A 71,237-nucleotide genomic window follows, 5' to 3' on the forward strand; every position below is an offset into this window, starting at 1 on the left:
AATGACTTTGAAAAGAAAATGTATTTGAATAAAACCTTTTGTCTTCAGATGAACAGCAATGTATTTCTGCTGAACCCCAACTGGCCAAATACAAAACAACAAAAAGAGAGACAGGAATGACACGTGCATTTTCCCATCTGCCCAGACCACCCCCATCTCCCAGGTCCTGGTGGCAGCTGAAAGGGACTCACACAGAAGCCCTCAAGTGCCCCTCACCCTGAGACAGCAGGAGGAACTTAGCAGGACCCCCTCAGTGCCTTCCAGCCGGCGCGTGGCAGCCAGCCTGCACCTCGGCCGGCCCTGAGGTCAGAGTGCATGCTCTTACTCACAGCGGCTCCTGCCCAGCCGCTTGTGCCTGTCTGTCTGTCTTGCCCGTCAGCAGGCCCAGCCAGGACTGGCAGCCTCCTGCAGGCAGGCCTTCCTCCCGGCTCCTCAGGCCAGAGCCTGCCATTTCCTATGCAGGCATTGCTCCAGGGGCAGGAGGCGGTGAGTGGGATGCCTGTCCTGTCCTGCCACCCTGAGCTGTGCTGCTCAGAAACCCGGGTCCCAGAGGAAGGGTGGAGGGTCCTTGAACTGAGAGGCGGGGAGATGGAGGAGCAGCAGACAGCACATCGGGGCTGCCTGGTCTCCACGTGCCAGGGCAGGGGCACAGTCTGGAGCAAATCTGTGTAGCCCTGCTCCAGGGGAGCCAGAGTCGCAGTTCAGCAGAATGACAGCTATTGTGCGGCAGCAGCTGGGCCGGGGTCCCCACATGTGCCTTTCCCCACAGTGCTGGCTGCTCAGCACGGGCGGGTGGGCTTGGCCAGGGGCAGGTCCCTCAGACCGGCCTTCTCTTCCATCACTAGGACAGAGGCAGCTGTGGCTAGGAGTGCCTCTGCCTCCCGGCCTGTCTCTCTGTCTGTCACTGTGTCTCGCTCTGTCTGTCTTCGTGACTCTGTCTCTGTCTCCCTCTTGCTGTCACTGTCTCTGTGTCTGTCTGTCTGTCTCTGTCTTTCACACACACATGCCCACCTCCCTGTGCTCTCTGAGTGTGGGGCTCCTTTTCTAACTCCCTGCATGGAGAAAACTGTGGCAGGAAGAGCAAGCACACAGGGTGCCCTGTTCTCCCTTCTTTACCCACAGGTGCCCCGTGTCTTCCTCCAGGGCCACCCGCTGGGTGCTCACGGGCCCATGGAGTCCCGCTCCCCTGCGAACACTGTGACCCTGACCACCCCAGAGTAGGGCAGTGACCTGCGTGCCGCCTCATGCACACCCTGTCCTCTGCTTCAGCTCTGGTGACCTTAATACGGACCCCATGAGGGCAAGATTGATATAAGGAACATGTTTGGTCCTCGACCCTGTTGCTGGCACAAAGGGCCTGATACCCTTGGAATGTCCTGTGATGAGAGTGATGAAGGTAACTTTTGATATGTTAATGAGGTGACTTGGCAGCATGTAAAGGTGGGGACTGGTCACCAGGGAGCCAACCACTAACTAGAAGGTTGAACTTTCAGTCCCACCCTGACTCCGGGAGGGGAAAGGGGCCGGAGGCAGAATCAACCACCCACGACCCATGAGTTACTCAATTGTTCCTGTGTAACAAAGTCTCCATAAAACCCCAAGAGAACAGGTTTGGAGAGCTTCTGTGTGGATGAAGACATGGAGATTCGGGGAGAGTGGTGCCCCTGGAGAGGGCGTGGGAGCTCTGCACCCTTCCCCGTGCCTGGCCCTCTGCAGCTGCTCATCTGGCTGCTCCTGAGTTATAACCTTTGTAATAAACGAGTGATCCCGTAAGTAAAATGTTTCCTGAGGTCTGTGAGCTGCTCTAGCAAATTAATCAAACCCAAGGAGGAAGTCTTGGGAACCTGCAGTCTGTAGTCCAGGAACTTAGGTGACGACCTGGGCTTGGTGGCTGGCCTCTGAAGTGGGGGGGTCTTGCAGGGCTGAGCCCGTGACCCGTGGGATCTGATGCTGTCTCCGAGGAGATGGTGTCGGAGCTGAGTTGCTTGGTAGTATGGGGAACGCCCTGCACCGCGTCCCGCAGGAGTCTGAATCTGGGGCAGATCCCTCCTAGATATGCAGGTGGACGGCAGTGACCACCCTACTTCTCTGAGGACAGATGAAAGAAGGGAGGAAGGAGACAGCAACTAATATCTATTGATTACCTAATGCAGTGTTTTCCGATATTTTGTCTTCAGTTCTGAGAAATATATTTCACATTGCAAACCACGTTATGTACATGACAGAGGCAACTGAAATCAGTTTCATGAAAAAGCTTGCTTTTACTATGCAAGACAAAGAAAGAATAGAACAATTTTAATACCAAATAAGACTTTGACAAGATTTAAGTTCAAGTCCCCAGTAAATATTTTAGAATCAACTACAACCCAAATCATTCAGAATCATGGCTCACTGAGCTGATTTTCCTTCCCTCTAATGGGTGGCAGCTCACATAACCACTGGCATAATCGTGTACCAGACACTAGATGCTGGGCATGGCTCACTGAACACCCACAAAACACCTCTGAGGAAGAAACAGAAAGCTCGGTCACCGGAAGGGATGTGGAGAAACCCTCTGCCTCATGAAAGCTGGTCTCGCCCCACTCTCAGCCGCCATGGCAGGCGTGCACACCTGCCCTGCTGTGGGTGCTGGGAGCTCTCTGGAGCTGGGTCTGTGCAGGAACTCACCGGCAGTAGCTGCTCCTCCGAAGTCCGGACCCAGGGGTGTCGGGCAGTCGCTCAGCTCCTGGCCCTGCACGCCCCTGCTGGGAGCACCACTAACCCTGGCAGGAGCACATTCCCCAAAGGGGTGGCATGGCAGATGCTCTGGTTTGGGTTTTGCTTTGCTTTTAACCCCACAGCATCCATAGCACTGCAGGCTTCATCTGTTGTTTCAAGCACAGTATCCCAAACTCGAGACGGGACTGACACCAGCCTTCATTTCTGTACAGCAGTTGCTCTCCCAGGGCCTGTAGGATCGTGATGAAGCCCATTGCTGCATCTCACTCCTGAGGGGCGTGTAAAATAAACCTGCACAGAGGTTCTCTTCTCAGATTTTGGCTTTTCAGTCTCAACTGAAGTTTAACGGGAGAAGCTGGAATTACACAGGAGTCCATCCCCTTCCTTTTCTTTTTCTTCCAAAAATATCTGTTTGGATCACATTTCATGCCCAATAAGGAAGGGTAGAAAGGAGTAAATAATACAGTTCTGGTCCTTAAGTAAATGATAAGCTAGTTCAAAGGTTCTCAAACCTTAGCTTGTCTAAAAACCTGTTGGGAGGCTTGTCACAAAACAAACTGTGGGCCCCACGGCTGAGTTTGTGAGCCAGCAGGTGTGGGGGGGTGGGGCTGGAATTGTCATTTCTAACAAATTTCCAGGAGCCGCTGCTGCTGCTTGTCTGGAGACCCCAGTGTGGGAATCACACACCTAATTAGAGAGTGTTCCCTGCATGAAACATCTCTAGACTGATATGAAGCCTGGATGGGCTCTCCGGGCTCGTAGGGGACAGAAAGATCATGTGGTTGAGGTCAGCATGCACTGAAATGTGTTTGAAGTGGCTGTCCAGTACTCCTCCTTCCCCAAAGGTGTGTTCCCTCTCAGAAGCTGCACGCCGATGATTGGCAGGTTCCTGGAGCGCAGCCCCAAACCTGCTGATGTGCATCCCATCTGTTAGAGCATATGCTCTGAGACCCAAAGGCCTCCCACCAGGAGCTCATTATTTACAAATCACTAAGCCAGCAGCCATGGATGTCTCTTCTCGGCTGCCACTCTGTCTCTGCAGGCGGTGCCAGTCTGACAGGTGTCACCCAGCACCGCCGAGGTCCTGCTCCCCAGCCCTGCTCCACTACCTGTGGATGCCCAGAGATTTCCTCACAGAAAGGCTCTGCTCGTCTTACTAAACACTCAGGAATTATTAGTTACAGGGAGAACCACCCCCGTGCAAAGCCAACTTTCTCTCCTAGTGTTGGACATAGAACAGAAAAGTCTTCAAGCCCAATCTACAAGAGCCCTGTGAGTACCTTTGGATACATGCAGATCCCTGGGGCGCTGCAGCCTCCCTGATTCAGAAGGCACCCCAGAGCACCTGTGGGCTGCACCAGTGTGTGTGGAGGCTGCTGTGTTTGGGGCACACTGGGCTGCCTCCTTCCACCTTTGCTTGCATTGGCTGGCTGGAGTTTGGTCACATGAACACTATTATTGTTAACACATTTTAATTATTTGATTGGTAGAAAAGGTATTGAGCAAGAGGGAAAGACAGTTTCTCTGTCTGTTCAGTACTCCAACAAGATTGCTGTGGTTTGTCTGAAGAGAGTGTGCAAACCATTTAGAGGCTGGCCTGTGCACATCCTACCCACACATGCACACACTCACCTGGGGCAAGACCTCTCAGAGCAGTCGAAAAGCCTTGCTTCATTCCCACCTTTGCTCAGAAATCTCGAAGGTCCAATGCCTTTCTGAGGATGAGTCTCTTCTGACTGAGTGGAGAATAGAGAACGGGCTTTGCTCAATAGTCTTGTCACTGAAGGCATCACCTGGAAGGTGGGAATCCCTGTGATGCATCAGCAAGGGGCTCTCCCAGAGATGATCCAGTGCCATCCATGAGCACAGGCTCTCTGGCTCCTGAACACGGCACAGAAGTCGAGTGCACACAGTTTTTGTAGACAGGTGTGTGAAAGAGAATCCTCATGCTGCCTTGAATACATGGCTGTGTGCTCAGCATACCCTGGGGGGCCGTGAGAGGTCAGAAGCTGCCTTCCTGGGAAAACACACTCCTCTTCCACTAAAAACAGTGGAACTCTGCAGGGCATAGGCTCGTGTCCAACCTGGAGTTGCTCACCTGCAGCCTGAGCCTCAGGAAAAGGACACTGGATAGTCTAGGCTGTGACATGGATCATTAAGGACCAAGGCCACGTTCAGTGGGAGCAGCAGGGTGTTTCAGAGCTGCAGCAGCCCCTTCCCAGCCCTGGCTTTGCATCCAGCCAGGAAGTGGAGAAAGCCGTGTCCCCAGGGCCGGGAAACTGGCAACTTTCACAACTGAAGGAATGCTGGCACCGTGAGGCCTGTCCCAAGGAAAAAGGGCAGCTGTGGGTACCGAATGTGGGTGAGCAGCACACGCTCGTCACCCAGGCTCCAAAATAAATAAAGGCAGTGGGACAGATGCAGGGCCCACCTCGGGGCAAGTTCCCCGTATTCCTGTCAGACCTGCTGAGGCCCAGGGAGTCCAGGTGCCAGGAGCCCGGAGCTGCCCCCGGCTGCACAGGGGCACAGGGTGGGCGCTTCCACACTCGCTCTGGGGAGACCCAGAGCCCGAGGGGCACAGGAGGAGAATGGGAGTTGGCCAGGATGAGGGACAAGCGCATTCTGAGAGTCATGTGGAAACACTGTCCTCCTCCGCCTCAGATTCAGAAACTGTTTGTTTACAGAGCTTTCCAGAACTCACAGCCCCACTCAGTATCCTAACACCTTAGGAGAAGGTGAGGCCACATGGACCCGCTTCACATATGAGGAAAGTGGGGCTCAGAGTGGCCCACAGGCAGTAGTTGGGGCCTTCCTGGAGAGCCAGGACCTCTCATTCCACCACACGTCCAAATGCTTCCTTTGTTTCCGTGCTGGTTTTGTCTACAAACCAAGTAATATTTTTCTCTGGGAGACTTTGTTTATCAATCCCCCCAAAAACATTATCACATACCCCAGAGGGAAAGGTTAGGCCCAGAGGTCCCCATTGTCATTTCTAAAGCAGATCAGTAAAACAATAATCACATCCTGGCTGCTAGCAGTGGATGGGTACTCACCTTGGTGGACAGAAGGGCTGCCTGTTGCCCCCCACACACAGGTGGGAGGCTGCTTTAGGCTCACCTTTGCCTCCCCTGCCCCAAACAGTGAGCACCCAAGCAATTAGATTTAATAGGCAAAGCACATGCCCCGCTGGGCCCGGCAGATGACAGGGCACAGGAGCCTCATGGGGAAGTACCTTGCCCCCCACCCCAGGAGAGCCCCCACAGGAGGGAGGCTTGCTCCAGCAGGGCACCTGTCCCGGACAGTCACCTCAGGGGAGGCCTGAGCCGGCAAGGAGTGGAGGCCATGCAAGGGGTCTCAGGCACCACGGCTGGAACAGTCCTACGCTGGTCACTGGGCTCTACGGCTCCGCACTGTCACCCTCCCTCAGCCTTCCCTGCAGGGGCATCCCTGGGGCCCAGGCCATCTACATCTGCAGTGGCCACTCATACACATCCTCCATGCACACACGGAAACATTCATGCACACGTTCACACACAGACACACACTCATACACACCTACACACTATACATGCATACACACACACACATTCTTACACCACACATATGTACAGACACCCACAAGATACACACACCACATGCACACCAAGACCACATGAGCTCGCTCAATGAGAAGCATTTCAACTATGATTTCCTGCTGCCACCTAGAGGTTCAGCCTGTGGAAGAAGCAGATAAAGAATGAATCCTCCTTGAGATCTCTTCTTAAATTATTATTTGGTATCATTAATATATACTTATATGAACAACACTGTGGTTACTGGATTCCCCCCATTATTAAGTCCCCCCTTCATACCCCATTACAGTCACCGTCCATCAGCACAGTAAGATGCTACAGAATCACTACTTGTCTTCTCTGTGTTGTACGGCCCTCCCCGTGCCCCCCACACACATTATGTGTGCTAATTGTAATGCCCCCTTTCCCCCCTTGTCCCTCCCCTCCCACCCATCCTCCCCAGTCCCTTTCCCTTTGGTAACCATTAGTCCATTCTTGGGTTCTGTGATTCTGCTGCTGTTTTGTTCCCTCAGTTTTTTCTTTATTTTTATGCTCCACATGTGAGTGAAATCATTTGGTACTTGTCTTTCTCCACCTGGCTTATTTCACTGAGCATAATACCCTCTAGCTCCATCCATGTTGTTGCAAATGGTAGGATTTGTTTTCTTCTTATAGCTGAATAATATCCCATTGTGTGTATGTACCACATCTTCTTTATCCATTCATCTACTGATGGACACTTAGGTTGCTTCCATTTCTTGGCTATTGTAAATAGTGCTGTGATAAACATAAGGGTGCATCTTTCTTTTTCAAACTGGGATCCTGCATTCTTAGGGTAAATTCCTAGGAATGGAATTCCTGGGTCAAATGGTATTTCTATTTCGAGTTTTTTGAGGAACGTCCATACTGCTTTCCACTATGGTTGAACTAGTTTACATTCCCACCAGCAGTGTAGGAGGGTTCCCCTTTCTCCGCAACCTCACCAGCATTTGTTGTTGTTTCCTCCTTGAGATCTTAAAATAAGATCACCGCATCCAAGAACAATGAGGATTTTTTAAAATCAAGGGCAGACAAGTTTAGTTAGGGAAAGGTGATGCGTATTGCATGGATAAGGAATCTACAACCTTGATTTTTAGGCTCTGCTTGCTACCCTTTGAGCTTGGAAGTCACACCGTGTGTAGGTGTGTGCATGTGCAGTACTCACACATATGTCCCTGTGAGAGCTGCGTGGTGTGGTGAGCATGCACATGCGGGTCCTGGAAAGGCCTTCTTGCTGAAGTTCCTGGGCCAAGGAAACACCCAGAGATTATGGCGGATGCTTGGGAGAAGGCCCAGGCGAGGAGGGCAGATAGCTTGGAATTGTGAATTCAGAATGAGGGAGACCCCAGTGAAGCTCAGGAAATCTGGGCTCAGGCTTCCAGATCAGTCGTTTGGACATTCTTACCAATTAGTGTCAATAAAGCTGTCTGCAAGGCCTGAGCGCTGTCCTCTTAAATACTCTCAGCTTGATTCTGTTGCCCAGCCGGAGTTCAGGACGCAATCTGCATCAGGGGTCAGCAAACTGATTTTCTGTGAAGGGCCAGAGAATACGTATTTTCAGCTTTGTGGCTGTACAGTCTCTGAGGCCACAACTCAGCTCCACCCGAGTCACCTGGAAGCAGCCACAGATGATCCATAATGAATGAACGTGGCAAACAAAACAAAACTTTAAGGACACTGACATTTGAGTTCCACATATTTTTCATTTGTCCCAAAATATTATTTTTTAAAATATTTTTTCATTCATTTAAAATTCCAGAAGTCATTCTAGCTCACAGGCCATGCACAGCCTGGCTGCAACAAGTTTGACTGGGTGGCTGCAGGTCGCCAGCCGCCAATTCTGTCACTGATGCTGGCATGAAGTTCCATGTTTACTGCAAAGTTACACTGGATTTTTAACCATTGCGGGATTCAGTGCCTGCAATATTATTAACAAGGTCATTGGCATTTATTAGTGATATTTTTACATACACAGGGCTGTTCTTGTTCTTGATAGCATATCTAATAGGCATTGTTTCTTTCTGAACCAAGGGGCAAAGTGAAGTTCCGGTGTAAGCTTTCTTGGTGACTCATCCACAATTTGAAGCCACAGACCATCCAGACAGCAACATCCTTTAATCTAAGGCTCAGAAAGGGAATGAGAGTGACAGTTTGGAGGTGGGTTTCTTGTGGTCTTGTCTTTTCTAGCCTAGGATTGTTGCTTTGAAGACTTGCAGATCAAGAGCACCGCAAAGATATCCGAAGTCTGCAGGCAGTGTGAGAAGGCTGTTTAGAAGTGCTTATGCCTGATCAATATGAAAGGTCACACGGGGTGGAACGTGAACACTTGCTTAAGTGTGGGCATTAAGAGCCATGATCTTTGAGTTTGTTCTCTTGGTACTATTGGATTTCTCAGGATTCTGGTCAACTCTGAATGATAGTTCATTTTATCTGTCACATAATCAACTCAAAAATGTGGAAATAAGTATACAGATTTTAAAACATAATTTTCTTCATCTGTCTATGATCAATTCTTATTATTTTAAATTACAGACATATTTGGGGCCTTTTGCTTGCAGTACATCACTTGGTCACCTTGTGTGTCCCCACTGACCTTTCGCACACCTCAGTACAGGGAACACAGGACAAGAGGCGATGGCTCCATTTCAGACGGAATCAGAGAAGTGGCCTGTGAATCTGGTTACTTTTTTTAACCAGACGACAACATTCCTAATATTGTAAAATGTCATGATTTTCTGAATACCGTACTGAATTCTTTTAAAAAGAAGATGGATTGGAACTTTGCCCCTTAAGTTGACATCATTGTGACTGTGAGATATGGCTCATGTCATTTTTCCCTTAATAACACTAATTATAGAACACACGCTGTGTCACTTCAAACTAGATTAGAGGGTCTTAGTGACTCTTCAACAATCCAGCCCGATGACATGGCCCCACTTTGAAGGTCCATTTCTTGTCCCAAAGGTCAAGTCTTGGCCAGCCTCCTGTTGTGGGCTGAACTGTGCACCCCCACCCAACCCCATTCATACATTGAAGACATGGCCCCTGGTGGGACTGCACTTGAAGGTAGGGCCTTTGAGATGATTCAGGTTAATGGGGTCATAAGAGGGGGTCCTAATCTGATAGGACTGGTGTCTTTATAAGGAGACATACTGGAGATCTGGCCCTCTCTGTCCCCCTGCACAGATAACGTGGTGTGAGGTGGTGAGATGTGGTCTTCTACAAGCAAAGGACACAGGCTTCTCCAGAAGCCCACCCTGCCCAGACCTTGGTCTCAGACTTCTCAGCCTCCAGAAGTCAGAGAAAATGAATTTCTCTTATCTAAGCCCCACTCCCCAACCCCAGTCTGTGGTATTGTACTATGATGCTAGCACACCCCTAAACTCAGACAGGTGTCTGATTTAACTCTGAAAAAGTACATCCTTCAGGAGCTCAGTCTAAACAAAGCCCTTACACACATCCTCTAGGCCCTTGGGGCATTCATCAGCTTCCATAGATGTGGCCCCATCTGCCCCTGTGCTGGGCATCTGTCCATCTCTAGGTGCTCATCTGTCCTCCACAGCCAGTGGGATCATACTTCCAAGCACATCACCACTACTTGGGAAGTTTTATAAAAAATACAGCTGCCTGACTGGGACTCTGGGCTCTGAAAGTTACCAAGTGTCCTAGGGATTCTAGAAGCTTCTCAGGAGACTATGCTGTGTAGTGCCTGTGGCTCTCAGGACTGCCCATGACTCCACCCAGGCAGTTTACAACCAGCAGAGCACACAAGAATCACGTGGGGAGACTTTAAAAAAATAACCATTGCAGGCAGTACCCTCAGAAACTGATTCTGGAAATCTTCTGTGAGTACTGTCAGGGCTTCTGAGCTTGTACCAGATTCTCTAGTGACTTCAGTGCACTGTGAGATGTGAGCCCTGCACCATGTGGGGGCAGTTCTCAACCCTGCTGCCCTTTAGGAGCATTCAGAGTGAGCAGAAATCACAACCGCCTGCCATGGTTGGTGCATGATAGCCCCCGAAGATGTCCACATCCTAATGCCTGGGACCTGTGACTGTGTGACCTTACATGGCAAAAGAGACTGTGCAGATGTGATGAAGTTGAACAGCTGGAGGTGCAGAGATGATCCCGGGTTACCTGGTGGACCTGATGTCATCACAAAGATCCCTAAAGGACGGAGGCAGGAGGGACAGGCTCAGAGATGTGATGACAGAAGCAGAAGTTGGAGTGACTGAAGGGCCACGAGCTAGGAATGGAGCAGCCTGTAGAAACTAGTCAAAGCAAGGGAATAGATTCTTCCTTGGAACCTCCAGAAGGAGCACAGCCCTCTGACACCCTAATTTCACCCACTGAAACTGATTTTGGACTTTTGACTTCAACAGCTGACAATACATTTGTGCTGTTTTAAGTCATTATGTTTACAGTCATTTGTTTGCATGGCAATAGAAAACTGATGTTCCTGGGACAGCACCATGTGCCTTTTAGCCAGAACATTTGCCTGGCACTCCTTGCTCCCTGCTTCCCCCTTTGAGGAACATCCCAATTTATAATAAGCTGCTTTGTATTAATACCAATTGAATTTCCATGGTCTGTTTAAAAACTTTGCTCTTTGCATCTCCATTCCTCCCCTAACCTTCATCCAGTTCTTGTTATAGATAACAACTTCACACATTGTGTGTGCCCATCAACCTAGATTTAGAATTATTGCTTTATGCAGTGTTCTTTTAAATCAGATAGGAAAAAAGGAGTTATAAACAAAAAGTGCATTTATGCTGTCTTTTGTTTTCACTTGTGCAGTTATCTTTATTGGTGTTTCCATTTCTTAATGTGGATTTGTGTTATGCCCAGTGTTCTTCCATTTCAACTAGATAGTCCCCTCAGTATCTTAAACAGAGGGTCTATAAGTGAAAAATTCCATCAGGTTGTTTTTATCTTAGTGTGTCTTAATTTCTTCTTCATTTTGAAGGGTAATTTGATGAATATGAAATTCTTCCTTAACAGCTTTTTTTTTCTAATTTCAGCACTTTGATTGTGACCTTCCACTGCCTTCTGGCTTCCATTGTTTCTGATGACAAATAAGCCATAAGTCTTAGTGAGGATCCTTTGTACATACTTCCAAGATTCTCTATTTGTCTTTGTCTCTTGTTCATTTGATCATGATGTGTCTAGCTGTGGATCTTTTTAAGTTGATTCAACCTAGAGTTTGCTGATATCCTTGGACGTATAAGTTAATGTTGTTCATCAAATTTGCAGAGTTTTCAGGTATTATTTTTTCAAATATTCTTTCTACCTCTTCCTCTCTGCTCCTGATTCCCACCATGTGTAAGTTGGTACACTTAAGATCTCTGAGTCTCTGATCATTTTTCCTTCTTACACAATAGATAAGCTCAATTGAACCTATCTTCAAGTTTGCTGATTTCTTCTTCTGCCTTCTAAAATCTGATGTTGAGATTGTCTAGTGAAATTCTCATTTTAGTATTGTAATTTTCAACTCCAGAATTTTCATTTGGTACTTTTAAATAATTTCTCTTTATTAAATATGTTCTCTAGATAATGAGGCATCATTCTCACACTTTCCCTTAGTTCTTTATACATAGTTTCCTTTAGTTCTTTTATGCATTTAAAATACATGATTTGAAGGTTTTGTCCAGTGGGTTCTTTGTCTGAGCTTCCCTGTGGACTTTCTACCAACAGCTTTCTTTTCCCTGGGTATGAGCCATACTTTCTTGTTTCTTCTCCTGGCTGGACATTTTAGATAGTATTATGTAGCAACTTTGGGAATCAGGTTCTTTCTTCTCTGCAGGGTTTGTTTTGCTGTTTGCTGCTTTGTTGCTGTTTGTTTAGTGACTTTTCAACTTATTATGTTAAGTCTGTTTATCACAGAAGTGTCTGCTAGGTTAACTTAGTGGTCAGCTAGTGACTGGCTGGAGATTTCCCTAACTGCCTGGAGACAGCAAGGCTCCCAGTCTTTCCCAGGGGCTCTGTGTGCAAGCTGGGAAATGCTTTGGCCACTGAGCCAGGCAGGTGTAACTCGGCCTCAGCCTTCACTTCCTGTGGGTGCAGAGTCCCAGCCTCATCCAGAAGAAAGAGGTTGGGGATTTTAAGGGCTTTCCTGAGTCTTCACACAACCCTAGGTATGTACATGCCCTTTTAGATTCCCAGAAATATCTTAGGGCTTTTTAAACCACCCTATAGACATTTCATTCTTATTTTATTTTTAAGCTTTTTGAAGAATTGTGCATTGCTTGTCCAACTTTATTTTTCTGCTGCCTTCCATAGCTGGGCTGTTCAACAATTGCTCTGATTGTTTTATATAAACACTCCTAGGGAAAAGGTGCTGGGCAAGCCCTGAGCCCAGTAAAATGAAGAGAAGGCTTGTGAGTGGAGTCTCCAAAGAAACCCCGAGGCGGCCCCCAGCCTGCCTCCCCCGGTGACTACGAGGGTGCTGATCTTCACCATGACCACAGGCTGATGTTTTCCAAGGGTGTTGTGGAGTTGGGGAGGGGGGAGATGGAATAAAGCCAGTTAAAATGTCACAAAGTGTACCAGGATTCGTCCATTCTTCTTGAAATGCCTCCCTAGATAGTTGTAAACTTTTAATTTATTTCCAGAGTTCTGAAAAAGTTGATTCTGACCATTTTTACCAAAGGTCCCATTGCTTTTTTTGGAGGAGAAGGCTTTCAGAGCCCCTTACTTATCATTCTCTCTGACATTGCTAAGGAAAGTTAATTTTAATATTGCATTTTATTTAACCCAATATATCTGAAATATTTTTATTATACGATTGAATCAATATGAAAATTGTTAATGATATATTTTACATTATTATATGAAGGCTTCAAAATCCAGTAAGCATTATACTAACAAAGCATTCCAATTTCAACTAGCTGCACTTCAAATGCTCAATAGCCATCCGTGTCTTATAGAACCATCATGAACAACACAGATCTGGGTCATAGTCTTAAGTGTGCTGTCCAGCATGCTGCACTCTGTTCGATCAACAGAGAACAGATACTGTAGGTGATGCTCAGTTTATTAGGTCACAGGTGGTCACATTACGTAAGTGGTCAATGGCAGAAGTTCCTTGAAGGCATCCTGTGTCAGATTATGAAGCATGCATTTTTAGTATTCTTCTTTTGACTTGGAAATGGAAACAGGAAGCAGAACATAAAAGAAAACCCCATCCCCTCCAGTAAATTATTAGGACTAACTGCTGTGGTAAATTCAATTATTTTCAGAAGTATTCAGTCCTTCCTCTTCCCCTCTGACATGGAGTGTACGTCCCTGGCCCATTGATGCTGGCCTGGTCACCGGAGCTGGGGTGTTACAGTCAGGACATAACGGAGACCTGAGGAGTGCTTGCACAGTCGGACTCCCACACCCAGGATAAGTGGCAGGCCCAGGAATTGGAGGTCAGACACATGGTGCAGAGCTGCCCAAGCCAACTGACCTCGGGTAGGTCCGGGTTACATTGGTTTACTCCAGTTAATGCCCAGGTGCACCAGATATCAATACAAGTTAATGTGTGCTACTGAAATTTTGTGTTTGGCTGTTATGCAACATTATTGTGACCATAGCCAGCTGATGTAACTGCCAATTGAAGGTGAGTGAAATGGAAAGTATACTCTGAAATGATGTGAGGCAATGAGCAAACAGGTGAGTCAGCTGTTGCCATGGCAACAAATGACTCCCTTGTCCCGTGGGTAAACAGCCAGCAAGTCTTCCCTTCTCTCTGGGTTGCAGGCAGGCCACACAGTCCTAGGGCCTGTCTTCCCTGCTCTCTGGGTTGCAGGCAGGCCACACAGTCCTAGGGCCTCAGGCAGGCAGAAACCTGATCCTCATGCCTCTCCAGGCTGAAGGAAGAGCCCCTCTCTGGGACACGTGGTCCCACCCACAGGAGAAGCACACAGAGTGACTCAAACAAATGTGCTTACGCCTTTGCTCAGACAGGCAAACCCGCATCCACTCACACAGCAATAAGTCAAAGCGAATCACTCAGCCTGCTGCTTGTGGGACAAGGATGTCCAGCTTGCTGGGCAGGTTGGGTGTGTGCCAAGGCGAACAAATATTTTCTGGGCATCAATATGCTCTCCACTCAAAAGTCACATAGCTGTTTAGTCAACAATTTTTCATGAACAGTTTATCATAAATGTACATTGTTATAAACATGGTTTAACAATAATAGTAACACTAAGATGTGACACTGTTTTCCAGGAGCTTCATCAGGGTCACTTATTCTCAGAGACTCTGTAGGTGGAATGTGTGTCCACAGTGAGAATGAGTGAGAGCTGGGGTGGGCAGAGCTGGGGTGGGCAGAGCTGAGGTGGGCGGAATGAACTGGCCTCCCTTTTCATATCCCTTGCATCTGGAGGGACAAGTGTGCTTTCCGATTTATAATGGACCCTGTGGTCAGGGCAGACCATTGGCCCAGCCCCTCAAAGCTGCTCTCATCTGACTGTGTCTCTGGTTGCTTCTTTTGCAGGGTTCCTGGAAGGATGATATAGGCTGTGTTGTTTCATAGAGTGAAACAGAGAAAACCATTTCCCTGTGCCAGGGACCTGCAGAAAAGCAGGGCAAAGGGCTCAGGAAGAGGGGTTGCTCAGAGCCTTGGTGATTTATAGGTCCTCTGCATGTGAAACCGCGTTTGCACTTCCCACACATTGATTCAGCATTTCATCCAGCAGAACTCCTCCCTGGGGTGATGCTTCTAATTTGGGTTTACCATTTTCTGGGTGGTAGTTGAGAAAAATTTCCCCAGTTTTTATTTAGCATTTTGATCATGGTACAATGATATTGAAAGTCTGTGGCAACTACAGAGTATAACTTGAAGCTAGAGTCCTAAACTAGGATGCACAGCCTCTTTTTCCGTTATGCATGCGTCCTCACTAATGAACAAAGCAATTTGAGAAAGGACTACAAATGCCTCCTTCCATGTCTAGGCCTGCCTACAGGCACCTCTGTTTGGACTAACTATCCTGTCTAAATGTTACTGTGATTTTTGAGGTTGTTGACTTAGCCCCAGAAACCACTGTTATTCCTGAAGACATTTTAAAACTCTCCTATGTCCCTGTTTAAGACAAAGATCCCAGAATGAAATGTGGAAATCATCCAGGAAGCACTGCCCCCTCACTTGGTCATTTGCTGTCCCTTAGAACCCAGCCACAAAGGGCATCCACCCTATGTGGGACGGAGGGGGAGGGACTAGGATGAGGACCAGGAGGGGGTGCCACTGGGAGCGGTCCCGCGGCTACCACCTCCACACACTGAGGCAGCCACGTGGAACTGAGACTGAACCTAGTGGAGACCCTGGAATGTGTGTGTCAGAGGGGACCGTGTCTGCATTTCGGTTCTCTCACCCTCCGGGGGAACTGGGAACACACAGGAGGGGAGGTGACCCCTAGGTCCCTGAGCGTGCCCAGACCTGTTTGAATTGTACTCTGGGATCCCCCAACCCCACTATGTTGTTCTGCCCCTGCTGAGTGTGTGCACCAGCCACAGGTGACAGACAGCAGGTGCTCCAGGAGTGTACATGTCTGCACACCTGACATCCTAGGAGCCTCTGACACAGTGAACCACTGTGCAGATGGGGACACTGGGGAGGCCCTGAGAGACACAGGCCTTGTGTAGGGGCACATAACGGTACATGTAGATATAAGGAGGAGCTGGGTTAGACTGCAGCTCTGTGTCTTCAAACTGGGGCCCTGCTGGTACTCGGGCTTTCCTGGATAGGGCCCAGGGTGGAGGGCAAGTGGCCAGCATCCCAGGAGGATCCTCAGGAAGGACTTACCTGAGCAGGAAGCCCAGGAAAGGGGGGACTCCAGCCAGTGACCTCACTTCCCTGACAACGGAGGCCAACAGAACTTGGGACCCAGGTAACCACGCACCACATTCTAGACGCAGCCCAGACCCCAGCTCACTTGGCTGGAGACGTGAGAACGTGAGCATGTTCTCATGCTGCCTCCCCTTATCCCAGAGCCGTGGCCTGAGGAGAGCCCCCCGTGAGGGTCTCATCCAGCGCTTCAGGCACTGGGTCAGGGCTCAGCACAGACGCCTCAGGCCAAGTGCCCGGCGGATCCCAAAGGTAAATGGGGTTGTCCGGTCAGGCCTCCACTCTGATCCTCCTGGGGCACCCTGGGTCTCCGCTCTGGTGTGTGTGTGAGTGTGTATGGGTGGGTGAGTGTGTGTGTGTGTGTGTGTGTGTGTGTGTGTGTATACAGGGGGTTCTTGTGGGGTGTGTCACCCCGAGAAGGAGCATTTGATGAGGCTCAGAATCCGCGTGGGCTGGTCCCACCCACACTTCAGGTCAAGGCGGGCTGGGGGGGTTGTGGGGTGCAAGGGGGTCTTTCTGCTCAAGGTTAGTCCTGAGCCCTGGAGGTCATCCCATCTCAACACAGGGGTGTCTGTGTCTGTGTCTACAGAATACTGAGGACGTGGAGGACCTGCCCCCCTGCTTCCCCCGTGAGAGGCCAGTGTGGCACCTCACAGAGGGATCTCTGGAACCCGGTCCCGAAGACGGCCAGGGACGGCCACCCGCCCAGAGTCGGGCCCAAGTCAATGTGCAGGTGCACACTGCCAGCTCTGACCCGGTGCACCAGGTTCATCTTCCCCCGAGTGGCCTGGAGGACCTGCAGCCCCTGGAGGCCGAGCCTGAGGGTGAGAAGGCCGGGAGTGGGGAGTGGGTGCGTGAGTGTGCTTGGGGGGGGCGGGTGTGTGAGAGGACCTGGGATGGGGGGGTGCTGGGTCCATGGGGAGGAGGCCTAGAGGCTGCTCCTGGGCCAGGAGCACAGGCAGGCCTCAGACCACACACTGGTGGGTGTAGCTGGGGAGATGTCCCATGTGGGCTCCTGGCCTGGCTTCCCTGGAAGCCTCTGTGTCTGGAAAGGCACGTGCCAAGGCAGGCCTGGGGTGACCACTCGTCCTCTTACAGCTCCGGTCCCGTCTCAGGATCCCGGTGCTGAACCTTCAGAGGAGCCAGGTGTCCGTGCAGGAGCCACGGCAGCTCCAGAGCCTGAGGAAGGCCCACCTCCAGCCACAGGGCCTCCTCCACAGGCTGCTCTAGCGCCGGGGCCTGCATCTGGAGAGGCCCCTTCAGGGGCCCGGGAGCCGACGCGGGACCCTGCTCCTCTGCAGGCGGGGCTGACCCCCGCTGCTGTTCTGGCACCTGCACGGCGCCCACGGCCCTGTCTGGATCCTCTGACCCGGACCAGAAAGCTGGCTCTGGAACTCTCCCTCCTAGCACCTCCCCAGCCTCTCTGTCCACCTGACCCCCTACCACATCTTTCCTTTTCCTCCTGTGAGTGTGTTACCCTCTGGATTTGTTGCAATTTACTTTTTCTGTTTTATGTTCTCTATCATTTTGTTTCTTTTAGATTTTAATGAAATAAATTGCTTTTTACCTTTTTGAACTGTAAGCATCGCGGGCACTTGGTACAGTCACAGTGTGTGCAGCCGGCACCACCGTCCAGGCCAGAGCACTTCCTTCCCCAGAGCAAACCCCGTCCCAGGGCCCTCGTGCCCCATGGTCCTCAACCCTGCCCCCAGCAAACCCCAGTCTGCTTTCTGTTCCTGCCCCTTCCTCTTAGTATGGATGCTTCCGATCAATGGAATCAAGCAACTGGTGCCTTTTGTGTCTGCTCACATGCTTTATGAAGGGTCTGGCTAATTTCTGTTTAATATTTGAAGTAGCATTTTTCCTACTGGAAAGGGACATCCAGATGAGTTAAAGGTCAGGGGCCTGAAATGAAGACCTTAGTAAACACGTGCCCAATCTGTGGGTAGACCCCGGGTCTAAGTGTGACACGAGAGCTAGAAGCCAAAGGGCAAACTCTGGCTCTTCCCGTGGCCAAAACAATAACAAGAAAAATGTAGAAAGCTGGAAAGACAAACCACAAAGTGCAAAAGCCATTCCCCAACCCAAGCCCAGGGACACGTGTGACATCCCAGCGGTCCACTGACTCCAAAAAGCCAATGTTGTGAGAAGGGACAAAGGGCAACCCAGGCAATTCCAAATGAGAGGCAAGGAGCAGGGGGAGCGTGTGGCACGATGAGAACGTGCGAATGTACACACTCCGGAGATGGTCCTGGTCTTCAGCAGACTGGAGGCTTTCTAATCTGGTGACCACCAGCCTTGGTGCCAGTGTGAGCAAGAGGAGGCCGCAGGGGCCCTAGAGAGACGTCCTGGCCCTGCAGGAAGGAGAGCCTGGCCCCGGGGCTCAGAGGACCTCCAGTGTCCAAGGCCACGCCCCCTGAGCTCAGAGTGCGCTGAAGCCTGAGAGGGTACAGAGGCCAGGGAAGCCAGGTCCCCGACCCCAGGAGGCTGCATGTGGAACAGTGGTTAGAAGAAGCGTCAGGGAGATGGGGGTCCTAGACCCAGCTCACCCTCTATCTGGCTGGTCACCTCAGGACAGCTCTGAGCCAACAGATTCCCCACCTGTGAAATGAACTGATCACTGGGTCCCCCTTGTGGGCTGTTGGAAGACTTACCTGAGAAACTAATGTGGAATGACTGGTGCCTGGAGGACATAAAGAGCCACGTGCCAGCTGGTGACAGCAGGCCTGCAGGGCAGGGTCTTTGGTCCCTGTTTAGGAGCCCCTGCTGCTGCCCTGCTCCCAGGAATGCTCAGGGACATTCCAGGAGGGGGGAAGAGGGTCCGGGCCCAAGGTGACAGCAGGCCCAGGAGGAGGAGGCTCAGTGCTGGATGGACAGCGGGACACACTCCGGACCACCATCCAGGGCCTGTGCTGTGACACCCTCTGAGCTCACCCCAAATATAGAGGCCTCTTGGATGGACTCTGGCATCTGGGGCTCCATGCTCTTAGCCACACTCAGCAGACACTCCCCCCTGGGGTACACGGAGCACAGCAGCTTCATGCTGGAGCAGCACGACCTGCCACCTCCCTGCCCACGGGATGCCCACGACCACAGTGTGACGGGAAAGGGGTGGTCCACGGGGTCAGCAGGGCTGGTGAGTCCCAGGAATCCACACCTGAAAACACAGCCATTCTCTGCAAGAATGACAGAGGACATGCACACTGGGCATCGTCTAGAATACAAAGTAACCAGAAGTTATGGAAAGGAAATGTGCCCTGTGTTTAACAAAATGTGGCTCGTAATTGCAGCTGTACACTGATTCCTAGAACCAGCACAAGTAAGTCCAGTGCTGGCTGGCTCTCGGGACCCAAACGTTCGGACCAAGGGGAGCATTTCAGCAAACAACTTCTAGGGCCTCAGGATTTGGCCAAGGGCTCTGGGATGCCCTGACACTGAACTCTTTCTCCTTGGAAGCCTCTTTCCCCTCCTCCTCCTCCTCTAGTGCCTTGTTTTCCACTGCTCAGGGGCCACCCTGCCGGGCGGCAGGCACATCCATGTCCTCTGCTCGCTGCCCACCTCCTGCCCTGGGCCCTGGGAGCTCCTGTTCCTCCTGCAGGGTCTGCGGGCTCCCTTTGCATCATCGGGCACCTTTCTGTGCAGCATTCTGCATCTTCCTGGGCTATGTCTCCCCTGATGACCACGAGGAAGGTCTTCCATCCCCATTGTCCAGTGGCGACACTCAGGTCTGTAAGGCTGGATGGTCTGTGCAGTCACAGCCACTGTGGACCTCCACAGACGCTGGGTCCCCGCAGCAGGTGAGGAGTTGGGGCAGTTGGAGACAAGTGGTATGCTTGCAACAGATCCCAGGAAACCTGAGGAGGGTGGGGCAGAGTGGCCCTGGAGGAGGAAAGCCAGTGTGTGGCACTGAGAGGTGAGCACCAGGGTGGGCATCAGGCTCGGTCTCTCTGGGAACCCACGTCCCACCTGGACCAGCTGTGCCCCCACTAGTGGAAGGTCATTCCCAGGGCACAACACTTCTGCACCGCGGTTTGCACCGACTTGCAGAAGACAGGGCGACACTGGGTTGGAGAGAGCTCTCAGGCAGGCAGGGGAGCCCCTCGGGTTCCAGGGGAATGCTGTTGGCCTGCTCGGGACAGGCTCACCTGGATGCAGGTGGGCTCAGGTGGGCTGAGTGCACAGCAGTGCAACATCAGCAGTGTCCACAGCTGGGGTCTCCACACAGGTCCCACCCTCCACCCAGAGAAAGGCTTATCTGCTGGGTTTTCTCCCCCAAACACCAAGTATGGCCCCAGACCACCCTTCACGTCCCCATTCCCAATCCTTCCCACTCACCTCAAGCCATGGGACATTCGGGGCGTTTTGTTTGCTGCGGGATACCCAGAGACATTTGTTTTCTGGCCCAAAGTTAACAGAGACACCAGGGCTGTGCTCCAAAAGCAGCAGGAGCCTGGGGATCCCAGACAGCTTTCTGCAAGCAAGCTTGGTGTTTTGCACCACTAGTGTGCGACCAGCAATTGTCCAAACACCTCCGGCCATATTCACACACAAGGTCCTCAGATGGCTGACGTGATGTGCCTTCAAAACGAGAGCAGGTTGGGGCAGTAGGACACACCAAATGCAGAAGCAACCTAAAATCCTCTTCCCAGAAAGCGTGATGACCCTGGACAGGCTGTGGGAAGGGGCCAGCTCAGGACTCTGGCAAGGGGCCCCATAGGCCCCGAGAGGCATTGGAGCTTCTGGATGAACAGGGAGATCTAAGGTGCTGTGCCCAGGGCAGCTTCTGTCCCGCAGAGCCTGAGGAGGACATCTCTGCCAGGTGGAGCAAGCCTGGAGTTGAGGGGCTTCCCTGGCAGGGTTCACAGCCGTGATGTGTGTACAGGTGGGAAAGCCCCAGCCCTGAGGATTCCTGGGGAAAGTAGCCACCTCCGGGCAAGCCATCTCCTGGAGACAGGCTCGGCAGCCACCTGAGGTCAGATGGAGCAGCAGCGCAGCCCGCGAGCATGGTGGTCCCAGCCAGAGCCGGAGAGGGATGGAGCGGGCCCAGAGGAGGGCACAGGCACCCTGGCGCTCTGGAGGCCTTGTGCCTGTGCGGCCTCTGCCCCTCAAGCAAGACCAGCCTCTCTCCTTACCCCTGGCTCTGCAAGAGGCCTCGGTGTGAGCACTCTGGGGGCTTCAAGCTCAGGCCTGGTCTGCTTGTGTCATTCTGCGTATCTGGGTCAGCTGGGCTGAGTTCAGGAGCCCTGTGAATCCAGCTCTGGGGAAGCAAGTGAGAACCACGTGGTGGGCACAGGCTGGGACCTGAGCTCTGGGAGTCCCGGGGCTCCTCTGGGACCCACCCCGTCGGTGGGGTCGTGGCCTGTGCAGGGACCAGATACAGGTCAGCTGGCCTTGTAGGCTGGGCAGTCAGCTCCTTCCCAGGATGGGGAGGCTGTGCTGGGGGTTGCAGGACAGGTAGGTAGAAGGACATTTCCACTCAGGCAGGCGGGGGTGGGGGTCCACTGGAAGAACCTCAGGGGCCCGTCTGGAGACAAGGAGGCTCAAGCAGGACAAACTGACACGGGGAGTTGGAGGGTCTGGAGCCAGAGCCCCCCAGAAGGAGGTGCGGGTCAGCCAGGGCACCTGCCACTCACCCTCAGTGGCCCTGGGCCATTCGCCACTCCTCAGAAAATGCAGAGGGACAGGACATGCATCAGAAAGTCCCTCCTTGTCCTTCCCACAGTGTTGTTCGGTTGTACAGGGACATGTGTTTGATGTGGCTCGTCCAGAACAATCACTTCGGTAGAGGAAAACACAGAGGAAATCATCTGAAGTTATGACAACGACTCACTAACCACACTGGGGTTGGGACTTGCTCAGGAGCCCCGGGTGAGGCCTCTGCACCCTTCCATCGAGAGGCCGGTCCCAGGTGCACCCACCATCCCCAGCACCCTCTCTGACCAGGGACCCCAGCCTCGGGTGCCCCCTGTTATGTTCCTACCCCCAGACCTGCTGAGCCACAGAGGAAAGGTGCAGGGGTGCTTGGGGGCCTGGTCGAAGGACTCCTGCCCACCTGCGCCACCCCCGGGGTGTGATCCCAGGTTTGCCCAGGCTGACTGTCTATGTCCTATTAATGAGCACTTCAAGCATCCATTTCTGTATATCTTATCTTATATGACAGGAGAACATACCGATAAATCTTTTCTCCTCTGTTCATCACAGGTTTTGACAACAGGAGTGTGAGCAAAGACAGAGAGACAGGAGCTTAAGGAGACATTGCTGCCTCCCCAGGTCTTGCATTACAGAAGGTCTACCTTGAAATCACAGGTAAATCTGTCCTGAAATTAGTGTCTGTCTTACCATGCTAAATGACAATACTGATCTTTAACAGTTGCCAATGTAGTCAACATTGATGAACTCTGCTGTACCCAGCATGAGCAGGATACGTCCATGTCCATGTCTCGTAAGAACCGACTACAAAGGCCAACAGCTTAGACCCAGTTCTGTATCAAGACCCTTCTGTCATCGAGGATAGAATATTAAGTCTCTATAAGCCTTTGAAATTCCATAGGAAACTTTAAAGTACATCCTGTTATTTTTAGTGAGATTCCTAACCATGTTTATGGATCCTTACAAGATGAACACCTGTAATACCCATGGGCACTGCCCTCTCGCACAGTAGTGGCGTGCTGATGGTTGCTGAAGGTTTGTCTGCGTGAGCAGTATCTTGGGGGATACACTTGCGTCCTTTAATCTGCCACCTCTTTCCACCCACCCTTTTAAAAATTCTCTCTTGCTCTCCCTCCCTCTTTCTGTTCCCCTCCTCACAGTATTTTGCACTTCCCAATTTCACACCAGTCTCATCCCTCATACTTTATTGCAAATCACCATCATCATTCTTTTGGTAGTTTTCTAAATGGTCTCCTTGCCTTTATTCTTGTCGGCTCTCCGGCATTTTTTCCCCACTCATGACAAGCTAACCTTGTCTTCTTACTTAATAGACTATATTTTAGAACCATTTTAAATTTACAAAACAAGCAAGCAAATGCAGAATTCCCACATACTCTCCCCAAAATGCTTGCTGTCAATTATGTGTATTGGCTTTAATGAGTGTACTACAGTTTTACAATTAATGCAACAATATGGGAACATTCTTAGTAACTGAAGTCAGTAGTTGACATCAAGGCTCCTTCTTTGTGTTGTACGGTTCTATGGGTTTTCACAGATGCCTGATGTTATGTGCTCACTGTTACAGTACTGGACGGGAGGGTTTTACTGCCCTAGGAGCTCCCAGTGCTTTCTTACTCGACCCCCAGAAACCACAATCTTGTAGAATGTCATATAGCTGGAATCAGATAGTATGTTGCCTTTTTAGACTGTTTGCCTTCATTTAGTGATATGCATATAAGGTGCCTCTATGTCTTTTAGTGGTATGAAAACTCATTTCCTTTTATCACTGAATAATATTCCTTTGTATGGATGTTTGACAGTTTGTTTATCCATTCACCTACTGAAGGACATCTTGGTTGCTTTTAGTTTTATATATTTTTTAAATTTGAAATATTAAAAAATTTCTCCCAAGACTTCCTTTTTGACCCATGTGTTCTTTAGAGGAATGCTGATGAACACTATCCAAATATTCTGGGATTTTTCTGGCTATCTTTCTGTTACCAGTTTCTAGTTTAATTCCACTGTGGTCTGAGAGCCTGCTTTGATGATTTGTATCTTCTTAAATTTGTTAAGGTGTATTTCATAGTCCAGAATGTGGTCTATTTCAGTGAATGTTCCCTATGAGCTTGAGAAAAATACCTATCTTCTGTTGCTGGCTTCTGTATTCTGAAAATGTTGAATAGATTGATTTGATTGATGGTGCTACTCACATCAACTCTATCCTTATACATTTTCTGACTGCTAGATCTATCAATTACCGATAGAGGGTTCTTGAAGTCTCCAGTTATCACGGTGGACTTGTCTATTTCTCCTTGAGATTCTGTCAGTTTTTGCCCCATGTATTTTGGTACTTTGTGGTTTAGAGCATGCACAATAGGAATGTCACATCTTAAAGAATTGACCCTGCAACATCATTGTTGTTTTCCTTGCTCTGAAGTATGCTTTGTCTGAGATTAGCACAGCTTTCTTTGCTTTGAACAAACCTATTAGATTGATTAACAATAAGAAAAAACATATATTTTATTTTACTTTCATTTCTCCCTTTCCTTACACCTTCCCTTTCTTTATGTGGACCCAAGATTCAGGCCTGTACTGCGTTCCTTCTCTCAGTTTTTTCTGCGCTCCCTGCACCTGTGGTTTGGTGTATGTTTCTAGTTTCAGAAAATTCTCAGCCATCAGTGCCTCAGATATACCCTCTGCTCCTTCTGTCTTCTCCTTCCCTTGTTGCTGTCACGTGTATGTTACACCTTTTGTGATTGTCCTTCAGTTCTTGGCTATTCCATTCCCTTGTCCAAAACCCTTTTTTTCTTTGAATTCCAGTTTTGGAAAGTTATTGTTATATCTCAGTACTACTGCTTCTTCATCGGTTGTGTCCAGTATATTAAAACAGGAAATCTTCCTTTGTGTGACAGTGCTTTTAATTTCTTGATTTCCTTTGGTTCTTCTTTACAGTTTTGAATTTTCTACCTGGGGTACTTACCTGTTCTTCCAGGTTGTCTACTTCTTCCATTAGGGTCCTTAAAATATTTATCATGCCTTATAAATATTCACTGTGATAATTCCACAATCTGTGTCAGAGATGAGTCTGGCTCTTACGTTTGCTTTTTCCCCTCAGACCGTTTGCCTCACCTGTTCATAAACACTACGATTATTCGTTGAAACCTGGTAAGTTTCAGTTGATAGGAACTGGGGTAAATAGGCCTTTACTGTGAAGTTTGAAGCCAGTCCGGCCAGTAGGTAGACTGTGCTTAGTATTTCTGTTGATGAACATGACAGAGGATTCAGTTCCCTCTGGTTTCCTTGTTTGCTTCTGCTGTTGTGTGTGTGTGTGTGTGTGTGTGTGTGTGTGTGTGTGTGTGTGTGTGTGTGTGTGTGTCTAAGAGCTTAAATAGGGTCTGTGCCTTGTAGGTCTCTTGATTTTTATCCACTGTCATTATTGATTACATCTCAGGTTTTAGAGGGCCTGGGTTCCTGGGCTGTGACCTTAAGAAGCATTTTTTGGTCTTTGTTTTTCCACCTGTCTGGACAGGAAAGCTAGTGTGAGGTGGAGTTGGATAAGTGTTCTTCCCTAGGTCAATAAAGTTCTGTCATTGTAGTTTTTCCTGGAGGACAGATCTTTGTTATGGAGAATCTCTGAATGCATTTCCAAATGGTAACTTTTGCCCACCTCCTCGCCCTGCCTGAAACAGGAGAGGGTTTTGCTCAGATCTTCACTTTGAGGACCTGGAAGTGCTTCTGGAGGTAAGATCCACAAAAGCGTGGAGATCCCCACAAAGACTGAGCCTCCAGAATTTTTTATTTTTTATTTTAAAAGCATTTGATAAATTAGGAAACATATTTGTAATTCATATACTGCAGGATTTATTATAGAGAATGCTAATAATTGCAATGGAAATTAGACATGAATAGGATATTCATCAAGAAGATGTCTCTAAATGTATTTTAGAAGTTCATTCTTGCCAATTAATTTTATTGTGATAAGAACACTTAACATGAGATCTCTCCTCTTGACAGTTTCAACTGTGCAATACAGTGTTCTTAACTGTAGACACCTGTTGTACAGCAAACCAGCAGACTCTATTCATCTTACAGAACTGAAACTTTACACCCATTGGTTAGCAACTGTTCATTTCGCCCTCTACCCAGCAGCAGTAACTGACAAGGGACACTTAAATGGTAATTTCTGATGAACTGCTAAAGGCTGAGGGTTAGGTCAAGAGTTAAGAATGTCAGAAGATATTCCTAGAAGTTCTAACTCTCTAGTCCATATTCAGCCTTTAGCAATTCATCAAAATTACCATTTAAGTTTTCTTATCAGTAACTGTCTCCAAGGGTTCCTGTTCCTGTTCTAATTGTCCGTGTCATTTACAGAGCACAAGTTTTTTCCATTTTAATGACCATTTCTTTATTTCATGGATCATGCCTTTAATGTCATATAGAAAAAGTTGTTAAATGCATAAATCTTCTAGGTTTTCTCTTATGTTATATTATAGAAGTTTTATAGTTTTGCTTTATACATTGAGGTCTGTCATCCATTCTGTGGTAATTTTTGTGAAGGGTGCCAGTGTCTAGATTAATGTTCCTGCATGTGGATGTCCAGTTGTTCAAGCACCATTTGATGAAAGACTGTCTCTGCTCCATTGACTGCTTTTGTTCCTTTGTCAAAGACGAGTTGACTATTAACTCTGTGTGTCTATTTCTGGGTACTTTATTTTGTGCCTTTCATCTATTTGTTCTTTCACCAATACCACAGTGTCTGGATTACTGCGGCTTTACAGCAAGTCTTGAAGTGGGGTAGCATTAGTCCTCCGACTTTGTTGTCCTTCAAAGCTGTGCTGGTTGTTCTGGGTCTTCTGCCTCTCCACATGAACTTAGATTCAGTTTGTCAATATACACAAAACAACTTGATGGAATTTTAATTGGGATTACATTTAATCTATGTATTAAGTTGGGAAGAACTGACATCTTGACAATACTGAGTCCTCCTACCCACGAACATGGAACATCTCTCCATTATTTCATTCCTCTTTGATTTATTTGTTCAGAATTTTGTAGTTTTTCTCATCTAATTGTGTATATATTTCTTTAAATTTATAGCTAAGTATTTCATTCTGGGGGATGCTAATAAAAATGGTATTATGTTTTTAATTTCAAATTCTACTTCTTCATTGCTTATATACAGGAAAGCAACTGACTTTTGTATATTAACCTTGTACCTGCAACCTTGCTATAATTACTTATTGTTCTAGGAGGTTTTTTGTCAATTCTCTTGAATTTTCTTCACAGAGAATCATGTTATCTGTGAACAGTTTTATTTCTTCCTTCCCAGTCTGTATAACTTTTATATCCATTTCTTGTCTAATTGCAGTAGCTAGGACTTCAGTATGATGCTGAAAAGAGGAGATGAGGGGGACATCCTTGCCTTGTTCTTGGTGTTAGTGGGAAAGCTTCTGCTTTCTCATCATTAAGTAAGATGTTTGTGGTAGGATAGGATTTTTCTAAATATTCTTTATCAAGTGGAGGACTTCCCCTTTATTTTTAATTTACTGAGCATTTTTATCATGAACTTGTATTGAGTTTTGTCAAATGCTTTTTCTGCATCTATTGATATGATCATGTGATTTTTTTCTTTAGCTTGATGTGATAGATTATATTAATTGATTTTTTTAATGTTGAACCAGCCTTACATACTTGGGATAAATCCCACATGGTTGTGGTGTATAATTCTTTCTATCCATTATTAGATTCAATTTGCTAACATTTTGTTAAGGATTTTTGCATCTATGTTCATAAGAGATATTGGTCTGTAGTTTTCTCATATCGTCTTTGTCTGCTTTTGATAGTAGAGTAATAGTGGCCTCATAGAGTGAGTTAGGAAGTATTCCTTCTGCCTTAATCCTCTGAATGAGATTGTAGAGACTTGGTTCAATTTCTTCTTTAAATGTTCGGTGGAATTCACCAAAGAGCCCATATGGGCCTGGTGTTTTCTGTTATAGGATTATTAATTATTAATTCAATTTATTTATTATAGGCTAATGCAGATTGACTATTTCTTCTTGTAAGAGTTTTGGCAGCTGTGTCTTCCAAGGAATTGGCCTTTTCATCTGGTTATCAAATATGTGGGCATAGAGTTGTTAATAATATGCCTTTATTATCCTTTTAATGTCCATAGAAGTTTTAGTGTTAACCCTTTATTAATTTCTGATATTAGTGATTTGTGTCCTCTCTGTCTTTACCTTAGTTAGCCTGGTTGTAGGCTTATTAACTTTATCTTTTTTAAGAACCAGCTTTGGAGGCCATTGATTTTCTCTGTTGATTTCCTGTTTTCAATCTCCTTGATTCCCACTCTCATTGTTGTTATACAATTCTTCTTACTTTGGATTGAATTTACTCTTCTTTTTCTTGAAGTTTAGTTATTGATTTCAGATCTTTCTTCTTTCCCAATTATGCATGTTTTAGTCTATTCCTCGATAGCCTGACTTTCAGAACAAATTTTGTTTCCTCTTTGCCATGCAGAAATGTCTGGGGTTAACATCCCATGTATCTTTGCTGTAGCAGAATCCCTTCAGGTCTCTGGAGAAGTTTGTCCAGGTTTGTCTGGGCTGCTGGGTGCATTTAATCAGCGACTGGCATCTCTAGCACACAGTAGGTGGGTCCACACAAATACCTCTGTGGGTTGCAAGTTCTCTGCCAGGAGCCAGGCCAGAGTTTCAGCAGGTATGCATGGGAATGAAGTGAACTGGCCTGTATCTTTAGGAAGTAAATGTATGACTTACCTCTTTCGTGGGCCCTCATTCACATGTGTGTGGGTTTATGGTGCCCAGTGTATGTACCCCAAGGACAATGACCAGTGGCTCTTTGCTTGGGTAGCATGTTGGAATAATGGAGGGATCGAGGCTGGTAGCTGGACCCCACCCCAAGCACCCGGTTGAGTTGGCCTGGGCATGGGCTGACTGAAAGCTCCTCAGACAATGTGGACATGAGCCTGGGTTGAGACCGCTGTCCCAGACACACCCTGTCATAAATCCTTCATCTAGCCCTCTTGTCCCCAAACATAAATGAGTATTAACCCTTAAGAAGGGGAGTAAGGGGTTGATGTCAAGGCGAACCTCCAACCACACAGTCTCAAGCTGAATTCCTGGGTGCCCCCAGCTTCCAAGAAAAGGGTCTGCTTGCATCATCACCAGGGGTCTTTCTGGGTCAGGAATTCTAAGGAGTCCCAGGAAGATTAGACAATCTGAATGGAAAGATGCAGGAAAGCCTTACAAAGTGCCCATCAGATTATATCTTTAGGGAGGCTCAAGTCCAGGACTCAGGGGGCCTGTGGTCTGAGGGGGCCTCTTCCCGTCTGGTGCTTACAGAGATGGGTGGGCAGGGGCCCGCCTCAGAGCTAGATCCCAGGAGAGGAAATTTCAAAGATTCCGCTCTTGACTTTGGGTGCTAATTGGTAGAGCTCAAAATAGGTCTGGCAGGGGCAGCTGGGCATCCCAGATCCACCTGCAGGCACCTGCTCCCTGCCCATTTCCCACCCCCTCTCAAAGGAACAGGCTCTAGGGGGCCCCATCCAGGGTGAGCTGGGAGATGGCTCCTGGCCAGTGTGGTCTGCACTGGGACCGCAGTAGCTCAGGGCGGGGAACCAGCGCACAGGCCCAGACAGCAGAGGGAAGTGGCGCCCTGCCCCCCAGCCCACCATACCCCAGGCATTCATTTTAGTAGGAGTGGGCGGGCAGGCACCATGTGCAGCTGCAGGGCTGAGCCCCCAGGGGCGCACTGCGCTGCCCCTCCTTCCCAGCCAGGCCGACCCTGGAGGGGAGACACTAAAAGAGCAGCATTCCCCCCCACAGAACTCCTGGCTCCCTCCCGGTGGGAGTGCAGCATGCTGGGGTGGCCTGGGGATGGGGGGCAGGTGGCCAGAAGGTGCTGATGTGGGGCCCGGTTCCCAGGGGAGGTAGCATGTTCTGGCTGGGGGCCCCCATGCAAAGGTGGGTAGGTGAGAGGAGAAAGGGGAGCCTGCAGATGCCAGCGGGGTGGGGTGCTGCAGGACAGCTGGGCAGAGGTGTCTGGGACAGTTCCTACGGGGCAGGAGGAGTCAGGAGAGAGAAGGCTGGTGGGGGGCGCCTGGTTGCTGAGGGTGGGGGAGCCCGTGGCTCAGTCCCAGAGTGGGGCAGATGACTTGACTGAACTGTCTGGCTGGCAACAGTGACCACGGATTTTGCAGACACCATCTCTGAAAGTGTGGGGACCCCAGGAGGCTGCCCCTCAGTTCAGAGGGTCCAGCTGGCTCTGCCTTCTTCTGCCTTTGGGTCACACCAACCTTTCCTCTGTGTCCTTCACAGATCCGAACAAGAGACAGGGTGTTCGATAGCGTCAGCCACCTCATCAACCACCACCTGGAGAAGAGCCTGCCCATCGTCTCCGCCGGGAGTGAGCTCTGCCTCCAGCAGCCGGTGGAGAGGAACCCGTGACCCGCCAGCACCCTGTCCTGACGCTGCACCTGTGGTCAGGAGGCCCCTGTCCTTCTCGGTAGCTGGGTGTGGGGCTGCGGGACCTTGGGGCTGCCCTCAGGCTCAGAGCCTTGTTCACAAGCCCCAGGAGGAAGGTTCCAGAAAGGGCAAGGTTCACAACTTGTTCCGACTTTTCCTGTGCATATTGGAGGTGTACATACCTGTGCATCCTGTACAAAGTATCCCTCTATATTTATATTTTTGAAGAATAAGAAAGATGTAAGACTAATGTTCTGTGCTGTATGTTTTTAATGAAAAAAAAAAGGTCTGTAGTTGTCCAGGCAAAAATTTAATTCAGCTGACCCATTCCACTGGGAAATCCCACCAGAAAGGTGTTACCAGCAGGCTTAGCTAAGAAGAACAACACAGGGAATAGAGGAAAGCAGGAGGATTGGTAATAAACAGAGTTGTGACAGAGCAAGATGTTATCTTAAGAGGCCTCAGCCTGCATGGAAAGCAGGGTGACTCTCTGGTCCTTCGGGGTGTTGGTGCCCTCCTCCTCGGCGGCCCACCCAGGCTGTGTGCATCCCACCTGCCTGCCGGGGTTTCCAGCGCTGGGCAGCTGGGCAGCTGCATGAATGAGCAGGTGTCACTCTTCTTTTTCAGGTCATGCTGAGCACCGGAACGCTGTCCTTGACCCTGGCTGTCCAGGGGTTCTTAAGGACTCATTTTACTGCCAAATACGGCACAAAACAAGCCTCATTGTTGAAGATGTTGCCTGGTGAATGCTGCTGTTGCTTTTATCCAGATGATGAACAAACGAGTATGTGTGGAGAGGTAACTGGGGCAAAGTCTTGGTTTCTGTGCCCTTCTAGCCAATGGGTTGGTAGCTAATAAAACTGCTCGCCCCTCATATCCAGCAGAGAGCAACGCAGGTGTATTAGCTGTGCCAGAGATGGAGGCAAGCGAGGCTGCTCAGTCCTGAGACACCTGCATCACGGTTGCTCCTGGGTCTATGCTCGCCTGAAGCTGGGGCTCAGGAGTTCTGGGGGTCAGTTTGAGGCTCTGCCTTCAGAGTGATAGGCAGGTAAAGGGGCTGGCTGCCGCTCCAGCAGGCGTCCCCTCACTCCATGAAGGGGTGGGTGCCCCATGCAGTGCCTCGCCTTGGCGCCCTCCCTTGAGGCGACACACTGCGATGCCCCAGAGGGTCCTGTGGTGTTAGGACGTCCACAACCGTTTGTAATTTAAAAGCATCTGGGTTGAGATTCCATGTGATTTAACAGATGTTGTCTTTTAGGAGATGGAAGGATGCATTTGTCAGCTGGCACCATCTCATGGGGCTACAATACTGGCCCTTGTACCCGTGTAATGCATGGCACCCCATTGATGTGCAACAGAAAGACACCCCCACACCCTTAGAGCTGGATGGCAGTAAACTTGCTGCTTCAAGAATGAGGAGCTAAGGGTAGATTTAAAAAATTGCAATGAGCAGTAATCCATGAAGTTCTAGTGCTAAATGAACCCCATTTCTCATTTTGGGGGGTGCATATGGCCAGGAAGGAGAAGGGAGTGGAGCTAATGGGTGAGGATGGATGTGTAGCCTTCTTTGGAGTTTTTGTCCTTTGAGGGTCCAGTGAATCTAAAGTGACTTCAATCTTCTAGAATGTCTGCAGTGAATTAGAAATCATCTTGGGCCACTGATCTAGACTAATAAACCTCTACTCAGATGGTTTTACTTTCCGTTCCAGTATGGATCCCTGCTCTGAGAAGCAGTGATCTACTCTTCATCATGCAGTAGATCATGAGTGGCCGGCACTGAGCTGGGGTCCCGGATAAAGAAGTGAGTGCCCGATGTCCCTCCTGCTTGAGTTTACCATCAGTAGGAGCAGGACAAGCCTGCTGCTGGCATGGACAAGTTCAGTAATACCCTAGAGGCCCAGTTCTGGTAAACTGGTGGCAGTTGGGACTGGGGGTTCCGAGCAGGCTGACAAGGCGTGGGAGGCTGGGGAGGGCAGGTCACCCTCCTGGGCCCAACATCTGGTGTTAGTCGGGAGGTTGCTCCCTGCATCACAGACACCCTCCCTGCGTGATGACCCTGTTCACACAAAGCACACAGGGCTTCCCGAGAGTGCTAAAAGGGCCACTCTCTCAGAGGAAAGTGCCGGAAATGAATCCCACAGTGTCAAGGGTCTGTTTCATTGTTTCACCTTGAAATGCTACATAGGGAGAAAATGTGTGCATGGGCAGCACATGCTGGGGGCCTGAGCATGTGAAGTGACTCACTCACACTCATCTGGGACATTTTTACCACAACCAAAGTTTCTAACCATCAAATCAAGCGACAATTAACAAAGCAGAAATTAAGGGGAAAATCCCATCTTTGAACACTGACTTGCCATTCCTGTAACAACTGTGTCAGTTGCCAAGTGGAATGCTCGGTGTTCATTTGACTTTTTAATATAACTTGTTGCAGAATAAATATTGTAAAACATTTGGTGTTTAAGTCCAAGGATTAGGAGAGAACTCCATTTAAATTTAATATTTAATAAGATATTTATCACTTTTTAAAAAGCATTTGGATGGCAAATTACATACACTCATACATATGGTTTGTAAGTTGTGTTTTCTTTCCATTAACTTTTGTGAAACAGAAAAGAATTACCATGAAGATCTCTGGGTTTATTGCTAATGCACCACTTTCTACTTGGATATTGGAACAGAATTGGTCCTTAGAGCCTGAGGAGTGGAAATACGAAACCAATTTCCAGTTTTCTAATCTCTGTTCCATGAAAAATAACACCTGAGTGATTTGGCCAACATTTGGGACATTCAACAATCCAGGTGAAGAGAACTGGCTTCTCTCCTCGCCGTCAGCAAGTCCACTCCACTCCTCCAGGAAGCGAGGCTTTGGGGATGCACCAGGCATGTCCCTGTGCTCCCATAGCAGCCAAGTGGCACTGCCATGCGGTGTCCCTGGGTGCCATCGCTGTGGCCCAGGCGGGAGGCTGCCACACCCATTCAAACAATGCTGTGCCCTCCTTACCACTGGTCATCAGAACACGTGCCTTCCTTTCAGGAATTGTGGGTGTGTGCTCCAGGTTATGTAGCGAACCCTTGGGTATTTGACTCAGATACTAACAATATTTGGGTTTGAGGTTTGCCAGCATAGATACAACTTAAAAGCATAGACTTGGTAATTTAACTTTAAGTGTTCTAGAAAATACACCTGTTACATTTCTGTGAAAGGCTCTTTGCCAGTGCAGAATAGCCACAGGTCAAGGGTAGAGAGAAACATCTGTTTCTATATTGTTAACTGTTTAAATGACTGTTGATGTAAGTCTGTGGGCAATAAAGGATTTGTGAAAAGTCTCTCATCTGGGTGGCGCATCTTGTATCGCCTCACAAAGGACAGGAGGGGATTCTGAAGCCTTTGCACAGAAAGCAGACACTCTGCTGTCCCCAGGACACCCCTTAAAACTCCATCAATCACAGCAAAGCCAGGGCCCATCTGCCAGAGGTGTTGATTGAAAGCGGCAGCTTGGCAGAAGTATTCCTGATGGGACTTTGTGCTCACCTTCTGCATAGTCAGCCTTGGGCAGAACCAAAAGTGGCAGAAGGCTGCAGTCCTTGGCCATGCTGGGGCACCGCCACACCAGTTACGTGGAGCACTGGCCTCTCTATGTCGAGCACAGGGTGGACACACAGACATAGGCTAAACAAAACACCATTTGTAAGGAGCAGCCCGCAAGGGGCTGGTTCTGAACTCTTCTCTCCTGTTGCAAATGGGGCAGAACCGAACATCGCATCCCTTTCGGCTGTACATTGACTACCATGATTTCCAACCCTTTCCCTAATGAAGGGCACTCTACTGACCTTCCCCAAAGCAGGCTTGCCTGCTAACATTGGCAGCACGCACCCTGATACCCAAAGCCGCACTGCCACTCACTGTGTTCGTGGAGGTGTAGGACGGCAGGGTCACTGAGGCTCCAGGAGTGGTTTGGTCCTGCAGAGACCCTGGGAGCAGTCAGGAACCCAGGCTGGGTTCTGCACACCACAGGGCTAACCCCCTACAATGACTGCCAACAACAGGTTCAAACAAAGGCTTTTTGGTTTTATTTTTTGAGAAAACATACATGGAACACAGTGAAAGCCACTAAATGAATGAGACTGAATGCACTAGTTCCCTACGGCTGTGAAACACCTCAGTGCTGTCCAGCCCTGGGGTACATGTATGAATGGACAGACATATGTATGAATGACATGTTGGTATTAAAGCTGATCCTTTTTTTTTTTTTTGCATATGTCAAATGAACACAAGTATCTCTTGGGGAGTATTTTTCATTCAGATTGCTTGAAGTTTTTGTGTTATCTTAAAAGGGATTTGGGGTTGTCGTGCAAGGTGTTACAAATATTAGCCAGAGAGCCTAAAGCCCTTCAGCTAGGAAGCTCTAAAGTCATTTTGTTACCTATGTGAAAGTGTAACTGCCAACATTCAGGCTCTCTGAAGCCCTGCTATGTTTTCTTAACCCAGTGCACACTAATGCTTAACTTTTCTAGAAATGCCCTGGGTTTTCTTAAGCTATTTGATAAGAGAAGCTCCTTTTCAGTGATGTTAAAGAAGGTGAAAAAATGCCACTGGTAGGCATCTCCTTATAAATAGGATTTATCTCATCAGTAACAAAAATGAGGACAGTCTTTGGTCAGTACATAGGGATCCCCTGGGCCCCACGGAAATGTTCCTCATTGAGAGGCACTGGCATCGGGGAACAAATGGGAGTCAATTTCTCTTCAAAAATTAAATGAAGATTTCTCTTCCCCTTTGTACTCAGGCAAATTTCTTATCAAACTTAAAAATCTCTAAGAGCTATGATGTGGGTTTAACTGTTTAAAGGACTCCTCTCGAAGGCTGAATCCTCTTGAAGGTTGACTCGTTTTTGCTTCCCAAAGAGCTCAGCATGTCAGCTCTGTGTCAGTGGGAGCTCTACACATGTGTGTGCTCCCCTTCACGCATGTGTGTGGCTTGCCAAGTCCTTGGGAAGGACAAAATGCCTTCTAACTAATCCCTGCTAAGGTGAAGATACAGGGTCAACCTCCATTAAAAAGTAAGCTTAGAGCATCGTTACATTCCTCTGACGAATGCAGAGCCGGAGCCTCGTCTGATGCTTCAGCTGCCCTAAGAGTGCCTGTCAGGGTCAGCTTTCGAGAAGCCGGGAGACGCTCACAGCCCCAGTGATTCAGCTGTGACCACACGGGGCAGCGGGACGGGGGGTGGTACCGACTTGGTGCTTTTCTGATACAGAATCAAACTCAACAAAAGATCACAGTGCCATCTCGTAGGCCTCCACGACTTCAAAAGAAACTGCCCACTGCACTCGTGGCCAAAGTGCCCACGTACACAGAAGGCTGCTTCTGCAAGCTGGAGGTGACACAGGCCGGGCGTCCGTCCTCCAGCTCCCCCTCGCGGGTCCTCTCCGGGTTCTCTGGGGACACAGGCCGCTCGAAGACCCTGGCTGGCTTTTCTGTGATTTGGAAAAACCCCAAAACAATCATGTAATCTGTCTAACTTGGATTTTGGATGAGATTATGACTCTGTGGAGACACATGACAGAAGCAAAGCAGCCCCTTTGGGGACAGACACTGTTGAACTTGGGAGTTTTCTCCAGGATCCGTCAGATGTCAGGGTGTCTTGGGACTGTTTGGGGGCAGACCCCTGCATCTGAGACCAGCTGCGGACAAACCCGCTTTATGGGAATTTGGGCATCCAAAACCTGCTTAACACCAGACTTCCCGTCGGTCTGAGAAATGGGCCGGCATGTCCACCTCGATCCCCCTGCATCCTTACTCCTGTCCTTCCATCAGAAACTACTTGGCCAGCCTGTTACATAGCTGTGCTGGCAGCTCCCACATGTACCAGCAGTGGACACTGGGAACACGAGCAATCCGCAGCACAGACGTGGCGAATACACAGCACACGGTCCATGCAGTTGGCACAGCGTGCAGCTGCCACATACTGTGCCCACATGGGGACACACCCCGGGCACCGTGTGCCCTCCTCCTTCCCTCTCTGGGCATCAGGGGGAGGCAGCAGCTGGGCTGCTGATGAGGGCAGCAGCTGGGCACCTCCAGAAGATTCTGGAGCTGAATCAGATAGGGCATGCTGTCTACACTGCAGAGGGCTAGTGAGTCCTTGGGTCCCCTCTTCGACAGACGTCCACACTGGGCAGGCTTTAATTGCTGACAAGTTAAACGTCCTGTTCACAGCTCTGGAAGAGCCCCAGACACGAGGCCTGCAATAAATAATGTCGCAGCTGCAGAGCCAGGGGTTGGAGGACCCCACTCCGGGGTGCAAATGCCCTCACTAGCAAAGGGTGCCGTTGTGCAGAGTCTCGTTTCTGTCTGTTATGCAAGGCAAGGCAGCCGTTTGCGGAGGGTCTTCCTTGTTCTTTGGGGAGGGGCTGCTATTATTGCTACCGCTGGATTTGCTTCGGCTGGGGTGGAGCACGGGGCGGGCAGGTGAGGAGCGGGCACCCCGGCCCCTGAGCAGGCAGGCGCACACCAGCCGCAGGAAAGCTCGCCGCATCTCCTTGCTGGCCAGCGTATAGATGACGGGGTTCATGGCTGAGTTGAGCACAGCCAGCACAATGAACCACTGGGCCTTGAACAGGATGGCGCACTGCTTCACCTCACAGGCCACATCGACGAGGAAGAGGATGAAGAGCGGGGCCCAGCAGGCGATGAACACGGTCACCACGATCACCACGGTCCGCAGCAGGGCCAGGGAGCGCTCCGAGTTGTGGGGGCTGGCCACCCTGCGGCTGCTGGACTTCACCAGGAAGTAGATGCGCGCGTACAGGACCGCGATGGTCACCAGGACGGCCGTGAAGATGCTGATGCAGAAGGCGATGTATTTCTTGGAATAGAGGGGCAGGATGGTGGAGCAGTCCGGAAGGTGGTGCAGGCAGTTCCAACCCAGGATGGGCAAGGCACCCAGCGAGAGAGCAATGAGCCAGCACATCCCGATCAGGAGAAAGACACGGTGCCTCTTGTTGGCGTCGTAAGGCCTCATTTTGATCATGGTCAAGTGCCGCTCGATAGCAATGGCCAGCAAGCTGCAGGTGGACGCTCCGAGGGCCACAAACATGCTGCCTTCCCGCAGGAACCACACAGTTGGGGACAGGCTCAGTGTCTTCTTGCCTGACATCAGAATGTTGACCTTGTAAGCAATGCCGGCCAGCAGGTCAGAGAGAGCCAGGTTGCCAATGAAGAAGTACATGCGGTTGTGAAATTTATTGTTTTTCCATATGGCGATCAAAACCATCAGGTTCTCCAAGACGATGAAGCTGCAGATGATCAAGAACAGCACAGTGGTGAGTGCACTGCCCTCAGGGGCGTCTCTCAGCCTGCCCTCCAGCTTGCCCACGTAGTTGTAATGCTGGTGCAGGGTCTCATTCCAGGGGGAAAGTCTGGAGAGCGCTGACAGGACGGTCGCCATCACTTGGAACTCACAGTGTTTGCCTCCAGGATCCGGCAGAGGGCGCCCTGGGAACGTCCATCTCCAGAAAAAGCACAGCAGCTCAGGCTTCATCAGAGACCCAGGCCAGGCCCCAGCCGGTGCTGAGTACAGGCTCCTGCAGAAAGATCAGAGGGGGACGCCAGAGATAAAGTACCTCCGCATAAGAGAGGCAGCAACAAAGAAGCTGGAGAAAGGCACCAAAATGCTGAAGCATTTGGATGGCCAGTGGTGTAAGGGCTGGGAGAGGGCCCCTCCCAAGTAACTGGGACCGAAGCAAGCACCTTGGTGTCTGCAGCTGCCCCAGAGCAAAATCGTGCATGGATGTCACGACCACTCACTCAGGTAACGATGACATACAGACCCAAATAAAACTTCTATCCGGAAGCCTCACGGCACTTTGAAACTCTCCCCAGTCCAATAACGGTAACCCGTTACACCCAGTCACCGGGAGAAAATCAGGGTTATCTTAGGACAAAAAGGAGGATGGACTCCAAATGGCACCTGCCTGATTTCTGAAACCTTCCTGGTGAGTCCGGAGTGACACTGTGGGCAGCACCCACCTCGCTGAATGGTATCCTCTGGCTCCAGGGCCAGGGACAGAGACCGAGTCCAAATGGCCCCCCAGCTGTGTCTGGCACAGAGCACTGAGGCTGGACCACGTGGCCAAGGAAGGGCCAGCCTAAGGCCACGCACAGCCCACGTGGCTGCTTCTCTGGTGAGCAGCTGAGTATGGAGCAAAGGCGGGAGGAAACACAAGCCTGTGAAAGTGGCATCAGTTTCTCCTGCAATCAGAGGAGGGAAAAGCAAGGGGCAGCACACAGGCTTTGAGTATGGCTTAAATTCGGTTTAGATACAGCGTCTAAACTCCCAAAACTAACTCAGCGCACATGCACTACAACGACAACCTGGGAGCACTAGTGAGATAGTGAAGGTGGGGAGCCCAAGGGCCAGGCCCTCGATGGCTGAGTCGTACCGTTGCCCCCATCTGGGTCTCTGCACCCTCACCATGGTGATGCTCATCGCCTCCTGTGACATCCACAGTGGTGCAGACCAGCTACCAGAGACACAGCTCTCCGTGGACTCACTGCTTTTCAACTAAAAGGACTATTTAATTAAGAGCAAAATCGAGGTGAATTTAGAACAGCCTGCTGTGTGTATCCAGTGGAGGTTTTCTTTTTCACTTTTGTGATGTTTAAGTCACAGATCTGAGCTTGGTTCAGAGATACATGGACATCTGGGCTCTGCATTTTGGGGTGTGGTGGGGTCTGAAGTCCTCGCCCACCACTGAGCTCATTCCCAGGTGTCGGTCAGGGCCGGAGAGGGCCTCGGTCCCTGGAGGGAGCAGGGCTCAGCGCGGCAGCTGCTCTGTGGAAGAGGAATGGGGGCTCCAGCCAGGGCTCCCGGCCCTCGGGCCCACCTCCACCAGCCTGGGGAGCTGGGGTTCTGTGAGATCGGGAAGGGGGAGTCCTCCACGTCTTCACAGCGATCTCTTCCATGTCTTGGAGCTTCCATGTGCTGCATGTTCTGGAAATGCACAGGCCCCGGTGTCTGAGCTGATGCCTGTGCTCTGCCTGGAACTGCCCCCTGGCCCTTTCTCGGCCCCCATGACAGCTGTTTGAGGCTGCAGAGGACTTGGGGGTCAGCCTGAATGTCAAGAGTGGCAGAAACTTCTGTAACTTCCAAATGGAGGAGCAGGCAAATTCCAAGGCTGGGCTGATGATGAAGGGCTGGGGGGACCTGCCAGCATCTCCCCCATTACAGTGAGCCCCTGGAGGCCACATAGGACACTGCAACCCACCATCCCAACCATGGCCTACCCAGGCCAAGGGCACCTTGCTGCCTTGCGCAGAAGGCAGGGCTCCCCACCAGTTTGGACGGTGTCCCAGCAAGGACAACAGACTTTGTCTGCAGGGGCCCAGAGTTGGACAGGCCGCTTGATGGCAGCTTTCCCCCAGCACCCCCTCCATTTTCATTTAAATCTTGTCTGTCCTTCAAGCCCCAGGTCAGATTCTTCCTGCCCAGCCCCTGCTGACTTTTCTCTGAGGCTGTGTAACACTTTTTAAAACAAATTGCAAGTTGTCTCTTAAAGGTTAGAAATAGTTATTGCAGCTGACAGTCTCTGAGCCTTCTGCCTGGAGAGGCTTACTTAACACTCACAGACTCATAGCACCTGCATGCTCATGAGGCCAATAAGTAAATGATCGCTGCTTATCTGCTCATACCTAACTGCCCTTGAGTGGAGAACCCACGCCCGGCTTTGCCAGCTGGGCCCTGGGCCTCGAAGGCACAGGACAGGTAGCCCATTAGCATCAGGCCCCAGAGTCCCACCTCCTGCTGAGCGAGGCACAGCATCCCCATGCGGGCAGCACCATCCCGCACCACACATGTGCCACCCAGCACCCCAAGCACAACAGTGGGCTCACCAGCTGGCCAAGGGCCTCCATGTGCTCCCCATGCCAGATGGCCTGCTGCCATGTCCAGGTGGACACCCCTCCACTACGCCACATCCAGTTTGCCGCAAGATGTCTCGGGGACATCGGCACCCCCGTCAGGGGTTTCTGTTTCAGAAGCAATAATGGCACATCAGTGGTTAACATGCTGAGTCATGAAGGTAACTGAGTTGGCACCCGAGCAGTCTGAATCATAAGAACACACCAGTAGTCCCTAAAGGGATGAGGAGCAGACATCACACATGAATTTACAACCAAGCTGGGGAGGAGAGCTCCAGGCATCACTTCTGAAAGGGTCAGAATGCCCAGAACATCCAAAGCTTGTCTTCAGGAAGACTCCACGGTGACTTACACACCTCCCAGCCCCGCCAGACACCCCCAGCCCATGACTGTTCACACAGCACGGAGAGGTGAGTCCCCGTGAAACTGCTGGACCCGATTCACAGGGGTAAGAGAGGAGGAAGTCCACACCAACCTGCATCTTCTTCTTCTCTCCCTGCAGGTGCAGAGTTGATGGAACCGAGCAGAGCAGAAGAGCAAGCGAGCAGTGAGAGCTGAGCAGCAGGAGCACCACCACAGTGCGGCAGAGGGCCTGTGCCGGGTGCCCGCCAGAACCGGGGGTATGGACGGTGGACATATGTTCCCATTTATACTTGATCTGTCATTTCCCACAATAAAATACTCATCACTCAAGAGGCATAATCTTTCAGGACATTATGAAGTGTGATTCTGCACATTTTGGGTAACTAGAAGGTATCCCACTCTGTTTAGAATCTAAAAGCTGCCTTTCCTCGGATTATCAGCATTAGAAAGTCAGCCCCATCTGGACAGTTTAGTGCTGGGCAAAAGGCCAGATTGATTTTGGGTGTGTCTGAGCATCGTTCTGTGTGGCCAAAGCATCTCAGAGGAGTTCGGTTCCACCATGTGGGGGTGCAGCACAGACCTCGAGTTTTCGGGAAGAAGGCAGTGCCCCCTCTCCACGCCAAATCTCCAAGAGCCTTCCAGCCCTGCTCAGGGCAAGGTGGGACACCAGGCCTCCCTGGCACATCCATCCTGCACGGCCAGCCAGTGCCTGTGCTGGGCACTGCACTCCTGGCAAGAGCCTGTCCCAACCCACAGAGGAGGGCCCTGACGCAGCACCCCAAGCTCAGGCCCTGTAGCCACTCCCCACCCCATGGGACCACCAGCTGGGCTTCTCACTCCCTTGAGTAGTGCAGCCTGTTCCAGACTCCACATAAACGGAGGGCTGAGGCACCCACTGGCCCTGGCGCCTCCCTCCTGGCCGCACACTGGTGCCAGTCCCGTGCGCAGATGTTGGGGGGGGCAGTGACTCCACTGTGTTGTTCCCATCATGTGGACAAATGGGCCACTGTCTTCGTCTATGGACATGGGGTGGCCTCCACTCCAGGGCTCACACGCTGTGAACCAGTGCTCCGAGGGCCGTGGAGGGCATCCTCACGGTGAGAACCCACCTGTATCTCCTTGGGACACTGGATTTCTGAGCACTGGTGCTGGTGTCCAGGATGGGATTTGATGTGGACGGGGGCTGGTGTCCAGGATGGGATTTGCAGGGGCTCAGGGCTCAGCCAGCCCTCCTGCAAACTGGTGTTTGTGGGGAGCTCAAGTCCCCACCGAGAGCAGGATTTACACAGAAACACTCACATTTTGTTTTATTTTAAAAGATGAGTGTCTGGGGCTCGTAGCAGCCGCCACCTGCCTTTACCTCGTAGAAACCTGATCACTGCTTAATTTCCATGAGGCCTGATGCTGGGAAACGTGACTAGTGCCGACCATCTGTATGTCTTCAGAGAGCCGGGGCGTGGGACGGGAGACAGGATAGGGGTGCTTGTGCTCACTGTGGCCTTCCAGATTCCCAGAGGCCACACCCGTGAGCAGGCCTGGTTTGGGTCCATTGGCAGGGCTGCAGCCCCAAGAGCTGCACTCAGGTGGCCTCGACCCCTGCAGTGCCCTCTGCCTCACCCACCGTGAGTGAGGGGTGCCTGCATTGCACCTGAGCAGCCCTGAGATTACTCACCAAACACCATTATCTAGGAAGTCTGCACTTTGCCATTAAATTGGGATCCTCGAAGCTTTTCAACACCAGCAGTTTATCTTTTTGCCGAGAAGGAATAAACGCTTTCTCGAAGGTGGCTCCCTGTGTGTCACCCAGGTCAGACCCTGCTGTTCCACTCATGTGTCCCTCCCCTCCACCCCTACAGGGTGCGTCCCTGGGGAGGGGTGAGCCCAGGTTGGCCGATGGGTTCCAGATGTGCTTTCTAGGCTGGCCATTCACTCTCTACACGCATCAATTTGAAAAATAAACAAACTATAAAAAGAAGAAAAAAATTAAGGAAAATATTTCCACAGTCTGGGGTTTGTCTCCGTCCCTCCCCCACTCTGCAAAAGCAAAGAAGAAAAGCGCAGTAAGACAGTGGGAAATTTCTCCCGGCCAGATATAGGCTGTTGTGCTTTAAAAGGCATGTCCTTCCGGGGAATCAAATAGTTCATCCTCCAAGCTCAATTAAAGCACTAAGCATTAGCCAACAGGCAACATTTCTTGGAAAGCCAAGATTTTTGTTTGCTTAAAAGAATTTAGAAAGGAACTGGTGAGTGGCCATTGCTCTGTGCCCAGCAAATTCCTCTGCTGAGAGCATTTTCCCTCGTTGCGGATTTCCTAGGTGACCTCACTCCACTTTCAGAGGTGGTCCAGGCGGGAGGCTTCACACACAGCCTTGCAGGCTGCGCTGTGCTCCAGGCCCAGTAACAGAGCTCCTATGAGCCCATGACTACCGTCAGGCTTTCGGCTACCAGTAGCTTTTCTGCAAGGTATCGCCTAGGTCAGCAAGGCTCAGAGTTAACCCTGGAGCCCAGGGCCTGCCTCGGTGGGGCTCTCCCGGGTGCCCAGTCGGCCCACCAGAAGGGAACTGCTTCTGACACAGGAGGGCTTACTCTCTTTGCTTTTTAAGCAAGCTCCTTTCAACCCTCTTCCCTGTGCTCTTCATCTAGATGGTGACAAGAGTGTCACCAGCATGCTTTAGGGCCAAACGGCTAGTATGCTAGCAAAATGCTGGAGTGTTAATCTGGGGGCTTTCCTGAAACAAATGGAAAGTCCTCATGCCCGAGGAATGGAGTGGCGTCTTCAGGGCCAGACAGCCTGGCTGACTGACTCAGGACTCTCTCTCCATTCACGGTGCTGACCAGATGCCAGATTGCCCCGCCGGGGACCGTACGCTACACCATACAACCTTGCCCCTGATTTACCTGACCGGCCTCTTGCCTGCGCTCTTACAGATGCAGCTGCAATTTCTTAAAAATGGAGTGAAAAAAACAAAAGAAAACAAAAGTGACTGGGTGGCCAGTCACTGTAAGAACAATCACTGAAATGTATTAACTGAAACCAGACTGGATTCCACTCAGGATATCGTATCATCTCCAAGAGCTTACGAAAATTTCTTAAGGCAATTAATTAATGGCACAGAAAACATATAGCAAAGAAATAATATGGAATGGCTCCAAACCTAATAAAGGAATCACTAAGCCAAATGTGAGAAAATAGGTAGGTTCTGGCTAAGGCATTAACCTATTCTGTCTGTGGGTGCCTGGCTGGCTATGTGTCACGGCACCTGAGTCACGACCCAAAGTCCTGGCAGAAAAAAGGGTTCTGTAGTAGAGAGACCCTCAGTTTTTCAAGATGATGGCCCATTCAAATTCTCACACTTTAAAAAAGAAAAATACAGCCATATGCCATAGATACTGAAGCATCTGTAGGAACACAGAAGTGATATCAGTGAATTAAACGAGTTAGAATTTCCAGAGGAAGGAAACGCAGTCCCTGAATTTTGGGAAAGTCATTTAGCTAATACTTAAGGCTCCTTCTACAGGAAATGGGGGTTCCAATAATCCACATGTGGCAGAAAATTAGGGGAGTCATACACTTAGGGAAATTCCCAAATGCAAAAAGGAAAGCAACATTTTCAAAGATGAAAACTGGCTGAGAAATCATTCTGCCCACATGGGAGGGGAGGTTCCTCAGGGCTGACTTTGCACGTTAGGTCTCTGGCCTCAGGTGACAAAGGCAGTAGGCAGCAGGCGCAACATGACCTGTTGCTGAGAAAACCCAACGTGTGGTCCTACTGTGGGCGGCGGCATTATTCATTCTGGTGCCGAGCTCTGCATCAGCTGAGAGAGAAATTGTGGGTCCAGCACTTCCACCGCTCCTGAGCACAAAAGACAGCCCCCCGCCACCTCTACCGGCTGTGGGCACGGCCATCCTTGTTAGTCACACTTCTGCAGAACCTACTGCCCTGGCTCTTTCTAGGACTTCTCATAATTCCTAGATTTAACAGTGCCTGCAAGATTTTCATTAAGAAAGAAAAGAACGTTGAAAAAAAATTCAGAACAGTGTCTGCTACCTCTAAGGCCCAGACTCAGAAAGATGCCTAATTCTAGAAGCACTCAGAGCCTCAGCTCCAGGTGCAGCAAGGACCTTCCATTTTCAAAACATCTTCCAGGAGAACCCTGTGTTCACACTGCTCCCCTTTACCTGCATAGCAAAGCGTGTTCCCTTTAAAAACCCAACAAGAAGCCCCCCTCTTACACCTAAATATAAAAACCCACCAGGAAATGTCACTGGGGGTATCCAGTGCCAGAGAGAACAACTGACCATTTGCAGACGGGGTGGCTGAAAAGGCGAAGCTCGCCTAAGTTCCCAGAATCTGGCCCAAGGCCTTGTCCTGCCCTTTCTCCGGGCTGTATCCCAGTTATGAATGTGGCATACTGATTTTCCGTGGGTGCCTCATTATTACATTGCAAGGCCTTTATCTTCTTGAGGGATTCTGACCGGCCCTGCTTGCCTCATTTCAGAAATAGAAGGGAAAATGGAATTTTGTGGCAAATGTAATTAAAAAGAACGATTTTTTCCCCAGTAGAACCGCAACCACACACACCCCAAGTCTCCAGTTCGCCATAATGTGAAGTCTCCATCCTGGGAGGGTGCCTAACTTTTTAATTGCCACAGGAAAACCACGGGTGGAGCGTCTCCTTGAAGAACCACCTCTCTTCCCTTCGGGTTATTAAGACGCAGCTGTTCTGACTGCTCCAATAGCAGCTAAAACGGAGCCACCCCCTGTCCCGGAGCCGTGGCGAGGTCACCGGAATGTATGGGCTGGAGGAGGGGGTGATGCCCAAGTGGTGCGCTCGCCCGCACAGGCTCCTGTCGCGCCCGGGATCTGCTGGAATTCAATGAGAACAGTGGGCCAGCCGTCCCCACCACACCCCCGGGACCGGAGCCCCCTGCCCCGCCCGCTCACCTCCATCTGGAAAGGGTGCTTCGGGCTCCGTCCTCCGCTCACATGCAGCCTAGGCTGGGACACCAGGGTAATCGGGGGACTTGGGGCTCGTACCCGGGTCGCGGGAATGCAGCTCGGGTAGTCCAGACACCGCTCTCGGCGCCGAGTGCCTGTCGCTGGTCCCCGGCCCGACCCTCTCAGCCTCTCCGCGCGCCAGCCCCAGAGCAAACTTCCCCGGAGGCCCGCGGGGCGGGGCCTGCGCTCGGCCGCCTGCCTCGCCCGCCCCTCACCCTCCCTCCCCGCCCCCGGACCCTCCCCAGCCCCCTCCACGCCAATCCCCCGGCCCCATCCCCAGTCCCCCACCTCCTCGCCCCCGCCCCCTCCCCACCTCCCCGACCCGGGCCTACCTCCCCGCTCCTCCCCACCGCCCAGCCCACACTCCCAACTCCCAATCTCTCCAACCCTCCCCACCTACCATCCCCGCGCCTCGCCCCCCTTAGGCCTGAGCCCCGCGCCCGCCCCCTCGCGGGTCCTGCAAGGCCTCCCGCGCCCTCCGGTCTCGCCGCCCTTCGGGGGACCGGCTCGCCCCTCTGCCCCCGCCTCTGGCCGGCCTGCGGACCCTGCTCCGTGCGTGGGCGAACTCCAGACTGACGTCCCCGGGGCCCAGGACCCAGCCGGGGCCGGTCGGAACAGGGTCAGGGCTGGGCTGGGCCGGGGCCCGCGACGCCTGCATTGTTGTGATGGTCGTTCTGCCATCGTTACCGGCTCGATCGGTCCTCGTCCACTTTCACGGGCTCTGCCTGTGGGTCGACGCCGGGCAGACCCCGGCGTGCCCAGCTCGCGGACCTGCCGGGCGCCCGTGGAGTCGTCCCTTGGGTGTGAATAGAAGCGTATCTTCTCCGGGGGCGACTGCGGAGCTTTCAATTGGAAGGGAAAGTGAAGACCGGAGGGAGGGAACGAGTACCGGCCCGAAGAGCTTGCGGGTGGGGGTGAGGCAGAAGGCCTGTTAGCCCGCGAGCCGTGCCTTGAGAGCCGCCAGGTCGGGGGTTGCGTGGCCACCCGGAGCCGGGTGCGGAGCCTTGGGGCAGGGCCACTTACCTGCCCCTGATTTGCGCCCTTGCCTCCCAGGGAGGCTGTCCACCACCCTTCCCCCTAGAACCACAGGCAGATGCTTATTTGGGGCTGCGTAGCCCAATGGGCAGGAGAGCACCCGCCCCTGGTGCGGCCTTCTCTTTCTCTACACCCTGAGCCCTGGAGACCCTGGGGGCTTTCCCTGGCTGTCCCTGGCGCTCAGGGGAGGGCTGGCGTTGCCCTGGCCTTGTGCCCACTTAATCCAGTTGCCTGAGCTGTTCCCAGTCCCTCTGCAAAGTAGTCTTCCAAACTGGCTCGGCGTTTGTTCCCTGCAATCTCTGAGAAGTCGTTTCTGTCCCAAACTGCAGGAGGGACCGAATGTGCCTCCATTTCCCCACTCCTGCGGCGTCAGGCCAAGCAAAGGAGAGGAGGGTCTGTGCTCTTTGGCCGCTCTCCAGGGCCGGTTAATGCAGCGCGATGGCCACTGTGGCTGCGCCTGACCAAGGGGTCAGCTGGCTCATCAACAACCCGGCTCAGTAGTGGCATAGCACTACTGTTAATTCACCACGGGGTGCCAGCTGGAGTTCTGATGGGCACCCCGTCTCCATTCACTGGAGAAGGTCTGAAACACAGACCTAACAGGGCAACCTGAAGCCTGGTGATGCCTCCAAAACCTTTCTCAGGGCCTGGACTCTAGAAGCCCCGAGAAGCCACCAGGCTGTTTACCGCAGGTGCCGCCGAGGGAGATGCAGGATTTAACAGACGGGCAGTCCAGAAACTCTTCAGGCAGGGCTCTTTCCCCAAAGATTCCCATCCCCACCTGACCCAGTGCCCTACCCGTGTTGTGTCCCGCCTCCCTCGGCATTAAAGCTCAGACACTAGATCCTGACAGGGAGGGTGTGGGGCTCAGTGCCCCCCACAACCCCTAGAGACAATATGCTCTCACTACTTCTCTCCAGAAAACCGGCCCCTCCTAGGAGTCTGTTGAGTAAGTCTTCTCCTGGGCATTCCTGGTTAATGAGGGATTTACAGAAATCTCATGGACGGACAGGGAGGGGAGATTTAGGAAATGCCCATTATGCGTCCTCAATGAAATCTCTGAGTAGAACAAAGCAATTTAATCCATACTGCGGTGGAAGTACGGAGATCTGGTTAATCACCCAGTGCTAGCTGGAAAGGAAAAGCATTCTCCATTTTCAGTGGAGACCCCCAGCTGTCAGCACCTTAATGAGGGATCAAACTTAGCACTGCTCACACTGACATTATGGGATGTAAAATCCAGCACACCACATCACTGATGCTGTTCCTGCTAAAAATGCTTAGCTGGAATAAAGGTCAAGCCTGTAGCCTTCACTTCATTTACAGGAAAGAGAAAGGAAAGCTCAGCAAGGTAAATGACACTGGGGAGAAACAACTAGACAAGCCCAGAGAAAGGGCCGTGCTCCAGTCAGCTGGCCTGGTCTCCTAACAAGAATCAGTGTCAGGAAAAGGACAGGAATGTTCCAGTATACAAAAAGCTGAGAAGCAACATTTAAAACAAGCATGGACCCTGATCAACTCCTGGGTCAACTAAACAGCTTGAATGAATTTGGGGGACATTTTGATATGGATGGAGTTTTGAATGATATTACAGAATTAGTGTTAATCTTAGGTGTGATAATAGCACAATGCTTATTGAGAAGAATGCCCTCATTTTTAGGAGGCGCCTGCTGACCTATTGAAAGATAAAATGTCTTGACATCTGAAGCTTATTTTTGAATGATTGAGCAAACCAGTATGTAAACATAAAGCTGATATGACAAAATGCTAGCAATTTTTGGATCTAGTTGGTGGATAATGGGGTGTTATACAATGTGTTCCCTTTCTCTATATGTTTGAATTTTTCAAAAATGAAAAATTGGAGAAAAATAAAATGGTGCTAATAAATTAAAAAATATCTTCACTTCTGTGCTCAGGCTATCAAATCAAACCTAGGCTTATAGGAATAAGAGAAAAAGTCTGATTTATATCTATATACTTTTGAAAGCCACTTGAATATCTTTTGAACAAATATTTACATATTGTGATATATTACACATTTAATTGTAATTTAAAAAAAGACACACATTTACCTTTCCAGCATTGTGCTGCATCCTGGCAAGCACGTGCAGCGTGGCTGAGGCACTTCCAGTTTTAAGACTCTGACCCACTGGGAGACCTTTCCCAGCAGAGCCGCAGCACTGCAGGAGTGCCGTGCAGGAGCTGAGGGGCTGAGAAGGCCAGGCACTTGCCCTATAAATGTCCCTCTTTTCTCCTCCTCCCCTCCCTCCCAGCCTCAGCCTCCTGGGGCCTGGAACACCTTTCCCAGGCCACAGGGCAGAATTAAGCTGCAGCACCCTGGTTTGTAGCTCTTTTTCAGCCCTTATCTTGAGTGAATATGTGCACCCCTCTTTTGGTCTTCGGGGGCCGCTCCTCACCATGCAGGGTGATGTGGTGTGACCTGGACAAACCTGCAGAGGGAGCCCTGGGCGGGAGCTTGGGAAGGGTGCCTGGTAGAAAGGAGCCCCAGGGAAACAGGCAATGTTGGGGACCCAGGTCTGTGGTTCTCCGACAGATCACCATGATGCAAATCATTGCACAGCACTGGCGAGAAACAGCTTTAAAACACTGATCTGGATATGGATTTGCAAAACGAAGCTTGAACTTCAGTTCAATAATCCTGTCTGGACCCAAATAAAGCCTCTGGCTCTCTGGCTCTTTCGCAGTAGGTATTCCTTTGCTGACAGAGACAGCTACCAAAGCATGGCTTTGTGACTTCCACAGTCACTACCTCCCTGTCCTCGTCTCTATGCCTCATGCACACGGTTCTCCACCCTCACTGTCAGCCAGGAGTCAATAGAGATGCCAGGAATTGCTCTTTTCATGTTTTGTATTTGGTTAAGGGTGCTTCTAATACTCAGACGCTGCACTAGTGTGTGTGTGTGTGTGTGTTCATGTAAGTGTGAAACTGTGTATGTGTGTGCATATATACACAAGGGACATGTGTGTATAAATGTGCACATATGCATGTGTGTGTGGGCATATGTGAACTTTGTGTGTGTTTGTGTGGTTGTGCATACGTGTGGATGTATGTGTGCAGGTGTGTGCACATGCCGCAGAGGGACTGTACTCCCGTGAGGGAGGGGATGTGGCTGACCGTCCATAGAGAACACACAGGTGGGCCCTGTGGCATAATACAAAATAAATATATGGTCTTTGTTCCTGGTTCTTGGCACAGACCTAAAATTCTTCTGTATGTTAATGAGGCTGCTGCTGGTGGGGGTGGGGGTGGGGGCTAGGTAGCTCAGGATGGAGATTGTTGACATAGGAACCACCAGTGATTAGAGCGTTTCAGTCCCGCCCCTACCCACAGGGAGGAGAGGGGCTGGATATGGAGCGAATCTCCAATGCCGGTGGGTTAGTAACTGCTGCCTACATAATGAAACCTCCATAAGCCCCTAAACAACAGGTGTGGAGAGCTCTGTCCGCTGCTGGGAGGGTGGTGGCTCCACGCCCCTCCCCCGTGCCCAGCCCCCTGCATCTCTTCCACCCAGCTGTTCCTGACTTGTACCCTTTACACGAAGCCAGTAAACGTTAGCGATTCCCTGGATTCTGTGAGCTGCTCTAGCACATGACCAAGCCTGACACGGGGTAGGTCCGGCAGAAGATTCGGTGGGAACTGCCAACCAGGGAGATGTGGACTCGGCCTGGGGAGGCAGCAGGGTCTCCTGTGCTGTGCACGTGCACCTACCTGTGTGTTCAGGAGAAGCCTGTGTTCTGAAAGCAAGAGGAGAAGAGCTGGGTGGAGGCACCCTCGCGCCTCTCCCTTGTTTCGACAGAGGAGGGGGTCTGAGGGCTGGTGCCGAGGCCTGCACCTGGATCCCTCCACCCAGTCACTCAGTCTTCCGCAGCCCGGATGCTTTGAGTCACATGAGTCCCAGAAAGGAGCTGTCCTCCCAGATGCCCCACAGGGCACGCGTGGTGGGGCTGGCCTGCTTGAGCAGCACTCTCCCCTCGCGGAAGACCCTTTACACACACTGTTTACATTGTAATTCAACAAAAGAGCCGAGACCGTGTTTATACAATCATTCACATAGCCCACAGTGGACGGGCAGGCACGTGCAAACCTGTCTGCTCTCTGCTTGGACCAGTTCTGTGATACCTCCCGTGCCCCTGGCCCTTTGAACAAGTGTCTGCAACCCTGGTGAATAACTTCCCTTTTTCTTGGCTGTGGAATGGTGTGCTTGGTGGTGGGAGTTGAGAAAGAAGGGGTGGTAAGTGCCAATAGTAAATGACAATTTCCTCATTCACCCAATATCAAAGGCCTGTGGGTTTTTTTTTTTTTAAATATGATACAATTTTACTGTGATAAATGTAATAAAGGAACATGCAGAGTGTTATGAGACTCTATAACAAGAAGCTTTGGTATCTAATGAGAAGTGATATATATATTTTTAATTTAATTTAATTTATTTTTTTTTACATTCGGGGTTTTTATTGCAGTGAAAAGATACAGATTAAAATCAGCAATGGAAAAAGGCACAGAGGCCAGGGTCCTGGAGGCACTAGGCAGGAGCTTGCAGTTGTCCTCTTCCAGTGAAATCATGCAGACTGCACTTAATTCTCCTAGCAACTACGTATGACACTACATATGGAGCACTGCTAAGCAGGGAGGCTCACCTGAGCCTTGTTGTCCAGGGTTTTTTTAAATTTAATTTAATTTAATTTAATTTTTTTTAGAGGGCATATCTTATATTAATTGATCAAATGGTTGTTAACAACAATAAAATTCTGTATAGGGGACTCAATGCACAATCATTAATCAACCCCAAGCCTAATTCCCAACAGTCTCCAATTTTCTTAAGTATAATGAACAAGTTCTTACATGGTGAACGAATTCTTACATAGTGAATAAGTTCTTACATGGTGAACAGTGCAAGGGCAGTCATCACAGAAACTTTCGGGTTTGACCACGCATAATGAACTATAAACAATCAGGTCAAATATGAATATTCGTTTGATTTTTATACTTGATTTATATGTGGATCCCACATTTCTCCCTTTATTATTATTATTATTATTATTATTATTTTTAATAAAATGCTGAAGTGTTAGGTAGATGTAAGATAAAGGTAGAAAACTTAGTTTAGTGTTGTAAGAGAGCAAATGTAGATGATCAGGTGTGTGCCTGTAGACTATGTGTTAATCCAAGCTATACAAGGGCAATAAAACATCCACGGATGCAGAAGATTTCTCTCAAAACAGGGGGGAGAGGTTCTAAACCTCACCTCTGTTGATCCCCAATTTCTCACCTGATGGCCCTTCTGCGACTGTGCCTGTCTTAGGTTGTTCCTCCCTTGAGGAATCTTACCCGTCTCTAGCTAACCAGTCATCTTCCGGGGCCATACAGGGAGATGTGAAGTTGGTAAGTGAGAGAGAAGCCATATTGTTTGAAAAGGTTAGCTTTTACTTCTTTGCAGATTTATGCCCTGTGGCTTCTATGCCCAGCATTTGTCTTGAGTATCTTTAGCACTTGGAGGAATTATGATACTCAGTAAATTCAATATGAGGCACGAATTCTATTTAAGGGTGGTAATTAGGAAGGAAGAAGAAAAGCTATAGAGGTAGCAGATGGAAGAAAACATGGGAAGATTGATTATTTCTTTGACATATCTTCTTGTAGAGTAATTTAAGCATGTATAGGTTTTAAACTACTAAATTGCACACACACATTAACATAATAGGAATACAGTTACATAACCAAAGCAGATCTATAATTACCAGCCATCTCCAGTGAGGCCAAGAAAACCAGTTAGGCACCCTAGGAATTTGTGAAAATTTGTCTATGATATGATGGATATTGTCCAACTGTACTTCAACAGTCTGAGAGAAATCAGACAAATTAAAACAGCCCATTCCTGGGAGCTGTTCACATCCCATATGTTCTTTTAACAGTAGATAGTCTGTAGCTGTAAGATTTTGGAGTGCTACAACTTGCACTTCTCCTAATTCTTGATTGAGTTCCAACAGTATAGATCCAGTCAAATTTGTTGTTTTACTGTATGCACAGGCCAGCTTAGATATCTCCTTCTTCATTCCAATGGCAAGTCCAGGAATCGGTGGGATGAATGCAGCTACAACTGTAGCATCGCCTGGATCTTTGTTGAGGTTTTTTGATGATCATCTTCTGGTATGACTCTTCCAGAGAGTGCTGATGTTGGAAGTTCTTCTTCATATCGTATCTTTGTTCATTTTCTGGGTAGCCAAATTAGGCTTTGATCCTCTGTATAAATACAAACAGACCCTTTGCCCACACGTTGATCTGCCCTTTATACCATTGTGTAGAACTCATTGGAGGTCACCACACAGGAACTGCTTTTTTTTTCTTTTTCTTAAGAGAAAGGAATATTATCAGAAAAGTGTACCTCCATAGCCGATCATCTGCCACCCTTTAAGTGATCAAAATTAAGGATATTCAAAGCATTCATTAATCATTGATTTACAGTTAGTCTTACCCTATCATGGAGTAATCCCCCTTTTCTTTCTTTCTTTCTTTTTTTTTGTTATCTTTAATATACACTTACATGAAGAATATTATGTTTACTAGGCTCTCCCCTATACCAGGTCCCCGCTATAAACCCCTTTACAGTCACTGTCCGTCAGCATAGCTAAATGTTGTAGAATCACTACTTGTCTTCTCTGTGTTGTACAGCCCTCCCCTTTCTCCCACCACCCCATGCATGCTGATCTTAATACCCCTCTTCTTCCTCAGCCCCCCTTATACCTCCCTACCCACCCTTATACCAGTCCCTTTCCCTTTGGTACCTGTTAGTCCATTCTTGGGTTCTGTGATTCCGCTGCTGTTTTGTTCTTTCAGTTTTTCCTTTGTTCTTATACTCCACAGATGAGTGAAATCGTTTGGTATTTCTATTTCTCCGCTTGGCTTATCTCACTGAGTATAATACCCTCTAGCTCCACCCATGTTGCTGCAAATGGTAGGATTTGCCCTCTTCTTATGGCTGAGTAGTATTCCATTGTGTATATGTACCACATCTTCTTTATCCATTCATCTACCGATGGACATTTAGGTTGTTTCCAATTCTTGGCTATTGTAAATAATGCTGCGATAAACATAGGGGTGCATTGGTCTTTCTCAAACTTGATTGCTGCATTCTTAGGGTAAATTCCTAGAAATGCAATTCCTGGGTCAAATGGTAAGTCTGTTTTGAGCATTTTGATGTACCTCCATACTGCTTTCCACAATGGTTGAACTAGTTTACATTCCCACCAGCAGTGTAGGAGGGTTCCCCTTTCTCCACAGCCTCGCCAACGTTTGTTGTTCTCTGTCTTTTAGATGGCAGCCATCCTTACTGGTGTGAGGTGATACCTCATTGTAGTTTTAATTTGCATTTCTCTGATAATTAGCGATGTGGAGCATCTTTTCATGTGTCTGTTGGCCATCTGTATTTCTTTTTTGGAGAACTGTCTGTTCAGTTCCTCTGCCCATTTTTTAATTGGGTTATTTGTTTTTTGTTTGTTGAGGCGTGTGAGCTCTTTATATACTTTGGACGTCAAGTCTTTATCAGATCTGTCATTTACAAATATATTCTCCCATACTGTACGGTTCCTTTTTGTTCTATTGATGTTGTTTTGCTGTACAGAAGCTTTTCAGCTTAATATAGTCCCACTTGTTCATTTTTGCTGTTGTTTTCCTTGCCCGGGGAGATATGTTCAAGAAGAGGTAGCTCATGTTTATGTCTTAAGAGGTTTTTGCCTATGTTTTTTTCCATGAGTTTAATGGTTTCATGGCTTACATTCAGGCCTTTGATCCATTTTGAATTTACGTTTGTATATGGGGTTAGACAATGGTCCAGTTTCATTCTCCTACATGTAGCTGTCCAGTTTTCCAGCACCATCTGTTGAAGAGACTGTCATTTCGCCATTGTATGTCCATGGCTCCTTTATCAAATATTAATTGACCATATATGTTTGGGTTAATGTCTGGATTGTCTAGTCTATTCCACTGGTCTGTGGCTCTGCTCTTGTGCCAGTACCAAATTGTCTGGATTACTATGGCTTTATAGTAGAGCTTGAAATTGGGGAGTGAGATCCCCCCTACTTTATTCTTCTTTCTCAGAATTGCTTTGGCTATTCGGGGTCTTTGGTGTTTCCATATGAATTTTTGAATTATTTGTTCCAGTTCATTGAAGAATGTTGCTGGTAATTTGATAGGGATTGCATCAAATCTGTATATTGCTTTGGGCAAGATGGCCATTTTGACAATATTAATTCTTCCTAGCCAAGAGCATGGGATGAGTTTCCATTTGTTAGTGTCCCCTTTAATTTCCCTTAAGAGAGACTTGTAGTTTTCAGAGTATAGGTCATTTACTTTTTGGTTAGATTTATTCCTAGGTATTTTATTCTTTTTGATACAATTGTGAATGGAATTGTTTTCCTGATTTCTCTTTCTGTTGGTTCATTGTTAGTGTATAGGAAAGCCACAGATTTCTGTGTGTTGATTTTGTATCCTGCAACTTTGCTGTATTCCGATATCAGTTCTAGTAGTTTTGGAGTGGAGTCTTTAGGGTTTTTTTTATGTACAATATCATGTCATCTGCAAATAGTGACAGTTTAACTTCTTCTTTACCAATCTGGATTCCTTGTATTTCTTTGTTTTGTCTAATTGCCGTGGCTAGGACCTCCAGTACTATGTTAAATAACAGTGGGGAGAGTGGGCATCCCTGTCTAGTTCCCGATCTCAGAGGAAATGCTTTCAGCTTCTCGCTGTTCGGTATAATGTTGGTTGTGGGTTTATGATATATGACTTTTATTATGTTGAGGTACTTGCCCTCTATTCCCATTTTGCTGAGAGTTTTTATCATGAATGGATGTTGAATTTTGTCAAATGCTTTTTCAGCATCTATGGAGATGATCATGTGGATTTGTCTTTCTTTTTGTTGATGTGGTGGATTATATTGATGTATTTTCGAATGTTGTGCCATCCTTGCATCCCTGGGATGAATCCCACTTGGTCATGGTGTATGATCCTTTTGATATACTTTTGTATTCAGTTTGCTAATATTTTATTAAGTATTTTTGCATCTACATTCATCAGGGATATTGGTCTGTAATTTTCTTTCTTTTTTTTTTTGTAGATAATTATTTTTTTATTGAAGGGTAGTTGACACACAGTATTACATTACATTAGTTTCAGGTGTACAACATAATGATTCAACATTTATATACATGACAATTCTAGGTACCAGCTATCACCATACCAAGCTGTTACAATATCTTGACTATATTCATTACATCCCGGTTACTTATTATTTTACCATTGGAAGTGTATACTTTTTTTTTTTTTGTGAGGGCATCTCTCATATTTATTGATCAAATGGTTGTTAACAACAATAAAATTCTGTATAGGGGAGTCAATGCTCAATGCACAATCATTAATCCACCCCAAGCCTAATTTTCGTCAGTCTCCAATCTTCTGAGGCATAACAAACAAGTTCTTACATGGAGAACAAATTCTTACATAGTGAATAAGTTCTTACATGGTGAACAGTACAAGGGCAGCCATCACAGAAACCTTCAGTTTTGCTCACGCATTATGAACTATAAACAGTCAGTTCAAATATGAATACTCATTTGATTTTTATACTTGATTTATATGTGGATACCACATTTCTCTCTTTATTATTATTATATTTAATAAAATGCTGAAGTGGTAGGTAGATACAAGATAAAGGTAGAAAACATAGTTTAGCGTTGTAAGAGAGCAAATGTAGATGATCAAGTGTGTGCCTGTAGACTATGTGTTAATCCAAGCTAGACAAGGGCAATAAAACATCCACGTATGCAGAAGATTTCTCTCAGAATGGGGGGGTGAGGTTCTAAGCTTCACCTATGTTGATCCCCAATTTCTCACCTGATGACCCCCCTGCGACTGTGCCTGTCTTAGGTTGTTCCTCCCTTGAGGAATCTTACCCGTCTCTGGCTAACCAGTCATCTTCCGGGGACATACAGGGAAATGTAAAATTGGTAAGTGAGAGAGAGAAGCCTTATTGTTTGAAATGGTTAGCTTTTTATTTCTTTGCATATTTATGCCCTGTAGCTTCTATGCCCAGCATTTGTCTTGAGGTATCTTTACCACTTGGAAGAATTATGATACTCGGTAAATTTTATATGAGGCACGAATTCTATTTAAGGGTTGTGATTAGGAAGGAAGAAGAAAAGCTATAGAAGTAGCAGGCAGAAGAAAACATGGGAAGATTGATTATTTCTTTGACATATCTTCTTGTAGAGTAACTTCAGCATGGATAGGTTTTAAGCTACTACTTAAATTGTGCACACACATTAACATAATAGGAGTATAGTTACATAACCAAAGTATACCTGTAATTACCAGCCATCTCCAGTGAAACCAAGAAAACCAGTTAGGCACCCTAGGCATTTGTGAAAACTTATCTATGATATGGTGGACATTGTCCAACTGAACTTGAACAGTCTGAGAGAAATCAGACAAATTAAAACAACCCATTCCTGGGGAATGTTCACATCCCTTATGTTCTTTTAACAGTAAATAGTCTGTAGTTGTAAGATTTTGGAGCGCTACAATTTGCACTTCTCCTAATTCTTGATTGAGTTCCAACAGTATAGATCCAGTCAAATTTGTTGTTTTACTGTATGCACAGGCCAGCTTTGATATCTCCTTCTTCATTCCCATGGCAAGTCCAGGAACTGGTGGGATGAGTGCATGTACAGCTGTAGCAGTGCGTGGATCTTTGTTGGGGTTTTTTGATGATCATCTTCTGGCATGAGTCTTCCAGAGAGTGCAGATGTTGGAAGTTCTTTCTCATATTGTATCTTAGTTCATTTTCGGGGTAGCCCAATTAGGCTTTGATCCTCTGTATAAACACAAACAGACCCTTTGCCTACACTTTTATATGCCCTTTATACCCTTGTGTAGAACTGACTGGAGATTACCAAACAGGAACTGCCCTTTTCTTTTTTTGGTATCACTAATCTACACTTACATGACGAATATTATGTTTACTAGGCTCTCCCCTATACCAGGTCCCCCCTATAAACCCCTTTACAGTCACTGTCCATCAGCATAGCAAAATGTTGTAGAATCCCTACTTGCCTTTTCTGAGTTGTACAGCCCTCCCTTTTCTCCTACCCCCCCATGCATACTAATCTTAATACCCCCCTACTTCTCCCCCCCTTATCCCTCCCTACCCACCCATCCTCCCCAGTCCCTTTCCCTTTGGTACCTGTTAGTCCATTCTTGGGTTCTGTGATTCTGCTGCTGTTTTGTTCCTTCAGTTTTTCCTTTGTTCTTATATTCCACAGATAAGTGAAATCATTTGGTATTTCTCTTTCTCCACTTGACTTGTTTCACTGAGCATAATACCCTCCAGCTCCATCCATGTTGCTGCAAATGTTTGGATTTGCCCTTTTCTTGTGGCTGAGGAGTATTCCATTGTGTATATGTACCACATCTTCTTTATTCATTCATCTATCGATGGACATTTAGGTTGCTTCCAATTCTTGGCTATTGTAAATAGTGCTGCGATAAACATAGGGGTGCACTGATCTTTCTCATACTTGATTGCTGCATTCTTATGGTAAATTCCTAGAAATGCAATTCCTGGGTCAAATGGTAGGTCTGTTTTGAGCATTTTGATGTACCTCCATACTGCTTTCCACAATGGTTGAACTAACTTACATTCCCACCAGCAGTGTAGGAGGGTTCCCCTTTCTCCACAGCCTCTCCAACATTTGCTGTTGTTTGCTTTTGGATGGCAGCCATCCTTACTGGTGTGAGGTGATACCTCATTGTAGTTTTAATTTGCATTTCTCTGATAATTAGCGATGTGGAGCATCTTCTCATGTGTCTGTTGGCCATCTGTATTTCTTTTTTGGAGAACTGTCTGTTCAGTTCCTCTGCCCATTTTTTAATTGGGTTATTTGTTTTTTGTTTGTTGAGGTGTGTGAGCTCTTTATATATTCTGGACGTCAAGCCTTTATCGGATGTGTCATTTTCAAATATATTCTCCCATACTGTAGGGTTCCTTTTTGTTCTATTGATGTTGTTTTGCTGTACAGAAGCTTTTCAGCTTAATAAAGTCCCACTTGTTCATGTTTGCTGTTGTTTTCCTTGCCCGGGGAGATATGTTCAAGAAGAGGTCACTCATGTTTATGTCTAAGAGGTTTTTGCCTATGTTTTCTTCCAGGAGTTTAATGGTTTCATGACTTACATTCAGGTCTTTGATCCATTTTGAGTTTACTTTTGTATATGGGGTTAGACAACGGTTCAGTTTCATTCTCCTACATGTAGCTGTCCAGTTTTGCCAGCACCATCTGTTGAAGAGACTGTCATTTCGCCATTGTATGTCCATGGCTCCTTTATCAAAATTAATTGACCATATATGTCTGGGTTAATGTCTGGATTCTCTAGTCTGTTCCATTGGTCTGTGGCTCTGCTCTTGTGCCAGTACCAAATTGTCTTGATTACTATAGCTTTATAGTAGAGCTTGAAGTTGGGGAGTGAGATCCCCCCTACTTTATTCTTCTTTCTCAGAATTGCTTTGGCTATTCGGGGTCTTTGGTGTTTCCATATGAATTTTTGAATTATTTGTTCCAGTTCATTGAAGAATGTTGCTGGTAATTTGATAGGGATTGCATGAAATCTGTATATTGCTTTGGGCAGGATGGCCATTTTGACGATATTAATTCTTCCTAGCCACGAGCATGGGATGAGTTTCCATTTGTTAGTGTCCCCTTTAATTTCTCTTAAGAGTGACTTGTAGTTTTCAGAGTATAAATGTTTCACTTCCTTGGTTAGGTTTATTCCTAGGTATTTTTTTTTTGATGCAATTGTGAATGGAATTGTTTTCCTGATTTCTCTTTCTGTTGGTTCATTGTTAGTGTATAGGAAAGCTACAGATTTCTGTGTGTTGATTTTGTATCCTGCAACTTTGCTGTATTCCGATATCAGTTCTAGTAGTTTTGGGGTGGAGTCTTTAGGGTTTTTTATGTACAATATCATGTCATCTGCAAATAGTGACAGTTTAACTTCTTCTTTACCAATCTGGATTCCTTGTATTTCTTTGTTTTGTCTAATTGCCGTGGCTAGGACCTCCAGTACTATGTTAAATAACAGTGGAGAGAGTGGGCATCCCTGTCTAGTTCCCGATCTCAGCGGAAATGCTTTCAGCTTCTCGCTGTTCAATATAATGTTGGCTGTGGGTTTATCATAGATGGCCTTTATTATGTTGGGGTACTTGCCCTCTATACCCATTTTGCTGAGAGTTTTTATCATGAATGGATGTTGAACTTTGTCAAATGCTTTTTCAGCATCTATGGAGATGATCATGTTGTTTTTGTCTTTCTTTTTGTTGATGTGGTGGATGATGTTGATGGACTTTCGAATGTTGTACCATCCTTGCATCCCTGAGATGAATCCCACTTGGTCATGGTGTATGATCCTTTTGATGTATTTTTGAATTCGGTTTGCTAAAATTTTGTTGAGTATTTTTGCATCTACGTTCATCAGGGTTATTGGTCTGTAGTTTTCTGTTTTGGTGGGGTCTTTGCCTCGTTTTGGTATTAGGGTGATGTTAGCTTCATAGAATGAGTATGGGAGTATCCCCTCCTCCTCTATTTTTTGGAAAACTCTAAGGAGAATGGGTATTATGTCTTCCCTGTGTGTCTGATAAAATTCCGAGGTAAATACATCTGGCCTGGGAGTTTTGTTCTTTGGTAGTTTTTTGATTACCGCTTCAATTTCGTTGCCGGTAATTGGTCTGTTTAGATTTTCTGTTTCTCTCTGGGTCAATCGTGGAAGGTTGTATTTTTCTAGGAAGTTTTCCATTTCTCCTAGGTTTCCCAGCTTGTTAGCATATAGGTTTTCATAGTATTCTCTAATAATTCTTTGTATTTCTGTGGGGTCCATCGTGACTTTTCCTTTCTCGTTTCTTATACTGTTGATTTGTGTTGACTCTCTTTTCTTCTTAATAAGTCTGGCTAGAGGCTTATCTATTTTGTTTATTTTCTTGAAGAACAGCTCTTGGTTTCATTGATTTTTGCTATTGTTTTATTCGTCTCAGTTTTATTTATTTCTTCTCTGATCTTTATTATGTCCCTCCTTCTGCTGACCTTAGGCCTCATCTGTTCTTCTTTTTCCAATTTCAATAATTGTGACATTAGATCATTCACTTGGGATTGTTCTTCCTTTTTTAAATATGCTTGGATTGCTATATACTTTCCTCTTAAGACTGCTTTTGCTGTGTCCCACAGAATTTGGGGCTTAGTACTGTTGTTGTCATTTGTTTGTATATATTCCTTGATCTCTATTTTAATTTGTTCATTAATCCATTGATTATTTAGGAGCATGTTGTTAAGCCTCCATGTGTTTGTGAGCCTTTTTGTTTTCTTTGTAGAATTTATTTCTAGTTTTATACCTTTGTTGTCTGAAAAGTTGGTTGGTAGAATTTCAATATTTTGGATTTTACTGAGTCTCTTTTTGTGGGCTAGTATGTGGTCTATTCTGGAGAATGTTCCATGTGCACTTGAGAAGAATGTATATCCTGTTGCTTTTGGATGTAGAGTTCTATAGATGTCTATTAGGTCCATCTGCTCTACTGTGTTGTTCAGTGCTTCCGTGTCCTTACTTATTTTCCGCCCAGTGGATCTATCCTTTGGGGTGAGTGGTGTGTTGAAGTCTACTAGAATGAATACATTGCAGTCTATTTCCCCCTTTAGTTCTGTTAGTATTTGTTTCACATGTGCTGGTGCTCCTGTGTTGGGTGCATATATATTTGGACTGCTTATATCCTTTTGTTGGACTGAGCCCTTTATCATTATGTAATGTCCTTCTTTATCTCTTGTTACTTTCTTTGTTTTGAAGTCTAGTTTGTCTGATATTAGTACTGCAACCCCTGCTTTCTTCTCGCTGTTGTTTGCCTGAAATATGTTTTTCCATCCCTTGACTTTTAGTCTGTTCATGTCTTTGGGTTTGAGGTGAGTTTCTTGTTAGCAGCATATAGATGGATCTTGCTTTTTTATCCATTCTATTACTCTGTGTCTTTTGATTTGTACATTCAGTCCATTTACATTTAGGGTGACTATTGAGAGATATGTACTTATTGCCATTGCAGGCTTTAAATCTGTGGTTACCAAAGGTTCAAGGTTACCCTCTTTAGTATCTTACTGCCTAACTTAGCTCGCTTATTGAGCTGTTATATACACTGTCTGGAGATTCTTTTCTTCTCTCCCTTCTTATTCCTCCTCCTCCATTCTTCATATGTTGGATGTTTTTTTCTGTGCTCTTTCTAGAAGTGCTCCCATCTAGAGCAGTCCCAGTAAGATGTCCTGTAGAGGTGGTTTGTGGGAAGCAAATTCCCTCAGCTTTTGCTTGTCTGGGAATTGTTTAATCCTGACATCATATTTAAATGATAGTCGTGCTGGATACAGTATCCTTGGTTCAAGGCTCTTCTGTTTCATTGCATTAAATATATCATGCCATTCTCTTCTGGCCTGTAGGGTTTCTGTCTAGAGGTTTGATGATAGCCTGATGGATTTTCCTTTATAGGTGAACTTTTTCTGTCTAGCTGCCTTTAAAACTCTTTCCTTGTCCTTGATCTTTGCCATTTTAATTATTATATGTCTTGGTGTTGTCCTCCTTGGATCCTTTCTGTTGGGGGTTCTGTGTATTTCCGTGGTCTGTTCGATTATTTCCTCCCCCGGTTTGGGGAAGTTTTCAGCAATTATTTCTTCCAAGATACTTTCTATCCCTTTTTCTCTCTCTTCTTCTTCTGGTACCCGTATAATATGGATATTGTTCCTTTTGGATTGGTCACACAGTTCTCTTAATATTGTTTCATTCCTCTAGATCCTTTTATCTCTCTCTATGTCAGCTTCTATGCATTCCTGTTCTCTGGTTTCAATTCCACCAATGGCTTCTTGCATCTTATCCATTCTGCTTATAAATCCTTCCAGAGTTTGTTTCATTTCTGTAATCTCCTTTCTGGCATCTGTTATCTCCCTCCAGACTTCATCCCATTTCTCTTGCATATTTCTCTGCATCTCTGTCAGCATGGTTATGATTTTTATTTTGAATTCTTTGTCAGGAAGACTGGTTAGGTCTGTGTCCTTCTCTGGTGTCTCTGTGAGCTTGGTTTGCCTGTAATTTGGCTTGTCATGGTGCTAGGAATAGTTTGCTGAGCTGGGACGAGTCACGGCTGGAAGAACTTCCCTTCTTGTTGGTTTGTGGCCCTCGTCTCCTGGGAGAACAGCGACCTCTAGTGGCTTGTGCTGGGTAGCTGCGTACAGACAGGGCTTCTGCTTCCTGCCCGGCTGCTATGGAGTTTATCTCTGCTGTTGCTGTGGGCGTGGCCTGGCTCGGGCAGCTACTCCAAAGTGGTGGAGTCGCGTTGGAGGGGGAGCGGCTTGGAGGCTATTTATCTCTGTAAGGGGCCTCCCTACTCCCTGCAGCCCAGGGGTTTAGGGTGCCCAGAGATCCCCGGATTCCGTACCTGTGGATTAAGTGTCCCGCCCTTCCTGATTAAGACTTCCAAAAAGCACCCGCCGAAACAAAACGACCACACACACAAAAAAAATTTTAAAAATAAAAATAAATAAATAAATAAAAAATGGCTGCTCGTTTTTCTTTATTCTCCTGCGCCAGCCTCAGGCACCTGCTCACCTGTCTTTCTGCCCTGTTTTCCTGGTATTGGGGTTCCTGTCCCTTTAAGACTTCCAAAAAGTACTCACCTCAACAAAACAACAACAACAACAAAAAAATGGCCACTCACTTTTCTTATGTCCTCCGGCGCCAAGCCCCTGGTACCCGCTCACCGTTCTTGCTGCCCTGTTTCCCTAGATTCCAGGGCCCCTCGCATGCACTGTGTGTTCGCTCTGGTCCAGATGGCTGGGGCTGGGTGTTGAGCAGTCCTGGGCTCCCTCTCCCTCCCGCTCTGCCTCCTTTTCTCCCGCCGGGAGCTGGGGGGATGCGCGCTCGGGTCCCGCTGGGCCGGGGCTTGTATCTTACCCCATTCACGAGGCGCTGGGTTCTTGCAGGTGTGGATGTGGTATGGATGTTGTCCTGTGTCCTCTGGTCTTTATTCTAGGAAGAGTTGTCTTTGTTATATTTTCATAGATACATGTGGTTTTCGGAGGGGATTTCCGCTGCTCTACTCATGCCACCATCTTGGCTCCACCCAGGCCTGTGGGTTTTAAGCGGAAAAAACTGACAGGCAATCTTCCATTTGCTCTGGTAGGTGGCAGAGTGGGAATGCCCTGTTCATTTGGAGTTTGTGGCTCTATTTTAGCTCTTTGGAATTTGCAACCCTCCTGAAAGCCCTCTGTGCATGGATCAATATGAGGGGGCCCACAGAGGGCCTGGGGACTGACCCCTGAGGGCAAGAAGGGGAGTTGGGGTGCCATCTGCAGACTCATGGTGCTGCCGGCCCCCATACCTGCTCTTGGACCTGGAATGCGCATGGCTTGTTTGGGGAGACTGGATGGGATCTGCCCAGATCCTTTATAGACAGACAGCCCCTGCTTCTACCCGTGAGTGTGGCCAGCGCAGTCTGGATGCTGTAGTGGGAGGAGGGCTGGGAATCTTTTTTCTAGCCTCAGTCCAAATTTATAAAGAAGCTATTGAATTTCTGAGTGTCAGAGTTGTATCTGGAACATGGTACACTGTACTGCCTTCAGTGGGTACAGTGTTGCTATCTGGATGTTTACAGGGATCAATAAAACTCTGCAACTTTATACAATATGCATATGTGTGAAAAGCTTCTCCTTCCATTTTCATTGACTTGAAACTATGCAACAACTTTTCTTCTTGATTAAAGAATGTTTTAAAAAGCTGAATTTAGAAAAGGGAAAAAGTCTCAAATTGATGATCTAAGCTGTCACCTCAAGAAATGAGAAAAAAGAGCTAAGGAGACCCAAAGCAAACAGAAGGAAAGCCACAAGAGAGCTAAGAGTGGAAATTAATTAATTTAAAACAGAAAAACAGAATTTAACAAAAGGTGGTTCTTTGAAACATCCATTAATTGACAAACCTCTAGTGAGACTGATAAAGAAAATAAGAGATAAGTCAGAAATGACCAGTATTGGGAATGAAATGGAAGTTGCCAGGACATGCCCTGCAGCCATCAGAAGGATGATGAGGAAAAACCTGGAACGACCCCTTGCATGTGCACTTGGCAATTTAGATACAACAGACCGACTCCTTGAAAAGCACAAATTACCCCAATTCTCCCAATATGTTTAAATAAACAATTTGAACAGGAAGTGGAATTTATTTATGAGTTCTAAAAAAATAAATCTTCAGGGCCAGATGGTTTCACTGAAAATTCTACCAAGACATATAAAAAATAATTAACACTAATTCTTCAGAATCACTTTTAGAAAATAAAAACACTTTCCAAATTATTGTATATAGTATTATCCTGATATCAAAACCAGACATACACAGTACCAATAAAGATGATACTGACCAATATTCCTTATATTGACACATACATTCCAAAAAAAATATTAATAGAATTCAGCAATATATGAAAATAGTTTTAAATAGTTTTTACCAGAGCAAAGTTGGGCTTATTCCAAGAATTGAATGGTAGCTTAATATTAAGAAATCAAGTAATAAAATTCATAATACTAATAGCCTAAAGAAGAAAAACCATATGATTATATTAATTGATGCAGAAAAAGTATTTGACAAAGCATCCATTTACGATAAAATTCTCAGAAAACTAGGAACAGAGTGGACCTCCCTTACTTTGATAAGAGCATCTATCTGCAAATAATGTATGGGTGACGCACTTGATGGCAAAAAACTGAATTCCTTCCACTGAGGCTACAAACAACTAGGAACACAAGGGAGCCCATTTTTGCCTCTTCTGTTCACCATGCACTGTCAGTCCTGGCTAGCACAGTAAGGAAAAGAAAGGAAACACAAGGCACATAGATCAGAAAGGAAGAAATAAGACTGCCCTTCGCAGGTGCCATGATGGTCTTCATAAAAATCTCAAATAATCTACAAAACACACAAAACCCCTCTAACTAATAAGCAAGATTGAAAGATACAAGATCAGCATACAAAAATCAATTGCATTTCTATATGTTAGAATTCAAAATATGGAAACAAATTAAAAAATATAATACAGCTTATCATAAAAGAGGTGAAATTCTTAGTTGTAAATCTAACAAAACATGCACAAGACTGGTATGTTGAAAACTACAAAGTGCTGAAAAGAGAAATCAAAGATCTAAATAAATGGAGACACATACCATGTTCATGGATTAAAAGACTCACCATAGCAAAGAGGTCAATTTCCCAGAACTGATACACATGTTTAAATAAAATCCCAGCAAATGTTTTGTAGAAATAGACAAAATTATTCTGAAATTTCTATGGAAAAGCAAAGGAATGAAAATAGCTAAAACAATTTTGAAAACAATGAACATGGGAGGAATCACTTTATCAAATTTTGAGATGTATTATATAGCTACATTAATCAAGACTGTGGTATTGGCAGGAGAGACACTTAGATCAATGGAACAGAATAGAGAACCCAGAAATAGTCCCACAAAGGTAGAGTCAGTTGATATTTAACAGAGGTGCAAAAACCATTCAATGAAGGAATGATTATCTTTCCAACAAATGTTGTTGAAGCAATGGGACATCCATAAGCAAAAAAAAAGGTGCCTGGCCCTAAACCTCACATCTTACACAAAAGTTAACTCAAAGCAGATCATAAATGTCAATGTAAAGTGTAAAACTACAAACTGTTTAGAAGATAACATAGGAAATCACCTTTGGGACCTGGGGTTTGGTGAAGAGTTCATAGACATGACAGTAAGGCATGTTCCATCAAAGAAAAACATAAGTAAATTGGAGCTCATCAAAATTAAAACTTTTGCTCTGCAAAAGACCCATTAAGAGGGAGAAAATACAAATTATACACCAGAAGAAAATATTTGCAAAGTATATACTGAGAAAGGATTCGTATTAGGAGAACATAAGGAACTCTCAAACCTCAATGTTAAAAAAAAAAGGCAGTCCAAATAGGAATTGGGAAAGAGGCATGAAGAGGAATACAGATGGAGAATAGGCATGTGTCTGGCCATAAGGGCTGGTGCAATGCAAATCAGGGTCATGGTGAAATTCACTCTATACCTATGAGAATAGCTAAAACAAAAAATAGTGCCAGCATCAAATGCTGCTGAGGGTATGGAGAAACTGGATCACTCTGATGGGAATGTAAAATGGTACAGCCACTCTGGAAGACAGTTTGGCATTTTCCTAAAAAAATTAGACATGCAGTACCATATGCCCTCACAATTGTACTTATGGGCATTCATCCCAGTGGAATTAAAACTGTTCACAGAAAATCTGTAGAAGATTGTTCACAGCAGTTCTTCTTATAATAAACAAAAACTGGAAACAATCAAAACATTCTTTAATAGGTAAGCTGTTAAACTGTAGTCTTTCAGACCATGCAGTACTATTCAGTAATGAAGAGGAATCCACTGTTGATGCACATCTTAGATGGATGTCAGGGATATCATGCTGAGTGAAAAGCCAGTCTCTGTAGGTCACATGCTGTAGGACTCCCTGTATATGCCGTAAGTGGAGGTGGAGAACAGTAGTGGGGGCAAGAGGTCAGGCACTGGGAGGGGGCTTGTGGTAAGGGAGACATGGGTGTGGACGTACAGGAACATCATGAGAGAGATCTTCATGGTGATTAAATAGATCTTATGATAATGAAAATATACAAACCTAATAGCTACAGAGATAATACTGCATTAATAAAACACAAACAGGAGTTATGAAAAAGGAACAGACTAACAACCTGGGGGTGGGGCTGGGGGAAATAAATATATAATAGTTGAAATGTTTAAAATACATTGGTTGGGACTGGAAGATAAAGTAACAAAACTCATTTCCCAGTAATTAAAGTAAAAAGACAAAAGTTAAATAGGGGATAAAAGAATACATTTATAGAGTAAATCCAGGGAATTCAGCATTCAGCATGACAACAGAGAAAACAGAGGGGAAGGCAGTTCTGAAACTGAAGTTCTCAAGTCTCTAGTCTCAGGAGGTGCCTGGACCATGAGTGACAGGATTCCTTACCAATCATCCCAGCCTTTCAGAACACAGGGCGTAGGAAGGACTGACAGCATTCAGGCAGAGGGGAGACAGGCCAGGCGAGCTACTGGGAAAAGGTCAGCAGAACAGCCCTAGACCTCTTGCTGCAGCTTTGACAGCAGTGGAGCCTGGGATTCTGCACCCAGCCAACCCTCAGCCCCATGTAGCAGGATTAAGAAGAGGTTTTCAGACAAAGCAAGGAGTTCACCTCCTATGCCCCCTTTCTTGGGAGTTACTTGAGGATGAGCTTCAGCAAAATGAGAGAGCAAGCTAAGAGAACAGCCCCGGCCCTGAAGTAAGAAATCTAACACAGGAGCAAACCCCAGGATGCCTGAGGAGAGCCGGGATGGCGGCTCTGCAGGAGGCTTGCTGCTGTCTGTATCCTTCCTCCTCGTCCTTTCTTACCACTGGCGATGAAGGGGCCAAGCCAGGAGAAGAGTCTGCGGTCAGCTTCCTGTTCAGCTGTTCCCACTTGGTCTAAGTGGGCCGTTCTCTAGCCACATCCAGTATTGCTGTCTCTGGGGGCTGGATGTTGTAGGATTCTCCAGTTTCATCCCAGAGCCCAGATCCTGAGGCTGCCTGGGGTTCTCACTCTCTCTTCAAGTCCAAGCTTTGGATTTGTCCACCCCTTCCTCCAGGTTTCCTGTCCCAAAGTTTGCTGATGTGTCTCTTCCCTGCTCTCTGGTCCACGTCTCCTTGTGCCTTGCCTGCCAAGCTGCGTGCATGCACGGACATCCTGGCGAGGTCGCAGGGGGCGCAAAGGTGTGGTTCAGGCAATATATCCAACCGGAGAGCCCCTTGGCCCTTAATGCACAGACTCATTCTCGGTCTACACAATGATAAGAAAACAGCTGCTCCCTGGACAAGCCCATAGCTGCCTTTCCTCTCCTTCCTTCAGTGCTACCATTTCCCCTTCTCCCTCTCTCTTCAGTTCTCTACCATGCGGCTCAACCCATTGCTCCAACCAAATATCCCTTGCTGAGGTTTCCAAGGACCCCACGTTGCTAAAACCAGCACCCCTTCCTTCCCCTGTGCCCCTTGGCCAATTGTTCATGCTGGCCGCCTCTTCCTGGCAGTCCTTTCCTCCATCTGTTCATCTCCCTCTGTGATGTACCTTCACTCCCCTTTGCAGGCAAATCCAGCTTTACTAGAAGCCAACCTTGGCTTTCTTCCGGGCAGGAGCCGGGACCTTCTTGTTTATAATTTCCGCAATGGTCAGACACATATGCAGCTTCCCCCCATTCATCCTCACACTGCAGCAGAAGGACATGGTCACCCCCTTCCTCTCACTGGCTCCCCAGCTCCTGAGGGAGAGTTGGCACTGGCTTCACGGCCCGGTGCCCCATGTTCCCTGGTGCCCAGGATGTCCTGGCTCCAGCCCACCTCTTGCCTTGCTTACCCTGTGTTCTCTCAGCCCTCTTCTCTCCACCTGTGGAAACCTCTTCCTTGCCAGGCTACCGCCTAACACAGGGCCTTTGCACATGCTACCCCCCACCCCATGCCCCCTTGAGTGCTTGCCTCCTTCCCTATTTCATTAAGCCCTACACACATTCTGGCTTCCAGAGGAAGCACCCTTCCTGCAGGAAGTCCTCCTCCATGCCTGGAATTCACTCCATGGCCCCTCCTGGACAGTGGAGAGGTAAATGCTCCCTGATTCCCTGCCCTTCATCCCAGCCTGGACCTGCAGCTGCCTCCAGACCTCCAGACCCAGACTACTTAACTGGGTGGGTGTGGATCTCTGTGGCATTGAAGCAGCACATTCCTGTGGATTTTGTACCACTCAAGCCAGTCCCAAGAGCGTGGGGGTATTCTCTTCTCCCATGTAGGGGAAGCACAGTTTACATTCACTCTGCTGGTCTGCTTTGAAAATATGTAGTTCTGAGAAAAAAAAATTCTTAATGAGGGTGTGGGATATCTATTTATTCCAATTTTTTACATAAAGTGATATTTTTATTTTTTAAAATTCACACAATTAAAATGCCCATGTGAAGGCAGTAACTTTCAGGATGTGGAGAGCATTTCTGATGTCACACAGGCATGTCACAGCCGCTCCCACGCTGGGACCTGGCCCTCTGGGGTCCCCAGGAAACAGCTGGGACTTCTGGTGTCCCTCCACCCAGCCTGCCGCTCACTTACCTGGCAGTTGAAGCTCTGGAGGGGGACCAGATACACAGGGAAAGAACAAGAGGTCAAGAGGTTTTCATTCACCAAATTAAAATGTTTGACACTTGGTTGCTTAATATAAGTGGGCAGGAGGGAAATCCATGGCTCTGGGAAAGCAGGCGGCCTCTTTGGGTGAGTCCCAAAGCCTGGAGCTGGGAAAAGCGTGGGCTCAGCAGTCCTGCGGTCCTGAAGCTCAATATGACGCGGAGAAAAGCAGGGAGTGTGTGTGTGCATACGTGCATAGCTGCATGTGTTTACGTGTGTGTGTCTAGGTGTGTGTGTGGGGGGGGGCGCACGTATGAAGCAGAAGTCCCAGGTGCAGACAGTGCCACTCTCTGCTGGCCAAGTCGGCAGACCACCGGGCACCCCACCGATGCCCAGCTGGGCGGTTCTCTCTGAAGACTGGCAGGTCTGACAATGAGTTCAGAATGTTTATGCCAATTACCACTTTGGTGTTCAGTATTTCTGCCCCATTTTCTTTTTCTTTCTTTTTTATTAAGGTATGATTGACATACACTCTTATGAAGGTTTCACATGAAAAAACAATGTGGTTACTACATTCACCCATATTATCAAGTCCCCACCCATACCCCAATGCAGTCACCGTCCATCAGTGCAGCAAGATGCCAGAGATCTACTCTGTGCCTTCTCTGTGATACACTGTGTTCCCCGTGATCCCCCACACCATGTGTACTAGACATAATACCCCTCAATCTCCTTCTCCCTCCCTCACCACCTGCCATTTCACACCCCTCCCCTTTGGTAACCACTAATCCCTTCTTGGAGACTATGAATCTGCTGCCATTTTGTTCCTTCAGTTTTGCTTCATTGTTATACTCCACAAATGAGGGAAATCATTTGGTATTTGTCTTTCTCCACCTGGCTTATTTCACTGAGCATAATGTCCTCCAGATCCATCCATGTTGTTGCAAAAGGTAGGATCTGTTTCTTTCTTATGGCCGAATAGTATTCCATTGTGTATATGTACCACATCTTCTCTATTAATTCATCTACTGATGGACACTTAGGTTGCTTCCATATCTTGGCTATTGTAAAAAGTGCTGCGATAAACATAGGGGTGCATATGTCTCTTTGAATCTGAGAAGTTGTATTCTTTGGGTAAATTCCAAGGAGTGGGATTCCCAGGTCAAATGGTATTTCTATTTTTAGTTTTTTGAGGAACCTCCATATTGCTTTCCACAATGGTTGAACTAGCTTACATTCCCACCAGCAGTGTAGGAGGGTTCCTCTTTCTCCTCATCCTCACCAGCATTTGTTTTGTTAGTCTTTTCAATGCTGGCCATCCTTAACTGGTGTGAAGTGATATCT

The 71,237-nt window shown here is 47.8% G+C and overlaps 2 protein-coding genes across 2 annotated transcripts; one reads left to right on the plus strand and one right to left on the minus strand.

The window, feature by feature from the left end:
* Positions 1 to 13,952: 13,952 nt before the first annotated feature.
* On the plus strand, positions 13,953 to 17,970 carry LOC118911010 (uncharacterized). Its single transcript, XM_057499394.1, has 4 exons — positions 13,953 to 13,964; positions 16,282 to 16,389; positions 16,703 to 16,961; positions 17,236 to 17,970. The coding sequence occupies exons 1-4, from the start codon at positions 13,953 to 13,955 to the stop codon at positions 17,682 to 17,684; spliced, it is 828 nt and encodes a 275-aa protein (XP_057355377.1). The 3' UTR covers positions 17,685 to 17,970.
* Positions 17,971 to 34,320: 16,350 nt separating this feature from the next.
* S1PR3 (sphingosine-1-phosphate receptor 3) lies at positions 34,321 to 45,742 on the minus strand. Its single transcript, XM_036882579.2, has 2 exons — positions 45,503 to 45,742; positions 34,321 to 37,858 (listed from the first exon to the last, which is right to left on the minus strand). The coding sequence occupies exon 2, from the start codon at positions 37,813 to 37,815 to the stop codon at positions 36,589 to 36,591; it is 1,227 nt and encodes a 408-aa protein (XP_036738474.2). The 5' UTR covers positions 37,816 to 37,858; positions 45,503 to 45,742; the 3' UTR covers positions 34,321 to 36,588.
* Positions 45,743 to 71,237: the final 25,495 nt, after the last annotated feature.

The sequence above is a fragment of the Manis pentadactyla genome, chromosome 3 (assembly GCF_030020395.1).
Source record: "Manis pentadactyla isolate mManPen7 chromosome 3, mManPen7.hap1, whole genome shotgun sequence".
NCBI classification, from domain to species: Eukaryota; Metazoa; Chordata; class Mammalia; order Pholidota; family Manidae; genus Manis; species Manis pentadactyla.

Excerpts from the sequence above, each read along its gene's own strand:
- LOC118911010 (XM_057499394.1), top strand. Across the intron at positions 16,390-16,702 it reads GTGCCCGGCGGATCCCAAAG|GGGTGTCTGTGTCTGTGTCT; the intron begins GTAAATGGGGTT and ends ATCTCAACACAG. Across the intron at positions 16,962-17,235 it reads CCTGGAGGCCGAGCCTGAGG|CTCCGGTCCCGTCTCAGGAT; the intron begins GTGAGAAGGCCG and ends GTCCTCTTACAG.
- S1PR3 (XM_036882579.2), bottom strand. The coding sequence starts at position 37,815 with ATGAAGCCTGAGCTGCTGTGCTTTTTCTGGAGATGGACGTTCCCAGGG.